This window comes from Salmo trutta, chromosome 1, assembly GCF_901001165.1.
Source record: "Salmo trutta chromosome 1, fSalTru1.1, whole genome shotgun sequence".
NCBI lineage: Eukaryota > Metazoa > Chordata > Actinopteri > Salmoniformes > Salmonidae > Salmo > Salmo trutta.
The window spans coordinates 13,876,593-13,948,512 of record NC_042957.1 but is presented as its reverse complement, the minus strand read 5'-3'; the positions used below and the strand labels follow the sequence as shown (position 1 = coordinate 13,948,512).

Here is a 71,920-nt window from a genome sequence, read left to right as displayed (position 1 = left end):
ATTCATCTATACCTTGCGAGAGCCCATTTTGACAACTTTGATCATTTGACAGGTTTAGCTAAATGCAAACAACCAAAATAGTACTGTTTCTGAACATGATCAATGCCCTTGCAGACGTGCTTTCAGAACAGCTAGTTGATATTGAACCAGCAACTGATGTAGAAGTTGTATCCAGTGTTCCCACACAGGATAATAAGGTAAGAGGTTGGTTATAATAAGTGACATTCACATTGTCATCATAAAACGGAACTATGAATACTCTTAATATTTGGTTACATTTTAGAATGATGACATGCTTGAGGAAGACCCCTCATGTCTTAGAGAAGTGACTTCATGTCTCATTGGAGACTGTTTAGGTATGTGATCACATCTGATTTGATTGGTGTCAGACAAATCCATACATGGACAAAGGCACTCTTGTTTTGTTGATTTTAAATTATGAACGTAAATATCTTTTACAGTTACATCCACAGATGATGGTGCTGAGATTAAGAAAGAAACCTATGCAGATGGTATATCAAGTGCTACCCCGCAGGAAAGGGTAAGCATATTTGGAGTGGTACAGTAGAGAGGAGTTGTTGCATTGTTTTTTTTTGTTTTTTTACCTTTATTTAACCAGGTAGGCATTGGGACGCTTATGATATTCTGTTCATTTTTAGGATGACCTTCGAGGGGAATCAAAGTCTAGTCCTGATGAAGACTGTTTAGGTTTGATGACATTTTGTGGATTCAGGCTGTAGTATTTCTGTGTAGTTATTGATGCCAATGTAAATGCCTTTTGTAGTGTCCACAGAACAGAGAACTGATGCTCAAGAGGCAACCGTTGTGGAGGTTACATCCAGTGCTCCCACACAGGACAAGGTAACAACTCTTCAAATAGAATTCTATTCGTGATGTACACAGTCTATAAAAGGTCCAGTGAAATGTTTGTGTGCTAGTGCCCTTATCATTGCAGTAGAAGTTTTTTTATATATATATATATATGGGATGTTTCTTTTTCAGGACCCTGTCTTTCAAAGATCATTTGTAAAAATCCAAATAACTAAACAGATCTTCATTTGTAAAGGGTTTAAACACTGTTTCCCATGCTTGTTCAATGAACCATAAATAATGAATGAACATCAACCTGTGGAACGGTCATTAAGACACTAACGGCTTACAGACGGTAGGCAATTAAGGTCACAGTTATGAACACTTAGGACACTAAAGAGGCCGTTCTACTGACTCTGAAAAACACCAAAAGAAAGATTCCCAGGGTACCTGCTCATCTGTGTGAACGTGCCTTAGGCATGCTGCAAGGAGGCATGAGGACTGCAGATGTGGCCAGGGCAATAAATTGCAATGTCCGTACTGTGCGACGCCTAAGACATCGCTACAGGGAGACAGGATGGACAGCTGATCGTCCTCGCAGTGGCAGACCATGTGTAACAACACCTGCACAGGATAAGATGCGTCATCAGAGCGCGCAACAGAACATTGTACTGTCCACGCTCAGTTTGTTGTTTTATTAATTTTTTTTCACTAAATCAATTTTAATCAGAACTAAAGTTTTGTCACTAAGGATTCCACGACGTGGTTAGCCTTCACGGCTGGGACTGCAAGTTTGTGTTCCATTTTTTTTGCGTGGATTCTGCGAGTGCTAGCTCGCTGTACTACAGACGCCTGTCATCGTCGTGAGAAAGACTCATTGTTATCTTTTCGGAAAACAACTGGTTGCAGTGTAGAGCCTATCTGGATTCCAAGGAGAGCCTGAGGGAAATTGATGAGTACCAACAGTTTTACGCTATGGAGGAACAACATACTCCATCATGGAAAGATTCAACTACCTCACAAAAGAACTTTAACATGAAAAATAAATGATTTATCTACTGACACGGACGATTTACTTACCGTCAATATAGAGGCTCGTGCTCTGGCTAGAATCCATGCAACACTGGAAAAGTTTTGTGAGGATGTAGCAGGGCTGAGGGGGAGTTTGGAGTTTAGCCAGAGTGAAATTCTCACGCTCCAAGGAGAGAACAAGGCACTGACAGCCAAGGTAAAAATCCACGGTTCCAACATGGATTGTCTACTCAGGGAAAATGTGGTGATGGAGTCGCTACTAGACATACAAAGTCGTAGCATGCGTGAATCTATTTTCTTTCTGGGATTCCTGAGGCATGAGGACTAATCCAGAGGGCGCGATCAGAGAATTAATGCAATCCGCCTTGAAACTTCCAATCGAGACTGCAAGCAAGGTGGCTTTCCACCGAGTCCCTGACCGATAATTGCAAAATTTGAACACAACCAACAAAAGGAGCTGATCAAAAGCAGGGGAAGAGAGCTTAAAGGGACCAAATTTGGTCTCAATGACCAATTTCCAAGGGAGATAAACAAATGTCGTAAGAGACTGTATCCGGTACAAAGGCAACAAAGGGAGAAGGGTAAGCCTGCCTTTCTCATTGTGGACAAACTCTTTTATAGATGGACAGCTATTCCGAGACGGCTCCATAACACCATGGCTGTACTAAATTCTACAGGGACTTCAGGTTGCGAAAAAAAGAAAGTATTGGAACTGTAAAAATATCTGAACACTATGAAGTGGATATGAACACACACGTACTCAATTACATGCTCGCTTACACACACACACCTGATCTCTCTCTCTCTCTTCTCACTTGCTTTTCTCTACTCTCCCTCTCTCTATTGTCGAACTGTTTTATAATTGAATGTGTTTTGTTTGTCTATTTGTCTACAAGTTTATATATGTTTACAACAAGCAAGGGGAAGATATCAGAATAGGGGCATTGAGGAATAATAACATTGTACGGAATATATTTGTACTGTAGTGAAGCCGTCTCTAGAGAGTAATGCAAGGTCTCATGATCATGTGAAACATCAATTGCTATGGAAATGCTGGGATGTGTTTTTCAATGATAAATGTAATTATGATGCAACTATGACGGTGATACGATATGGATTACAATTATCATCATGAATATTAAGGCTATACACACTAGATGTTATTTATTTGGACATCACACATTATAGTCTTACTCTTATACAGGCATCGTACACACTCACTAAATCACATCCAATATCTTACAAATCAACCTACTCGGATTTACTACACACATCTTGTCTCAATTTTCTAACATCTGTGGCATTGGCTCACAGGCAAACAGGCAAGGGAATAAAACAAATATTGCTAGAACCTTTTACTTGAATTCTAAATATCAGACATTTGAAAGCTCTAATTTTGACCGTCATAATACCTCTGATGGCAGTAACTTTTTACAAGTTCTAATTATGGTCAATTTAGACTGGGAATAGTATCTAGTTATGGTAAGGCAGAAATAAGTATAGCCAGTTATAATTGTAATGGTTTAGCAGATTATAAAAAAAGGATCAGTCTTTACCTGGCTAAAAGAAAAGGAATATAACATATACTGTTTACAGGAAACTCACTCTACATCCTTAGATGAAGTTTTGTGGAAAAAGGAATGGGGTGGTGAAATCATTTTCTGTCATGGACAAAGGAACTCAAAAGGTGTGATTTATTAATTAACAAAAATTTCAATCTGTGTAAATGGTCAGGAATGATTTTCAAGGAAGGTGGATCCTTTTTGAATATGACTGTGGTCGAAAAAGAGATTTGGCCCAAATCAGGATGATCCATACTTCGAAAACATTTATACCAATTTATTGAACTTACAGGCAACAAATGATCAAATCATTATGGTAGGAGACTATAACACAGTGTTAAGTACCTCAATGGACCATAAAGGTAATCACTCTACCAACTATCATCACCGTGCCCTTAAGGAAATCACAAATATTATGGATACATTTGAAATAGTGGATATTTGGAGACTAAAAAACCCAGACCTAGTGAGATATACATGGAGGAGACTTAATCAAGCAAGTCGTCTTGACTATTTTCTTGTCTCTTTCTCTCTTGCATCAAAGGTTAAAAAAGTTTTAATAGGAGACAGAATGTGATCAGATCATGATCTAATTGGCATTCACATAACTCTTAGATTTTCCATGTGGACGGGGATATTGGAAATGTAATCAAAGTTTACTGGAGGACAACTTAGTTAAAAATAAGACAAAATAATTTATAACAGAATTTTTCCAGTATAATATAGGTTCGGCAAATCCCCTTATTGTTTGGGAGGATACCTTTTAAATGTACCTTCAGAGGTCATTCAATATTCATCAATAATAAAAAAAGCAGTTTCTGGCTAAAGAGACAAGACTAACAAGGGAAATCCATGAACTAATAGTACAGGTAGATAGCAATAAAAACAATACTACAGAGATGCAAAATAAGTTAGAGGAAAAACAAAAAGAACTTGAGGAACTTAAGAACGATCTAATGTAATCTATTACAAAAATAAAGCAAACTGGGTGGAATAAGGAGAAAAATGCACAAAATAATCTCCAATACAGGAACGCTAACAAAAATAATTTGCAGAAACTCGTTACTGAAGACTGAGTCATCTATTGTTCTCTGAATTATATTTTAAAAGAGGAAGCTAATTATTTTAGGCAGATGTTCTCTTTTCTGTCTCATCCTCTCCCGCTGAATGAAGATTACGGTAAGGAATTCTTTCCAAATAATATAAAAAATGGAAAATTGACAAAATGTACAGAAAGATCAGTGCGAATGCCAAATTACAGAGGAATAACTTTTTGAGGCTATTAAATCCTTTTAGTCTGAAAAAACCCCAGGGCTTGATGGCATACCGGTAGAGGTATATCAAGCCTTTTTTGATATACTAAAAGCTCCATTGTTAGATTGTTTTAGCTACTCTTATAGAAATGATAGTCTGTCAGGTACTCAGCAGGAAGGTCTGATTTCTCTATTATTTAAACAAGACCCAGATGGCAAATATAAAGACCCAGTCTATCTAAAAAAAACTGGAGGCCCCTTACACTTCAATATTGTGATGCAAAAATTCTAGCGAAATGCGTAGCACTCAGAATTAAAAGGGTTTTACCAGGTATTGTTCATCCTGATCAGACGGGTTTTTTGTGTGGATGATACATTGGAGATAATATACGACAACAACTAGAAATAATAGAACATCATGAATAATCTAAAAAGCCAGGCCTGGTATTTAAAGCGGATTTTGAAAAGGCATTTGATAAAGTAAGACTGGATTTTATTTATAAATGCCTCGATTTTTCAATTTCGGTAATTATTTTATTAAATGGGTAAAATTATGTATAGCAACCCCAGGTGTAAAGTAGTAAATTACGGCTTCTTCTCAGAGTTTTGAATTGTCAAGAAGGAGTTAAACAAGGGTGTCCTCTCTCACCATATCTATTCGTTGGCTATCGAAATGCTAGCTATTAAAATCAGATCCAATAACTACATTAGAGGATTAGAAATCCAAGGCTTAAAAGCAAATGTGTCCATGTATGCCGATGACGAAGTTTTATATTAAGTCCGAAAGCTAGATCCCTGCAATGTCTCATTGACGATCTAGATAGGTTTGAGTACAGAAAAGTTAATTATGATAAGTGTACAATATCACTTATTGGATCTTTAAAAAATACAACTTTTACATTACCCTGCACTTTACTTATAAAATTTGCTGATGGTGAAGTAGATATACTTGGTATTCATATCACAAAATGTTTAAATAAGCGCTCCACAATGAATTTCAATATAATTTTTTTTTTTTTAAATAGACAAGATCCTGCAACTATGGAGAGGTAAATACCTGTCTATTTATGGAAAGATTGCCTTGATTAACTCCTTAGTCATATCTCAGTTGACCCACTTATGGCGCTGCCTACTCCTGATGATTCGTTTTTCAAATTATATGAGCAAAAAATATTTCGCTTTCTGGGATGCTAAATCAGACAAAAGAAAACGTGCCTATCTATATAATGAATATAAATTGGGTGGGTTGAGATGATTAAATATAAAAGCACTAAACCTCTCTCTAAAAGCTTCACTTATTAAAAAGTTTATTTGAACCCTAAATTGTTCTCAAGTAGATTACTAAGTAAAGCTCATCCATTGTTTCAAAAAATTGCCTTTTTGCCTTTGCAGATTGCAATGTCTCATTTTCGATTAATTGAAAATTATACTTTTTTCAAAGTATCTCTCTTTTTCTAACAAGCATTGCAGAGCTGGCTACAATTTCAATTTCATCCCCCTGAAAAGAGAACAAATGTTATGGCTCTACTCAAATGTGCTGGTTGATAAAATACCTGTATTTATGGGAAAGATGCTTGAAAATGGTATTTTGGCCTTAACTCTACCATTCCAATTTAAATTTTCATTTATGTCCTTCATGGAGTTATCACAATTGTACAGGAAGGTCTGCTCAATCCAAGAGTACAACCAATTGATTACAGCATTACCCCTTAAATGGAAGAGGCAGGTGGCAGCGGGAGGAGGTAGGGAACTGGTCTGTCTGCCTAATGTAAAGGATCAAAACTTGCGGAGGAATAAAAATAGCATAAATAGGAAAGTATACCAGTTTCATTTGAGGACCAGGATGTTGACAACTGTGCCATACAGATTGCAAAATAGTTGGGAAGAGATTTTTGTACTGATTCCATGGTACAGGGTGTATAAGTTGATATATACAACAATTCAAGACTTCGGGCTTTTCAGCTGAAATTATTATATTGAATTCTTGCCACCAACAAAATGTTGAATATTTGAGGCATAAAATCATCGAAGTTCTACAGATTTTGTGAGGATACAGAATCAATAGACAATATATTTTGGTATTGCCCTCAGGTAGCCTCTATTTCTGGCCTCAGGTTCAGGAATGGCTGAAAATGCATAGCATGGATCTAAAATTGACCCCAGAAATAGTACTGTTAGGAGATCCGGAGAGACTGGGTGAGTCAATTACTGGCTTCCCTGTGGCTCAGTTGGTAGAGCATGGTGTTTGCAACGCCAGCATGGTGTGTGCAACGCCAGGGTTGTGGGTTCGATTCCCACCGGGGGCCAGTACAAAAGAAAATGCATGAAATGAAATGTATGCATTCACTACTGTAAGTCGCTCTGGATAAGAGCGTCTGCTAAATGATAAATGTAAATGTACTAATACTCTTAGTAAAAGTATTTGTCTTCAACTTGCAATCTGTGGATTCTATTCGATAGATTGAAATTGTACATTAAACATCACAGCATAGTTGCAAGATATGTGTTGCGTAGAAACCCAAAGTGGGTGGCCAGCAGAGATGGATGGAATGGGCTGGGATGTGGAATTGGAGACAAGTGGGAGTGGAGTTAGAATGATGGTCAAAGATAAAAGTCAAAATAAAACATAATAAAAAGTACGTTTGAATGACACTGGGGGGCAGTGTTTTTACAACTAATGCCGGTTTGCCTGAGGTTGATGCCGTGCAGGTGTTTGTACATCTGTTAACATGCATATACACACATATACATCTATTAACATGCATATACACACTCATATACATGCATATACACACTCATTCAATAAACGCATACAAGAACACACATACATGTAATAGTGCCAGACATGCACACAAACATATACATTTGGCATTGCTGTTATGATTTTAGTTGTCCTTGATGCCCTTTGTTTAAAAATAATATATATTTGTCTCTTCATTTTCTTGGTTGTTGGTGCATTTGGGGGTTCTTGGTGGGGAGTGGAATTGTTTATTTTTCTTCTGGGGGGGCTGTGGGAGGGGTCTCGAATGGTTGAGGGATAGCTTTTGGGGAACTGTGGGGGGGAGGGGGGGATCTTGGAGGGTTCGGGTTCACGTTTTTTGGCCTGGTGGGAGATCTGTCAACGTGCCCTTGAGCAGGGCATTGACACTGGATGCTTCTGTGTGTCGCTCTGCGTGAGAGTCTGTTGGATGACTGGTATGATGTAGTTGTTGAGCGGCTTCACTGCAAGTCTATTGTATGTTTCCGATATTAAATGTAAAAAAAAAATGAAAAACACCTGCACAGGATCGGGACATCTGAACATGCCCGAGTTACACCAGGAACGCACAATCCCTTCATCAGTGCTCAGACTGTCCACAATAGGCTGAGAGAGGCTGGACTGTGGGATTGTAGGCCTGTTGTAAGGCAGGTCCTCACCAGACATCACTGGCAACAATGTCACCTATGGGAACAATCCCACTGTCGCTGGACCAGACAAGACTGGCAAAAAGTGCTCTTCACTGACGAGCCGCGGTTTTGTCTCACCAGGGGTGATGGTCGGATTTGCGTTTATTGTCAAAGGAATAAGCGTTACACCGAGGCCTGTACTCTGGAGCGGGATCGATTTGGAGGTGGAGGGTCCGTCATGGTCTGGGGCGGTGTGTCACAGCATCATCGGACTGAGCTTGTGGTCATTGCAGGCAATCTCAACGCTGTGCGTTATTGGGAAGACATCCTCCCTCATGTGGTACCCTTCCTGCAGGCTCATCCTGACATGACCCTCCAGCATGACAATGCCTCCAACCATACTGTTCGTTCTGTGTGTGATTTCCTGCAAGACAGGAATGTCAGTGTTCTGCCATGGCCAGCGAAGAGCCCGGATCTCAACCCCATTGAGCACATTTGGGACATGTTGGATCAGAGGGTGAGGGCTAGGGCCATTCCCTCCCAGAAATGTCTGGTAACTTGCAGGTGCCTTGGTGGAAGAGTGGGGTAACATCTCACAGCAATAACTGGTAAATCTGGTGCAGTCCATGAGGAGGAGATGCACTGCCGTACTTAATGCAGCTGGTGGCCACACCAGATACCGATTTTGTTACTTTTGATTTTGACCCCCTCCCACACATTATTCAATTTCTGTTAGTCACATGTCTGTGGAACTTGTTCAGTTTGTCTGTTGTTGAATCTTATGTTCATACAAATATTTACAGATGTTAAGTTTGCTGAAAATAAACGCAGTTAACAGTGAGTACGTTTCTTTTTTTGCTGTGTGTGTGTGTGTGTGTGTATATATGTGTGTGTTATTTGAGTTGTAGTAGAGGGGTATCTTAACATTTTCTGCAACAAACTTTCACTAATATTATTCTATGCCATTTTAGGATGATCTGCTCTGTCATGAAGAAGTCTGTTCAGGTATAAGATTTCTCTTTACACAAGACTTCCAAAACTAACTCAGACATTTTCTCAATTGTGGGATGACTGTTTATGTGTTTTAGTGACTTGTTGATGTGAATTGTCAGTGTAAATGTCTTTGTAGATTGTGCAGAACAGTTTGCTGAGATTGAAGAGGCGACCGATGTGGAGGTAGTATCCAGTGCTGCTACACAGGACAAGGTAACAGAACTGTTGAGTAACACTGGAGGGAGGGGTGCTTCTTCACAGTGAGTAGGTTAACATGCACACTACTATTTCAATATTAAACTGATTATGGCAGTAGTCAGATTATGAAATAGTCATGTAAACGCCTTACTCTACTTCTCGTAAGGTCAAAATCGAAGTTGGCATACATCGATTAAAACACCTGGTTTTCTGAGCGATCTTTCGAATTGTTAAGAAATGTTAAGACTTTGATCGGTGTTCTAGCGCGTGTAGAAGTGTGTTCGGAACAACAATGTATGCGTCTTAGTTTTCACATACAAACTTTATGTCCAAACTCTGAGTCAAATATGCTTCCCAAAAATAACATGTTCACTGTGGTACATTTGTTTTGAGGAGTGATTTATTTATTATATTTTTTTCATTTATCAGTGACATCAGGTAGACTGATTCCGTGTAAACAGCATTATTAGGGAAATCGTTGTTCTTGAAAGCATGCCAACATTTTAATTAAACTATTATAATAATCTGACTATCCATAATCACATTGTGTGCATGTAACCGCACTCATTGTCTGAACTTTGAATGACACTAATGATTTTCTATTCAATTTAAGAATGATGTGCAGCTTGAGCAAGAGATGTCTTTTCCTGGCGAAGACTCTGCAGGTATGTGTTCATATCTTCGGGATCCATAGTTACTAGTTGGTCAATAATACTGTCTGATAAAACAGGCCAATGAAGGGATATGACTTATATATTTTTTTTCCATTTCTGACACTCATTTGGTATTTCATTAGGATCCCCATTAACTGTTACAAAAGCAGCAGCTACTATTCCTGGGGTCCACACAGAACATTAACAGACAAGAACAGCTCAAGGACAGAAGTACATACGTTTTTTAAAAAGGCACACGTAGCCTACATATCAATACATACACACAAACTATCTAGGTCAAATAGGGAGAGGCCTTGTGCCGGGAGGTGTTGCTTTATCTGTTTTTTTAAACCAGGTTTGCTGTTCATTTGAGCAATATGAGATGGAACAGAGTTCCATGCAATAATGGCTCTATATAATACTGTACGCTTTCTTGAATTTGTTCTGGATTTGGGGACTGTGAAAATAACCCTGGTGGCATGTCTGGTCGGGTAAGTGTGTGTGTCAGAGCTGTGTGTAAGTTGACTATGCTAACAATTTGGAATTTTCAAAACATGCAGTCAGTCTTTCCTCAACTCTTAGCCAAGAGAGACTGGCATACATAGGTATAAATACATACGTATTTATATCAGCCTTCTGATTACAATGAAGAGCAAGACGTGCTGCTCTGTTCTGTGCCAGCTGCAGCTTTAGGTCTTTCATTGCAGCACTCGACCACACAACTCTGCGATAATCAAGATAAGACAAAACTAGAGCCTGCAGGACTTGCTTTTTGGAGTGTGGCGTCAATAAAGCAGAGCATCTCTTTATTACGGACAGACCTCTCCCCATCTTTACAACCATTGAATCTATATGTTTTGACCATGACAGTTTACAATATAAGGTGACACCAAGTAATGTAGTCTCCTCAACTTGTTCAACAGACACACCATTCATTACCAGGTTCAGCTGAGGTCTAGAACTTAGGGAATTATTTGTACCAAATACAATGCTCTTAGTTTTAGAGATGTTCAGGACTAGTTTATTACTGGCTACCCATTCCAAAACAGACTGTAACTCTTAAGGGTTTCAGTGACTTCATTAGCTGTGGTTGCTGACAGTCCTTTAGGTGCCTTTTGGCAAACTGCAAGTGGCCTGTCGTGCCTTTTACTGATTAGTGGCTTTGTTTGGCCACTCTACCCTAAAGGCCTGGTTGGTGGAGTGCTGCAGAGATGGTTGTCCTTCTGGAAGGTTCTCCCATCTCCACAGAGGAACTCTGGAGCTCTGTCAGAGTGACCATCGGCTTTTTGAACACCTCCCTGACCAAAGCCCTTCTCCCCTGATTGCTCAGTTTGGCCGGACGGCCAGCTCTAAGAAGAGTCTTGGGGGTTTCAAACGTCTTCCGGTTTAAAAATTGAGGCCACTGTGTTCTTGGGGACTTTCAATATTACAGAATTTTGGTACCCTTCCCCAGATCTTTACCTTGACACAATCCTGTCTTTGACCTCAAGGCTTGGATTTTGCTCTGTCATGCACTGTCAACTGTGGGACTTTATATAGACAGATGTGTGCCTTTCCAAATCACCTCCAATCAATTGAACTTACCACAGGTGGACTCCCAAGTTGTAGAGACATCTCAAGGATGATCAATGGAAACAGGATGCACCTGAGCTCAATTTCATAGCAAAGGGTCTGAATACTTATTTATATATGGTAACTTGTTTTCGCTTTGTCATTTATAGGGTAGTGTGTAGATTGAGAGCATTTATTTCATACATTTTAGAATAAGGCTGTAACGTAACAATGTGGGAAAAAAGGAAGGGCATCATCATCATACATGGACACACACATGCTTTGTTTGTTGCCAGTGGCAGGTCATTGGTGAAGAGGGCCTAGAGCTCATTGATATGATCAACCATTCGTAACCAGGAAAAATAGGATATTTGTATTTCTGATTTTCTCATCACATCTCTCTGCCCTCACCTTTCTCCCATACAGAAGTTGTGATGTCACAGGTGACCCATCTCAGCCTGAGAGTGGAGGAGAACTCCGATGATGACATCATCTTTGTGTCAGAGTCTCGGACCACGCAGGAACAAAGCCAGTCCAGTGACTAGTGTGTTGCTGTGCAGGCACACATTCAGTTCTATTCCATGTTGTTATCTGGGACGTTAAATCAATCTGTTCAGTGGCATTTTGTTTGCATTCTGTGTCTAGTTTATTTGGTAATTTGCTTTTGCTTTTTCCTTTATTTAGCTGTAAGCACCCATCGTCACCTCATTTGGCTCAAGTTAGCCATTTGTCTCTAGATCAGAAATACCTCAGAGGGTTTACTACAAAGCAGGTTCAATGAGTTAGCCAGCTAACTTTGATAAGCAACCAGAAATAACTATTGATTTTCTGGAATATAAAAAAAGCAAAATGTAGATGTTTTAGTTGGCTGAATCAATTAGACAATGCCAATTATTATTTTTAACATATATTAGTTAGCTGGCAAACTCCTTAATTGTGCTTTGTAGTATACTACTCTGTCAATTTTTCTAAACTTGGTATGGACAATCTTTGAAATAACATGACACTGTCTTTGGATGGTTGTTGCAATATGTTTCATCAGTATTGTAAACGGAAACTCCTTTCATCCAGTGTCGGTCAGCCTAGTGTATTTATGGAACACTGCACAATTGATCTGTTTAGTTTGTCATTTTGCCAAAGTTCTATATATTCAATTGTTGTTGACTTTAAACATTGAATATGGACAGAAAGTGTGTCCAATGTGAAAGGCTTTCACAAGATGGTTGTTCCTGTATAGAAATGTGCAGAGTGTTCTGAGAATTTTTTGTTTACACAATACATAATCTTGCACTTCCTTCCACATGTCGTTCTCTTTGTCCTACCAGCAGCTATGATTGTTTTTAATCTTGTCACACCACCACTACTACAATGTCCTCAGCAGTCTAGTGTCAATGCTGTTTGCATTATTTGATGACATTACTACAAAGAGTTCATAATCTTCACATAAGCCATTTCTCCCCACAGAATAATTGATCAAGGACTCACAGTATCCATAATTTATAGTTGTATACAAATCAGATGCATTGGATTACAGTAGTGTACAAATTGAAATATTTCAGAATTGAAACGCATGGAAATGAAGTTGAGTGATCCAGGGCTGTATTTGTGTGCCAAACAGAACTGAAATGAGTGTTCCTCATTGGACAAGTTCAGGTTGTTTTAGTGCCTAATGAATATGACCCAAAAGGATGGAAATACAGGTAGATTAAGGCACATGGCATATTCATGGAGCTGGTTCAAAGGAATCAAACATCTCATCCTTGTGACTAATATTGTCATCAATTTGCTATTTTTGTTGCGTCTTTTCAAGTAGTATTTTGCTACATTCTATCAATCTGTGCAATCATGCTAGATACATAAATTAACCATCTAGGCGTCATAAACAAAGTCTTGGAATTATATTTCTAAAGACTCCTGCCTTTTCAAAATTGACTTAATATCCCATACAGGTGTAAAATGTTATACACTACAACCATAATTAGTTCAGGTACAAAGATACTGTTGAGTGCAGTGTTCCTACAAAACCGGAAAACTTGATTAGCTTGACATTACTTGGAAATACAGTATACCTCTCCAAGCAGTCATAATTTATGTACTGGTGAAGACTGACTGTAGTAGAAATCACTGCTCTATTTGACATATCCATGATTAAAACTACATTCAAGGCTCAGTGCAATAAATATTGGCACTTTGAGTTAGTGGAATTGGCTGGAAACCATACATCCCTCTGAGGTCCATAGCGCAGATGGAACTAAGATATTTCAGTAACATTGGTGCCTGGAATGAGGTTGTGGTCCTTGCCCTCTATTAGATGGTCCCATTGATTGAAGTCTTTATCTAAACCTGCAAAACAAAGGCAAACCCGTTTGACACATTCCTCTGTTTTATCAAATTAAAATATATTCTAAGGAAAAAAGCTTCCACACACACAATGACATTTGGACATGTCCGATGCACCTGTTGAACCAACCCTTGTTTACAAATCAAATTAACTCTGTACAGATCCTTACCTAGATGTCTCTGCAGGAATGCTAGCGATGCTCTATTACAGAGATCAATGCCGACCTGAGGGTCGAGCTCTCCTTTCAGCTTCAGGATCTTCCCTATCCAGTTGCCAGTCAGAAAGGTAAAGTCTGGGAAGCTCTGGTGAACGGTTCCCCTGTGCGGGAAGAAGAGAATATAAGATTACTCCATTGTCATTTTCATATCAAATAAATAAAACAATTCTTAACCCAACCCCCTGAGAAACAAAGAAGTTGGATGCCAGGGTCAGCTACAGAATATATATTTTTTAATGTCATGATGTGCCCCTCACATAACAATTGAGGCAACTGTGTTCTTTGAATGGTGAACTGAAACCATTTAAAGAGTGAAAAGAAGATCCTCCTTGGAAGGCAATAAACGACAGGTATTTATTGTACCCATACTGGTTTCAAAATCAGGAAGTGGCATTGTAAGTGCCAGACACGAGTTATAAAGGCCAGCAGGAAAGCAGATTTAGCAAGGGTGCTTGTTTGTTCTCTTGCACAACTCAACTGGACCAAAGAGAGGGCTGAGCCGACAACATCACTAAAACGATGTGCATGCTTCCATTGGACAGGAGTCAAATCAAATTTGATTTGTCACATGCGCCGAATACAAGAGGTGTAGACCTTACAGTGAAATGCTTACTTACAAGCCATTAACCAACAATGCTTTAAGAAGTTACGTAAAAAATAATTAAAGAGCAGCAGTAAAATAACAATAGCGAGGCTATATACAGGGGGTACCGGTACAGAGTCAATGTGCGGGGCACCGGGTAATTTCGGTAATATGTACATGCAGGTAGAGTTAAAGTGACTACATAGATGATAAACAGAGTAGCAGCAGCTTAAAAGAGGGGCCTTTGATAATTGGTTCAGGAGTCTCATGGCTTGGGGGTAGAAGCTGTTAAGAAGTCTTTTGGACCTAGACTTGGCGTTCCGGTACCGCTTGCTGTGCGGTAGCAGAGAGAACAGTCTGTGACTAGGGTGGCTGGAGTCTTTGGCAATTGTTAGGACCTTCCTCTGACACCACCTGGTATAGAGGTCCTGGATGGCAGGAAGCTTGGCCCCAGTGATGTACTGGGCCGTACGTACTACCCTCTGTAGTACCTTGCGGTCGGAAGGCCGAGCGGTTTCCATACCAGGCAGTGATGCAACCAGTCAAGATAATCTCGATGGTGCAGCTATAGAACCTTTTGAAGATCTGAGGACCCATGACAAACCTTTCAGTCTCCTGAGGGGAAATAGTGCCCTCTTCAGGACTGTCTTGGCTCTCAACATGCTCCACTACAGCCCCGTCAATGAGAATGGGGGTGTGCTCGGTCCTCCTTTTCCTGTAGTCTACAATCATCTCCCGTGTCTTGATCACGTTGAGGGAGAGGTTGTTGTGATTCTGGACAGCCAGATTACTCGCAAGAATGACAAGAAAGTGGCTAATTTCATCTTGTTCTTGATACCTTCTCTTGTTTTGACTGATTTCATGTCAATGCTAATATGGCAAATCAAAAGGGAACCACAGCGCTAAATGGCAAAAAAATCGCTAGCTAGCTAACCAACAATTGTACGATGTATTTGAGACTGCATATTTATTTATGTTTTCAATAAACATTGGAGACCAAAGATAGCTTACAATAATTTAAGCTAACTGTGTCTTTCACATTGTCATCTCAGTAACAGTGAATGTATTTTCTTTCCATACTTGATGGTGATCATTTTCCTCTGCATGGATGTGGAGGAGGAGTCCAGTTTCCTCATGCGACTGATGTTCCCGGCCCACTGGAACTTCTCAGAGTTAATGAAGAAGATTGGCTGCTTTACCCTGGCATAGATCTCGTCATCCAGGGGGAACATCCATGCGTCCAGGGCAATGCCACACCTGAGGAGATCAACATAAATATACAAATAATATTGTGAGTTCGGGGGTGCCCCAACCAGGACTCGAACCTAGGTCCAGCAACTGTCAACCCAACATCTTATCTGTTATGCCAAGAGATCTGAACCTCTTGACGAGGTTTCTAGGTGTTATGTTAAGGTCGCTATAATATTATAATATAGTCATTTCAGTGGTTGAAAAAGTACCCTATTGTCATACTTGAGTAAAAGTATAGACACGTTAATAAAAAGTTACTCAAGTAAAAGTCTAAAAGTATTTGGTTCTAAATATACTTAAGTATCAAAAGTAAAAATCATTTCAAATTTCTTATATTAAGCAAAGCAGACGGCACCCTTTTCTTGGTTTAAAAATGTACGGATAGCAATGGGCACTACAACACTCAGACACAATTTACAAATGAAGCATTTGTGTTTAGTGAGTGCTAGATCAGAGGCAGTAGGGATGAACAGGGATGTTCTCTTGACAAGTGCATGAATTGGACCATTTTCCTGCCCTGCTAAGCATTCAAAATGTAACGAGTACTTTTGTGTAAAAAGTACATTATTTTCTTTAGGAAGGTAGTGAAGTAAAAGTGGTCAAAAATATAAATAGTAAAGTACAGATACCCCAAAAAACAACTTAAGTAGTACTGTAAAGTATTTCTACTTAAGTACTTTACGGCACTGGGTTAATTTAGCAAGAGAGCTAGGTACTTCTCCAGCACTAGAAAAACAGACTTAATTGATGTACGCCAACAACCATCTGAGGGATGTGATGGGAAAATGTTATTGTGTGAAGAGACAGCCTTAAATGTTCATCTTGTTTTTCGTGTCATAAATACTCTTTGGTTCCTGCCTGTGCTTGGTAAAGATATGCGAGGTGACATCACCCCCTCCTTAGGACCATCTGGCAGAATGGCCAGAATATGTTCTTTAAGATAGGAGACGGTGCCAGACACATGCAGGAACCAACCCTATGAACCATGCAAATATAACTTGTCTGTGTCAGCAGTATATAAGAGAACAAACGGGACTGCGCCGACAGAGCTCACTTCAGACCGGTACTTTATGCATCTAAGTTTGACTGTGACCTCTCCAGCTTGCTGTTAATAAACAATGATTCATTCAAGATTGATTTCAGGTGTCCCTGGTGGTAATTTCCACGACAAGGTGTTGAATTTCCAAGACAAGGTGTTGAATTTCCATGACAGGGGACTGGTCTGCAACATCACATTGAGGTTTAAGAAACACTAATTTAGAATATATTTTTATACAAAGCGACACTGTATAGTGTGTATTATTTTCAGTGTAAAATATGGGCTGTGGGGGAATCAAACTCACAACTCTGGTGTTTTATTGTGTTACTATTTACCTTTATCTATTTGTTAATTTTCTTACTTTTTAACCGCATTGTTGGGAAAAGGATCGTAAGTAATTCACGGTAAAGTCTACACTTGATGTACTCTGCGCATGTGACAAATACAATGTGATTTGGTTTGATTCAAGCACCATGTTCCAAGGAAACATTTTGAACCATCTCACCTTAATGTGCCATTTGATGAAATTGATTAGACTTTAGTAGAGAGAGGAAAATGTTATGAAAATGTGAAAACTGAAGCGATTTGGAATGTGATGAAATTGAGAGGGGTAACTCTTACTTGAAGTTGACATCTTTGCAGAGGGCTTCTATCACTGTTGCTCCCCCAAAAGAATGGCCCATCACCGCTATCCGGCACAAGTCCATAGAGTTCTGGGAAAGAAGGAAGATACAGGGTGATGTCATTCATTACCAGTAACACCGGATATGATTCAAACAGCAGAAAAAGTAATCGTACTAAAAGTTTGAACACGAGTTGACTGAATACCAATCGAACTTTCAGCCAACATGCACAACTTGTAGGGCCTGTTAATTATCCAATGTGGAGGAATATGTCAAAACAGTTATTAAAAACTGTCATTCAACAAAATAAAAAACAGGTGGCCCTGTTTCTTTAGTTTGCTCTACATCAGAGGTTCCCAAACTTTTTATAGTCCCGTACCCCTTCAAACATTCAACCTCCAGCTGCGTACCCCCTCTAGGGTCAGCGCACTCTCAAATGTTGTTTTTGCCATCATTGTAAGCCTTCCACACACACACACTATACAATACATTCATTAAACATAACAATGACTGAGTTTTTGTCACAACCCGGCTCATAGGAAGTGACAAAGAGCTCTTATAGGACCAGGGCACAAATAATAATAAACAATCATTTTGCTCTTTATTTAGCCATCTTACATATAAAACTTAATTTGTTCATCAAAAATTGTGAATAACTCACCACAGGTTAATGAGAAGGGTGTGTTTGAAAGGTTGCACATACAGTTGAAGTCAGAAGTTTACATACACCTTAGCCAAATACATTTAAACTCAGCTTTTCACAATTCCTGACATTCAATCCTGGTAAAAATTCCCTGTCTTAGGTCAGTTAGGATCACCACTTTATTTTAAGAATGTAAAATGTCAGAATAATAGTAGAGAGAATGATTTATTTCAGCTTTTATTTCTTTCATCACATTCCCAGTGGGTCAGAAGTTTACACGCACTCAATTAGTATTCGATAGCATTGCCTTTAAATTGTTTAACTTGGGTCAAACGTTTTGGGAAGCCTTCCACAAGCTTCCCACAATAAGTTGGGTGAATTCTGGGCCATTCCTCCTGACAGAGCTGGTGTAACTGAGTCAGGTTTGTATGCCTCGCTCGCACACGCCTTTTCAGTTCTGCCCACAAATCTTCTATAGGATTGAGGTCAGGGCTTTGTGATGGTCACTCCAATACCTTGACTTTGTTGTCCTTAAGCCATTTTGTCACAACTTTGGAAGTATGCTTGGGGTCATTGTCCATTTGGAAGACCCATTTGCGACCGAGCTTTACCTTCCTGACTGATGTCTTGAGACGTTGCTTCAATATATCCACATCATTTTCCATCCTCATGATGCCATCTATTTTGTGAAGTGCACCAGTCCGTCCTGCAGCAAAGCACCCCCACAACATGATGCTGGCACCCCCGTGCTTCACGGTATGGACGGTGTTCTTTGGCTTGCAAGCCTCCCCATTTTTCCTCCAAACATAACGATGGTCGTTATGGCCAAACAGTTCTATTTTTGTTTCATCAGACCAGAGGACATTTCTCCAAAAAGTACGATATTTGTCCCCATGTACAGTTGCAAACCGTAGTCTGGATTTTTTAATGGCGGTTTTGGAGCAGTGGCTTCTTCCTTGCTGAGCGACCTTTCAGGTTATGTCTATATAGGACTCGTTTCACTATGGACATAGATACTTTTGTACCTGTTTTCTCCAGCATCTTCACAAGGTCCTTTGCTGTTGTTCTGGGATTGATTTGCACTTTTCGCACCAAAGTACGTTCATCTCTAGGAGACAGAACACGTCTCCTTCCTGAGCGGTAGTACAGCTGCGTGGTCCCATGGTGTTTATACTTGCGTACTGTTGTTTGTACAGATGAACGTGGTACCGTCAGACGTTTGGAAATTTCTCCCAAGGATGAACCAGACTTGTGGAGGTCTACAATTGCTTTTCAGAGGTCTTATCTGATTTATTTTTTTTCCCATGATGTCAAGCAAAGAGGCACTGAGTTTGAAGGTAGGCCTTGAAATACATCCACAGATACACCTCCAATTGACTCAAATGATGTCCATTCGCCTATCAGAAGCTTCTAAAGCTATGGCATCATTTTCTGGAATTTTCCAAGCTGTTTAGAGGTTGAAAAACGAGTTTTAATGACTCCAACCTAGTGTATGTAAACTTCTAACTTCAACTGTAACTCTGCAATGTTGGGTTGTATTGGAGAGTCTCAGTCTTAAATCATTTTCCACACACAGTTTGTGCATGTATTTAGTTTTCATGCTAGTGAGGGCTGAGAATCAACTCTCACATAGGTACGTGGTTGCAAAGGGCATCAGTGTCTTACAGCGCGATTTGCCAAGGCAGGATACTCTTGAGCACAGCCCAATCCAAAAATCTGTTAGTAGCTTCTGATTAAATTCAATTTTCACAAAACCGCTTGTTGCAATTTCGATGAGGCTCTCTTGTTCAGATATCGGTAAGTGGACTGGAGGCAGGGCATGAAAAAGATAAAGAATCCAGTTGTTTGTGTCGTCCATTTCGGGAAAGTACCTGCGTAATTGCGCACCCAACTCACTCAGGTGCTTCGCTATATCACATTTGACATTGTCCATAAGCTTGAGTTCATTTCCACACAAATAATCATACAATGGAAAGACCTGTGTGTTGTCCTTGTTAATGCAGACAGAGAAGAGCTCCAACTTCTTAATCATAGCCTCAATTTTGTCCCGCACATTGAATATAGTTGCGGAGAGTCCCTGTAATCTTAGATTCAGATCATTCAGGCGAGAAAAAACATCAACCAGATAGGCCAGTCCTGTGAGAAACTCGTCATCATGCAAGCGGTCAGACAAGTGAAAATTATGGTCAGTAAAGAAAACTTTAAGCTAGTCTGTCAGTTCAAAAAAACGTGTCAATACTTTGTCCCTTGATAACCAGCTCACTTCTGTATGTTGTAAAAGCGTTACATGGTCGCTGCCCATATCATTACATAGTGCAGAAAATACATGAGAGTTCAGGGGCCTTGCTTTAACAAAGTTAACCATTTTCACTGTGGTGTCCAAAATGTCTTTCAAGCTGTCATGCATTCCTTTGGCAGCAAGAGCCTCTCGGTGGATGCTGCAGTGTACCGAAGTGGCGTCGGAAGCAACTGCTTGCACGCACGTTACCACTCCACTATGTCTCCCTGTCATGGCTTTTGCGCCATCAGTACAGATACCAACACATCTTGACCATCAAAGTCCACTTGATGTCACAAAGCTGTCCAGTACTTAAAAAAAAAACCCTCTCCTGTAGTCCTGGTTTCCAGTGGTTTGAAGAAGAGGATGTCTTCCTTAATTGACCCCCCATAAACGTAACGGACATATACCAGGAACTGTGCCAGGCCCGCCACGTCTGTTGACTCATCCAGCTGTAATGCATAGAATTCACTGGCTTGTATGCGAAACAATAATTGTTTCAAAACATCTCCTGCCATGTCACTGATGCGTCGTGAAAAAGTGTTGTTTGATGAAGAATTGTCTGTATAGTTTTTTTTGCCTTTTCCCCCAGCATTGTCCCAGCCATATACACGGCAGCAGGAAGAATTAAGTCCTCCACAATAGTATGGGGCTTGCCTGTCCTAGCCACTCGGACGCTTCTAGCCCCTTCTTATGAATGGTATCTGTTGCTTTTATACATGTCTTACTACTCGAAAGTCGTCTTAATTCTCGCTCAAAAAACTCCTGTGGCTTATTTTTCAAATTGCCATGTTTTGTTTTAAATGTCTGCGCAAGAGTGAAGGTTTCATCAAGTTGTGAGATAGTACTTTTGCACATATAACATACTGTGGCTGAGGAAAGGCACTACTCCCAATATAAGTGAACCGCAAATCAATATAGTTCTCATCATATTTGCACCTCTTCGATGGTCCAACGTCCCTGTCTGTTGTTAGGTGCTTTCCCGGGTAAGGGGGCAGTAGCTCTTCAGCTGCATCAGATTCACAACGGTCAGTGTCCATGCTAGCAGGGCTAACAACAAATGTAGAATTACTGATGCTAGCATTGGATGGGCTCGTGGAAGCAGAACAACTTGTGTCGTCGACAGGTGCAGATGTAGTACTGCTGGTAGTAGCAGTACTACCAGTAGAGCTGGTATGTCTCTATGGACGCGGGCCTTACTTTTTTTTAACCATTTATCCATTTTTGAGAAAACGGAATGAGCAGCAGCTACGTTTGGCTACATACGGACCATTAGTGGAATTCCCGCGAGAGAGTAACGGTTAATATGATTGGATGTTAATTATTTGACTAGGCTACCTGTATTTGACATTGTGTTGTTATTTCGTTGAACACTAGATGGTTTAATTTTATTTTTGGCAGTGAAACGAGGCTACTCGGGCGGAAAGAAAACTCACCCAAATGTATAGCCCCGTTGGAAAATATAAATGGACTGTTTGAATTTTTTTTATGTGAATCATATTTTTATTTGGCGTACACCCGACGGTATTTCGCTTACCCCAGTTTGGGAACACCTGCTCTACATAAAGGGTCAAGTGGTGTTGTGAGTAGGCAGAGTATTGTCTAAAAGAAGTTAATTTAGCCATTCCCAGCGGCAGAGAACACAAAAGGGTTCAAAAGCCGCTGGTCACTGATTGTTTCATTTGAGACATAAAATATTCACCTCCAAAGTCGTCCAGTCAAACTCTGTCTGAAGCACGTTCTCCATCTTTTTTCCTGAGTTGATTTGGATGAGTGTATCCAAAGCCTTTATGCACTCGTCAGCTCGCTGTTTCACCTAGAAATAGACAGTTCAATATTATGCTTAGTTCTCAAATACATGAAATTCTCTTCCTAACACAATGCAATGCGGAGTAATATGTCCAGTGTGGCTCAGTTGGTAGATCATGGCGCTTGCAACACCAGTGTTGTGGGTTTGATTCCCACAGGGGACCAGTACAAAAATGTATGCACTCACTACTGTAAGTCGCTCTGGATAAAAGCATCTTCTAAATGACTAAAATGTAAAAATATAATACAAATGCAATATTCCATGTTATGGCAGTAGTGATATCACATTCATAAAACAAATGTATTACTCAAATGTATGGTCCTGAGGAATGGCTCAGACAAGCAGATAAAAGGGTCTACACATGATTACACTGTATGTGACATATTTAATGTGTACCTGTTTATTCCTAAGGGGGAATTCACTCTCGCCTGGTTTCAGAGATCGGTAGTACATCCATTCCTCTACCAGGTTCTCTGGGGGCTCAGGGTTGGGTTTAGGCGACGACGCCTCATCTTTCTCAGGCTCTTGAGGCTTTTGATGGTAGAAGTATGTCGCAGATGCAGATTCATCCCTAGAGTAAAACACCAAATAGCTATCGTTCAGCGGCAGCAATACTGACATTATATCCTTTCGGTTGTTGTACAATGCTGACAGAGATCTGAAAAAAGTGTTTTCTTTTAAAAAATACACAAGTGTGCTTTAATGAATAGGATATAGGAAAACTTTTTGAGTACATGTGTAATATTACATATTAAGTGTAAATAAACAGTAATGGCATACGTACAGTACCAGTCAAAAGTTAAGACACCTACTCATTCAAGGGTTTTTCTTTATTTGTACTATATACTTTCTACATTGTAGAATAATAGTGAAGAGATAGAAACTATGAAATAACACATATGGAATCATGTAGTAACCAAAAAAGTGAAACAAATCAAAATATATTTTATATTTCAGATTCTTCAAAGTAGCCACCCTTTGCCTTGATACATTCTTTGCACGCTCTTGGCATTCTCTCAAAAAAGCTTCATGCACGATAGCTAAGGAAGTCTTGAGGTTTTGCTGCCTGAGGTAGAGTATCTCATGATAAGCTGTAGACCACACTATCTACCTAGAGTTATCATGTGTATTTTTCGTAGCTGTCTACATACCACCACAGACTGATGCTGGCACTAAGACCACACTGAATGAGCTGTATTCCATCATAAGCAAACAGGAAAACGCTCATTCAGAGGCGGCGCACCTAGTAGCCTGGGACTTTAATGCAGGGAAACTTAAATCCTTCTTACCAAATTTCTATCAACATGTTAAATATGCAACCAGAGGGGAAAAAACTATGGACCACCTTTACTCCACACACAGAGATGCATACAAAGCTCTCCCTTGCCCTCCATTTGGCAAATCTGACCATAATTCTATGCACCTGATTCCTGCTTACAAGATAAAATTAAAGCAGGAAGCACCAGTGACTCGGTCTATAAAATAGTGGTCAGATGAAGCAGATGCTAAGCTATAGGACTGTTTTTCTAGCACAGACTGGAATATGTTCCGGGATTCCTCCGATGGCATCGAGGAGTACACCACATCAGTCATTGGCTTCATCAATAAGTGCATCGATGACGTCATCCTCACAGTGACCGTACGTACATACCCCAACCAGCAGTCATGGATTACAGGCAACATCCGGACTGTGATAAAGGGTAGAGCTGCCGCTTTCAAGGAGCGGGACTCTTGACCTGGAAGCTTATAAGAAATCCTGCTATGCCCTCCGACGAACCATCAAACAGGCAAAGTGTCAATACAGGACTAAGATCAAATCGTACTACACCGGCTCTGACACTCATTGGATGTGGCAGGGCTTGCAAACCATTACAGACTACAAAAGGGAAGCACAGCCAAGAGCTGCCCATTGACACGAGCCTACCAGACGAGATAGAACTAGTTTATGCCCGCTTCGAGGCAAATAACACTAAAACATGCATGAGAGCACCAGCTGTTCCGGAAGAGTGTGTGATCACGCTCTCCGCAGCCGATGTGAGTTAGACCTTTAAACAGGTCAACATTCACAAGGTCGCAGGGCCAGGCGGATTACCAGGACGTGTACTGAGAGCATGCGCTGACCAACTGGCAAGTGTCTTCATTGACATTTTCAACCTCACCCTCTCCGAGTCTGTAATACCTACATGTTTTAAGTAGACCACCATAGTCCCTGTGCCCAAGAACACTAAGGTAACCTGCCTAAATGACTACCGACCCATAGCACTCACATCTGTAGCCATGAAGTGCTTTGAAAGGCTGGTCATGACTCACATCAACACCATCATCCCAGAAACCCTATACTAACTCCAATTTGCATACCGCCCTAACAAATCCACAGATGATGCAATCTCTATTGCACTCCACACTGCCCTTTCCCACCTGGACAAAAGGAACACCTATGTGAGAATTCTATTCATTGACTACAGCTCAGTGTTCAACACCATAGTGCCCTCAAAGCTCATCAATAAGCTAAGGACCCTGAGACTAAACACCTCCCTCTGCAATTGGATCCTGGACTTCCTGATGGGCCACCCCCAGGTGGTAAGGGTAGGTAACAACACATCCGCCACGCTGATCCTCAACACAGGGGCCCCTCAGGGGTGTGTGCTCATTCCCCTCCTGTACACTCACGACTGCACGGCCAGGCACGACTCCAACACCAATATTAATGTTTGTCGATGGCACAATAGTGGTGGTGAAGTCGTGAAGAGGGCACGACAAAACCTATTCCCCCTCAGGAGACTGAAAAGATTTGGCATGGGTCCTTAGATTCTCAAAAGGTTCTACAGCTGCACCACCGACAGCATCCTGACTGGTTGCATCACTGCCTGGTATGGCAACTGCTCGGCCTCCAACCGCAAGGCAGACAGAGGGTAGTGCGTACGGCCCAGTACACCACTGGGGCCAAGCTTCCTGCCATCTAGGACCTCTATACCAGGCGGTGTCAGAGGAAGGCCCTTAAAAATTGTCAAAGACACAAGCCACCCTAGTCATAGTGTTCTCTCTGCTACCGCAAGGCAAGCTGTACTGGAGTGCCAACTCTAGGTCCAAGAGGCTTCTAAACAGCTTCTACACCCAAGCCATAAGACTCCTGAACAGATAATCAAATGGCCACCCAGACTATTTGCAATGCCCCTCCCCCTTTACACCGCTGCTACTCTCGGTTGTTATCTATGCATAGTCACTTTAATAACTCTACCTACATGTACATATTACCTCAACTAACCGGTGCCCCCGCACATTGACTCTGTACTGGTACCCCCTGTGTATAGTCTTGCTATTGTTATTTTACTGCTGCTCTTTAATTACTTGTTACTTTAATTTCTTGTTCTTTTTTTTACTGCATTGTTGGTTAGGGGCTCGTAAGTAAGCATTTCATTTTAAGGTCTAAACCTGTTGTATTCGGCGCATGTGACTAATACAATTTGATGAGGAACACTTTTCCAACAGTCTTGAAGGAGTTCCCACATATGCTATGCACTTGGCTGCTTTTCCTTCACTTTGTGGTCCAACTCATCCCAAACCATCTCAATTGGGTTGAGGTCAGGTTATTGAGGAGGCCAGGTCATCTGCTGCAGCACTCCATCATTGTCCTTCTTGGTCAAATAGCCCTTACACAGCCTGGAGGTGTTGGGTCATTGTCCTGTCCATTGAAAGGTGGGTCATTGTCCTGTCCATAGCCTGGAGGTGTTGGGTCATTGTCCTGTCATTGTCCATTGAAAAACAAATGATAGTCGCACTAAGCGCAAATCAGATGGGATATCGCAGCAGAATGCTGTGGTAGCCATGCTGGTTAAGTGTGCCTTGAATTCTAAATAAATCACAGACAGTGTCACCAGCAACGCACCCCCAAACGTCACACCTCCTCCATGCTTCATGGTGGGAACAAAACATGTAGAGATAATCCGTTCACTTACTCTGCGTCTCACAAAGACACGGTGGTTGGAACCAAAAATCTCACATTTGGACTCATCAGACCAAAGGACAGATTTACACCGGTCTAATGTCCATTGCTTATGGTTCTTGTCCCATGCAGGTCTCTTCTTACTGGTGTCCTTTAGTAGTGGTTTCTTTGCAGCAATTCGACCATGAAGGCCTGATTCACGCAGTCTCCTCTGAACAGTTGATGTTGAGATGTGTCTGTTACTTGAAGTCTGTGAAGCATTTATTTGGGCAGCAATTTCTGAGGCTGGTAACTAAAATGAACTTATCCTCTGCAACAAAGGTAACTGAGTCTTCCTTTACTTTGCAGTCCTCATGAGATCCAGTTTCATCATAGCGTTTGATGGTTCTTGCGACTGCACTTGAAGAAACTTTAAAAGTTCTTGAAATTTTCCGTATTGACTGACCTTCATGTCTTAAAGTAATTATGGACTGTCGTTTCGCTTTGCTTATTTGAGCTGTTCTTGCCATAATATGGACTTGGTATTTTACCAAATAGGGCTATCTTCTGTATACCAACCCTACCTTGTCACAACACAACTGATTGGCTCAAACGCATTAAGAAGGAAAGAAATTCCACTATTTAATTTTTAACAAATCACACCTGTTAATTGAAATGCATTCCAGATGACTACCTCATGAAGCTGGTTGGGAGAATCCCAAGCATGTGCAAAGCTGTCATCAAGGCAAAGGTTGGCTACATTGAAGAATCTCAAATATATTTTGATTTGTTGAACACTACTACATGATTCCATGTGTTATTTCATAGTTTTGATGTCTTCACTATTATTCTACAATGTAGAAAATAGGAAAAATAAGGAAAAACCCTTGAATGAGTAGGTGTGCCCAAACTTTTGACTGGTACTGTACATACATATAATATGACATATTAAGTGTGGATAAACAGTAATGTTGTACATTAGTCAGAGATTGTCTATCTAGGCCTAACACATATAGCATTAACACCTCCGTTACCACACTCACTCGTTTGGCTGACAAACCAATCTGATTCATACAGATTGATAAAACGGCTGACAAACCAACCAGATTCCTACAGATTGATAAAACGGCTGACAAACTAACCAGATTCATACAGATTGATAAAACGTTTGGTGTTAACATGTGTATTTACAACTGCACAGGAACAAAAAAATAAATAATCTTAACTGAAATAGAGGTTTTTCACTTGAAAGTCAAAAACTTTCAAGACTAAATTATTCAAAATTCAAATGAATTTGGTTAGAGGCAAGTGATTCTCGTTTATGTGTAATATATCTGATCTGTGGTAAGTTGCAGGTGCCTACAGGGTAAAAAATAGCAATTGAACTCGTTTTGAAAAGAGAAAACAGACAATTCTGCTCCATTGCATTCCATTGTTAGGTGCAAGAGTGACAATATATTTAACTGCATCTTTAACACAACACAATAGCCAGTTCAGTGCCGCTGAAATTCACAGAAGTCCACAGCAGCAAGCTTAACCTGTATAGGCTGTGGTGGGCTTTAGGCCATAACCCCATGACAGACAGGGTTAGGCCACAGACCAGCCATTATGCTATCCATATAGTACCAGCAGTCCATACTGATAAAAATGTGATGACCTAGTTTGTACCATTGTACCACTCCTACCCTGAGATAAACAGGCAGGCCGCTCACGCCTGCTGCCTATACGAGGGCGACTGTCTGTGTATTTATGGAGAGTTCTATGTCATTGTTAGCTTAAGAACATTAACTGTTGACTGGAATCTCATCCCTTCCTCTGTCCATTAGATTAGGGAGCGCTTTTCAAAGTCTCTTTTCATGAATGAAGTGGACAGAGACTGTGTTTACAGTGTGTGTGTAGAGAGTGTGGAGTACCTGTGTTCCACTGATGCTACTATGAAGCCTTGTGAGGCCAGTTCTGTGCATATGGCTGAATATAAAGTTCTGGGAGGAAAAGAAGTGAGGCATAAGATCATGTCCATATAATAACATAATATAATGTCCATATAATGGAGGATGTACATTTAAGGTGAACAATAAACTTCTGTTTGTACCTGAAAGCTCCAAGTCCATGAGAGAAGATGACTACTGGATACTTCCCATTTTGTTTATATGAGCCATTCAGGGCAGCAGGTATCTTAAAAGATCCTTTATAAAACACCAGAAACAACATGTTATAACAACTCAAGCACAGTTTGTGATTTAATAACCTCTACTGTATACTACATAAAACATTGTAAATCTAGCCCACCTGATTTTGATGTTCCAGGATCACTATAGCTAAAATAACTAAATGGTCAAAGTATTTACCAAAGAGGTAATTGAAAATCTTTTCACTCAGGCCTCTGTTGATTTTCATGAAGTCTGCAAGCCCATAGAAATATCCTTTACATGGGATCCAGTCTGGTTTTTCAGCATTGTCGGACGCTACACATGGATAGTATAACCTAAAGAATGTTCCCTGGTGACAGACAGTTTAAATGATTGTTACCAGTTGGTTTGGTATTTGGGAAATATACTTTTTCCTAGCTAGTAGGAAAATGACAAAAATAACAACACTGTTTACCTCTACAGTGTGATCCATCATGAAATCTGAACATCCCACTGCATTAGGCCCTTTTGCTGGTGGGATTCCCAGGTTGTTGCTACAGGAGTTTCCCATAGCTGCGAAGAGACTCAATGTGCACCTGTGATCTGTAAACGCATTACAATGTCAGTGAGTCAGCGTGAATAAGCACATATCTAGATGGTAGATACGGCGCAGGAAGTTATTTCAACAGTCTTCGTATATTACATGAGACTACAGTTTCCCAATAAAGGAGCATGAAGTCAAATTATGTGATGAAAGACAGCACCTAGCAAGCTGTCTTTGGATCCTCAATGTGTATATATAGCTGATAGTTAAAACATTACATAAATCATTAACTAACTAGCCACGACGTTAAGACCGATTTAGTTACAACCAGCTAGATCATGGCATTAATAAATTAACGTTAGCAAGTATGAACGTAATTGACTAACGTTAGCTATCATGAGTAACTAGGAATGGATAGATGCCAAACATTTAAAACTTTTATTTGTTAGCTTTCTGATGCTAGTTATAACTCTTTAGTTTTATAATATGGTTTACCTTTTAAAGCTAACAACTACAAATTACAAATTAGTTCGATTCAATTCAGTAACGTATCCATACCTGATCCTGTCCTTGACCACTGATAAATCTTTTTAGCTAATAACTGTATGAGTCCACCATTAGCGAACATCGACCTCTAGGTTGCCTGATAAAGTTAGATAGAAAGACGTACCGGTTGCTAGCTAGCTAGGTCAACATTATCAGGTGAAACCTGTTTAAAAGTATGTCATTCGGGAGTGGCTTCCTTAGCGCATTCAAATGTGGACACACATTTAGTATGAGTTGGGTTAGACAAGTCGGGACTAGTGATGCACCAACTGACGTAGCTACTAGCTGGTTAGCTTAGCATTAGCACTTGCTAGCTACAGACTGCCTTCAAAAAGCATGGTCTCGTGTGTCTTCATTGCTTCTGTCTGCTGTAGTAGCAAAGATGCTTGTATAGCTAAACCACTAAACCAAGATACACCACAACCTGTCGTTTTAAACGGGAACAAATTAGTCATAGTGGGCAGAACAAACAAGGAGGTGGGCGGAGCCAAGCGCGAGCTAGCAAGATCCTATTGGCGTGTATAATTTTATATTTGCATATTTCTGTTGGGGAACGTCTACTCTGTAAAGTGCGCATGTGCAAAAACTAAATTCGCCTTTGCACTCGTTTTAAACAACGTAATTTTTTAAAACCTTTGGCAAAAGCTAAAGTCTACAAAACCAGTCCACTCTGTTCGTAACATATTCTAGTTTTGGGAACAAAAAACTGTATTGAGATCAAATGTTTAGTCGATGAGAAATTTTGCAGAATGTCGGCGAAAAACCATCTCGTTCCATCTTCTCCCACTGCAGCCCACTGGATTTCCTCTAACTATCATATTTGGTAGTGAGGGAAACGCCAAGCAGATGCTTCACATTTATACATCTGGTGAAATATCTGTCTCATTGTTCTGTCGGTGATAATAGTATGGTTGGCAATCGCTTTGTGATTATTTGCATATTTATTGCATGACACAAACATTGTACAGATCAATATGCAAATATCACAAATAACAAAATATCACAGAAAAGTAAATAAATAAAACCAGAGAGACACTGAAAAAGTATATATTACACAATTAGACAAGTTCGAGTTTGACAAATACTGTAGATACTTTTTTGATAATTTGCTATGTATACCTTTCAATGATGTTACCTAATATTCTAAATCAATTAGAAAATATTTCACAATAAATTAACAAATTCACAAATTTGTGTATATGTAAAATCAAAATTGTATATCAAATTTGGCAATGCTTACAGGTTTACCCACCTTATCACTGATACATATTTTCACATCTATCTAAAATATTTCTACACTATCACTGCATATGTATTGGCGATATATTAGTGCATGTAATGAAAAGCTTGACCAATCCTTCAGTAAAGTAAGGATTACATTGGGAATAGCTTTCATTAAAATGTCATATTCCTTACACAACATAACGTTTTTCTGGCTAATAATTCATTGTATGGCGTATACCTTTGACATGCCATGAACTCTTTCATGCAAGAACACTTGTAGGGGACTGTAAATGCAACAACTGATGTCATGAAGTTTTCAACAAAGTGCTAATCTCATAGATCCAGCTGCAACGTTTCCCAACACTGCTCCCCCAGTACCCCCAACAGTACACATTTTTATTGTAACCCTGGACAAGCACACCTGATTCAACTTGTCAACTAATCATCAAGCCCTCAATGAGCTGAATGAGGTGTGTTTGTCCAGGGCTACAACAAACTGCCTACTATTGGGGGTACTGGAGGACCGGGGTTGGGAAACGCTGAGTTATCTCATCTTTATATCTGTGCCATTATAACGTCTGTGACAGCATGGGCAGCATCATTGAGACTACAACCCATAGGAATCCCCACCCAGTTGACTACTTTGACTACTTTAAATGCATGGTAGAAGCCCTCAATTGTGCTGACCATGGTAAAATGTAGCAATAAGGCACGAGGGGGTGTGGTCTATAGCCAATATACCACAGCTATGGGCTGTTCTTACGTTCAACACAATGCGGAGTGCCTGGATACAGCCCTTAGACGTGGTATATTGGCAATATATCACAAATCCCAGAGGTGCCTTATTGCTATTATAAACTGGTTACCAAGTTATTAGAGCAGTAAAAAGCATTGTTTTTGAGTCATACCCATGGTATATGGTCTGATATACCACGGCTGTCAGCCAATCAGCATTCAGGGCTCGAACCACCCAGTTTATAACAGCTTTTTGCCACTAGAGGCCTCTATCACTATATGTGGGTAGTCCAGAAGTAAGACCAAAGACAGTACAGTAAGAAGATATGCAGAAACATTCGAGTCTAACAGTCGTCTCGAGCCAAACTGCGCATGTACTGACCTTCAAATCAAAGGCACTCCTTCGATATAAAGTTGTTTTTTACTCAAATCAAAACATGTCAGTTTGTCTTTTTCACGAGATTGGAGTAATAACATGTTGATCTACTTAATACCTTGGTTAGAATCTAGGTTGTGCCTATAGATTTCGAGAAAATTAACAACCAAGTAAGAATTATTCACTTCTCTCGTTGACTTCTAAAACCCCAAACCCCGGTCTGGTCTGCTTGGCATGTTTTGCAAGTTGTCCCAGAAGTCTCGCGATGTTGTGCCTCTGAGTTTAGAAACTCCAATGGTAAACTCGACGTTTGTGTCCACAATACTGACATGCTGAAGATTAACTTGATTTGTCATTATACTCGATAAATATGAAATTGGTGGGTTGATTTAACACGGGGAGGGGAGAATTTACCCCATAACTGATACACTATTTTTTGGTATGCTAAGTAATGTAGTTCATATGGCAAACGTTACTTGGCTAGGCTAGCTAACTAACGTTACAGTAGTTTTTTAAAAATTGTTTGTTGTTAGTCATGGCTGCCACGCTAGCTACCTATCATACATTTGCAAGTTTTTGAACACCGACAAGCCAGCAACCAATAATTGACAAGACAGTATCGCAGCGTTTTATTCTGTTGCATTTGCTATGCAAGTTGCTATTGTTGTTTTAGCTAACTTGTTATCATGCCTGTTGAGAGATGACATGTGTAGCATCTCTTCCTTTCAGCACTGTCTGTCAGGTCACCCCACACTGCCTTGCAATGTCCTAAAATTCAAATCCACCACAATCATCTTGGACTGTATACCACATCTGTGCTACAGTTTCTGCCTCTGGTACACAGGCGAGACGGAAGTGATGTTATCAAGAAGGCAGCTGTACATCCGCCACACAGCAGTATGCATCCTCTTTTATACTGTATTTCTTCCTTAGGTTGACGTTGCAAAGACATTTACTGTGAATAGACATATTTGCCCCAACAAGTGCCATGCCATGATGATGAGAGTACCCTGTATATTTTCCAACCCAAGGCTTTCCAAGCTCCCAGGATGGGTGTTTAAAGACAGCACGATTAACCTTGAGAAAGTATGAGGTCACTTTTTTTTTTGTCTAGTTTGAATTTATTCATGAATTGAGTTTACCAACATTCCTGCACACGTCTACCTTCAGAAGCTGAAGGAGTGTGCAGGGTGCGTTTTTGTGGACTCACAGCCAGAGTTCTGTCTCCCTGAGGTAATGTATACCTGGATATAATTCCAACCATCAACCTGTACATTAAATTAACCTGGGCACTAGAAGCCACTGTGGGTAACATCGCCTGATAATGTGGTGATATATTAGTCATGCTTTTCGCATCCTTGTCCATCCTCCTCCATCCTCCTCACTCAGAAAGAGCTGCTGGACTTGTCCACCATAGACATCATCCTGATCTCCAACTACCACTGTATGATGGCCATGCCTTACATCACGGAGCACACAGGCTTCACTGGGACTGTGTATGCCACAGAGCCAATGCTGTTGATCGGCAGGTAGAGAGGGTGACTTGATGTGACTAGAATCATCTGCGACATTCTAGAATCACCAGAATTGGCAACATTCCAGAAAAATGCAATTGACATTTTAAAAACACATTCTAGAATCACTTCGATTAGCATCATTGCAGGAAAATGTAATGATTCAAGAATGGGATTCTAGCAATTCACATTCTAAAACTATTAGAATGTCAACATTCCAGAAAAAATGACAAGGGGATCTTAGAAGGGATTGAATAAGCCTAAAAACTGTTCTGGATAGCATCTGGCTGATTCTACCTATCTGCCCTTAGACTTCTGATGGAGGAGCTGTTGAACTTCATGGAGAGAGTTCCCAAGGCCCAGTCTGCCACCTGCTGGAAGAATAAGGAAATCCAAAGGTGACCTGCCAGACCAATGCCCTGCACAAATTAGTTTAGGATATGTATTAGTTTAGGATTTGTCAGCTTATGTTATACTTGTAATTCACAAACTGAGAGCACACTATTTTCATGAGAAAAAGACATACAGAGACATTAATTTATTTTTAGGCTGCTTCCCAGCCCGCTGAAAGATGCTGTAGAAGTGTGGACTTGGAAGAGATGCTACAGTATTCAGGATGTCAACTCTGCTCTCAGCAAGCAAGGTGCAACTCGTGGGCTACTCGCAGAAAGTGGGAAGAAGTCTGTCTTGTGCACTATAATTCAAACACACATACGCATTAATTCACCTAATAACTGAAGCTAACGTGTGTCTTCTATCATTTCTCTCTCCAGGAGCTGTTTGGTGCCGTGCAGGTCACACCACTGAGCTCTGGCTACTCATTGGGTAGCTCTAACTGGATCATCCAATCACATTATGAGAAGGTTTCCTATGTCTCTGGCTCTTCCCTCCTCACAACACGTCCACAGCCCATGGATCAGAGCGCCCTGAAGAACAGTGATGTTCTTATTCTGACTGGCCTCATACAGATGCCAACCCAGATGGCATGCTAGGGGACTTCTGCAGTAACCTAGGTATGTGGTGTCCTGGTCCCAAGTCTGTTTGTGCTGTCTTGCCAACATCTATAGTCATTGGCTATATGTTCATAGCTCCATCAACAGTACAATTACCTAATCTTTGGAATCTTGCATAGTACCCATAAAAACACAGTGCATTCAAATTTGAATTCTAATGTAAGATAGAAGTGGAGACTAAAAACGTATAGAAACAGGTTTGAAATTGAATGTCTTTAAACAGGTACACATGAAACTAATTACAGGTTGACATATGGCGTTGTGTCTGACCAAACAGTCTATTGTGCTTGTAGCCATGACGATTCGTGCAGGGGGCAACGTGCTGGTGCCATGCTATTCCTCAGGGGTGATCTATGATCTCTTGGAGTGTCTTTACCAGTTCATAGAGAACGCCAACCTGGGCTCCACCCCCTTCTACTTTATCTCGCCTATGGCCAACAGCACTCTTGAGTTCTCACAGATTTTCGCAGAGTGGTGAGTTCCAGAGCCACAGAATTAAAATGATTCTACGATTCTATTTCTATGACCTGTGATTTTTGAGTCATCTGTGGATTTGACTACTGCTATCTCAAACAGGTCTCTTGTAAAATAGATTTTTTAATCTCACTAGCTTGGTTTCGATCCAATTGGTGAAATCCACATAAAGAAAAAATGCTAATTTCCCCACCAGTGGCGTTTCCACCAAACAGACTTGTTGCCGGATAAAAATCAGTGCGCGATGACATAGTGCACAAACAATGTACTTTTTAGCTGAAGTTTTCGTGTACTGAATAAAAGTAAACTCTACCAATAGTTTTTGTCACAAACTGTTAAATTAAATAGCAAATGTGCCTTACTCTGGTCTTGTATGTGCACTGTAGCCAACAGCTGGCAGATACAGTGCAGGTAGGCTAGTCTACATGATGACATTATTATGGATAAGAGACAGAATATTTTTATTTGTGAAACAGCAGTCAAGCATCGATCATCATGTCACAAGAATCAGACTCTCAATATTTATTGGAAAGGAGCATCAAGATCACCGTACACTTCACCACCCTGTGAAGTTCATCATAACTTATTTCATCTGAAGCTTAATAAACTGCATGGTTTCCCGAGTCCTAGTGGGAGGACCACACACCACATCATCGCCTGACTCCAAGTTTACGTCGATATGATAGTTCAATAAATCAATATATGATATAATAATTTCCACCGCCATTTCTCGTATACATTATACTGACACAAAAAGATCCCACCATTTCAAATGAACAAATTATCTGTCGGCATTTAAAAAATTGTACCGAAACTTCCTGTTTCCATCACAGCTGTGTCGTGATTTTTAAATTTTTTATATGGAATGACTTTACTCATTAAAACTGGGTGAAAACAGGGTGACTAACCTACAGTGCCCTCCATAATTATTGAGACAGTATTTTTTTCTTTTGTACTCCAAAATTTAAAATCAAATAATGACTATGAAGTTAAAGTGCAGACTGTCTACTTTAATTTGAACCGTTTAGAAATACCAGCAGTTTTTGTACATAGCCGCCCCCCCCCCCCCCCCCCCCCCCAATTTATGGGGTCAAAATGATTGGGACAAATTAATTTGTGTTTTAAAGTAGTAAAAAGTTTAGTATTTGGTCCCATATTCATGTCATTTAATGACTACATCAAGCTTGTAACGAAATTAATGGTAAATAATGTATTGTGTCATTTTGGAGTAACTTTTATTGTAAATAGAATGTTTATAAACTCTTCAACATTAATGTTGATGCTACCATGACTACTGATAATTCTGAATGAATCGTGGATAATTATGAGTGAGAAAGTTAGATGCATAAATATCATACCCCTAGATATGCTAACCACTCACCCTTACAATAACTGGGAAGGTTAGCATTTTTGAAGGGGATATAACCACGATGTGGACGACGATGTCTTGCTCCCAGACAAACGAAACTTCTTTGCTCACTTTGAGGACAATACAGTGCCACCGACACGGCCCGCTACCAAAACCTGCGGGCTCTCCTTCACTGCAGCCAACGTGAGTAAAACATTTAAACATGTTAACCATCGCAAGGCTGCCGGCCCAGACGGCATCTCTAGCCGCATCCTCAGAGCCTGCGCAGACCAGCTGGCTGGTGTGTTTACGGACATATTCAATCAATCCTTATCCCAGTCTGCTGTTCCCACATGCTTCAAGAGGGCCACCATTGTTCCTGTTCCCAAGAAAGCTAAGGTAACTGAGCTAAATGACTATCGCCCCGTAGCACTCACTTCCGTCATCATGAAGTGCTTTGAGAGACTAGTCAAGGACCATATCACCTCCACCCTACCTAACACACTAGACCCACTCCAATTTGTTTACTGCCCCAATAGGTCCACAGACAACGCAATCACACTGCACACTGCCCTAACCCATCTGGACAAGAGGAATATCTATGTAAGAATGTTGTTCATCGACTACAGCACAGCATTTAACACCATAGTACCCTCCAAACTCGTCATTAAGCTCGAGACCCTGGGTCTCGACCCTGCCCTGTGCAACTGGGTCCTGGACTTCCTGATGGGCCGCCCCCAGGTGGTGAGGGTAGGAAACAACATCTCCACCCCGGGGTCCCACAAGGGTGCGTTCTCAGCCCTTTCCTGTACTCCCTGTTCACCCATGACTATATGGCCATGCACGCCTCCAAATCAATCATCAAGTTTGCAGACGACACTACAGTGGTAGGCTTGATTACCAACAATGACGAGACGGCCTACAGGGAGGAGGTGAGGGCCCTCGGAGTGTGGTGTCAGGAAAATAACCTCACACTCAATGTCAACAAAACAAAGGAGATGATCGTGGACTTCAGGGAGCAGCTCTCTATCCACATTGACGGGACAGTAGTGAAGGTGGAAAGTTTTAAGTTCCTCAGCGTACACATCCCGGACAAACTGAAATGGTCCACCCACACAGACAGCGTGGTGAAGAAGGTGCAGCAGCGCCTCTTCAACCTCAGGAGGCTGAAGAAATTTGGCTTGTCACCAAAAACACTCACAAACTTTTACAGATGCACAATCGAGAGCCTCCTGTCAGGCTGTATCACCGCCTGGTACGGCAACTGCTCCGCCCACAACCGTAAGGCTCTCCAGAGGGTAGTGAGGTCTGCACAACGCATCACCAGGGGCAAACTACCTGCCCTCCAGGACACCTACACCATCCAATGTCACAGGAAGGCCAAAAAGATCATCAAGGACAACAACCACCCGAGCCACTGCCTGTTCACCCTGCTATCATCCAGATGGTGAGGTCAGTACAGGTGCATCAAAGCTGGGACCGAGAGACTGAAAACAGCTTCTATCTTAAGGCCATCAGACTGTTAAACAGCCATCACTAACATTGAGTGGCTGCTGCCAACATACTGACTCAAATCTCTAGCCACTTTAATAATTAAAAATTGGATGTAATAAATGTATCACTAGCCACTTCAAACAATGCCTCTTTATATAATGTATACATACCCTACATTACTCATCTCATATGTATATAGTGTACTCTATACCATCTACTGCATCTTGCCTATGCCGTTCGGCCATCGCTCATCCATATATTTTTATGTACATATTCTTATTCATTCCTTTACACTTGTGTGTATAAGGTAGTTGTTGTGAAATTGTTAGATTATTTGTTAGATATTACTGCATGGCCGGAACTAGAAGCGCAAGCATTTCGCTACACTCGCATTAACATCTGCTAACCATGTGTATGTGACAAATAAAATTTGATTTGATAGTTGTGTGTCTGACGTTTCCTTTATGGACAATTGACTTATTTATCACTGCATACTCTCACACACACAACCTATACGCACATCTGCAGCATATGCTCCATATTCTATTGTTATTTACAATAAGAGACTCCAAAATGACACAACATTTATTTACCATTAGAAACAGGGAACAAATACGTTTTACTACTTCAATAGACATGTTAATTTGTCCCAAAACTTTTGGTCCCCTGAAATGGGTGGACTATGTAGAGAAAGTGCTGTAATGTCTATATGGTTCACTTGATATGTATAAACATAGCCTCAAATGAAAGCTCACAGGCTGCATTTTAACCTCATAGTCATCGTTTCAAATTCAAACTTTTGGAGTATAGAGCCAAAAGAACACTTCGCTGTCCCAATAATTACAGTGGGCTCTGTGCATAAATGGGTTAAATTAAAACTTACTGTTGGTAGCAGACCTGCCGCTGGCCTGTGGAGATGTGACACCCAGTCTTTTCCCCTTTTCCTTATCTTCCGGAAGGCTTTGTCACAATAAGCAGTCTAAGGTCTACCTTCCAGAACCTCCTTTCCCTCACACTGAGGTAAGGCTGCTGGTCTTTAAATTGATTCGTTTTAAAGAGAGTTTCTGCCAATTGAAATTACATTGCACCATATTTTACAGTTTGATCTTTAATTTACTCAATCTATCAGAATTTTGAACACTGTTCTTTTGATAATTTAGCTATAGTTGTATGTTGGCCACCTCAGACACTTGTCTGTCTTTCTGTCTATGTATCTCTCAGTTGATCCAGACCAACAAGTTGAAGCACTACCCTAGTATCCATGGCGACTTCAGTAATGAGTTCCGGCAGCCGTGTGTGGTGTTCACCGGGCCCCCGTCTCTTCGGCGACGTGGTGCACTTTATGGAACTGTGGGGCAAATCCAGCCTCAACACTATTATCTTCACTGGTGAGCACAACTGTACCAGAACATGGCAAGTTTACCAACCATGGTAGTCTGTCCCTAATCTCAGAACCCAAAACCAAATCCTGCGCTAGCTAGTCTGTCACAAGAGACTTGACCTGTCATTAAAACTTTGTTCCATTGTTCGAATACCATTAGACTATATAAAACAGGTTAGATCCCAAGGTTCCAAATATGTGGTCTACTGAATGAACTACTGAACTATGAATGTTTTTTTTAAATGGTTCTATCTTACTCCCACAGAACCAGACTTCTACCTGGATGCGTTAGCCCCGTACCAGCCACTAGCCATGAAGTGTGTGTACTGTCCCATCGATACTCGCCTCAACTTCCACCAGGTCTCCAAGCTGCTCAAGGAGGTCCAGGTACTCAATACACATCTGGAACTTGTATAAGGAAGGCACTGCGATTATACATGTTTAGTTCCTTCAGAAAGTTCACACCCCCTGACTTTTTCCCCACATTTTGTTGTGTTACAGCCTGAATTTAAAATAGATTACATTTAGATTGTGTCACTGATCTACACATAATACCCCATAATGTCAAAGTAGAATTATGTTTTAGGCTCGCCATAACAAATTTATAAAAATTGAAAAGCTGAAATGTCTTCAGCTAATAAGTATTCAACCCATTTGTTTTGGCAAGCATAAATAACTTCAGGAGTAAACATTTGCTGAACAAGTCAGATAATAAGTTGCATGGACTAACTCTGTGTGCAATAATGGTGTTTAAAATGACTAACCCATCTCTGTACCCCACACATACAATTATCTGTAAGGTCCCTCAGTCCAGCAGTGAATTTCAAGCATATATTCAACAACAAAGACCAGGGAGGTTTTCCAATGCCTCGTAAAGAAGGGCACCTTTTAGTAAATGGGTAAAAATAAAAAAAAGCAGACATTGAATATCCCTTTGAGCATGGTGAAGTTATCACATACACTTTGGTCACTTCAAAGATACAGGCGTCCTTCCTAACTCAGTTGACAGAGAGGAAGCGAAACGCTCAGGAATTTCACCATGAGACTAATGGTGATTTAAAACAGGTTAATGGCTTTGATAGGAGAACTGAGGATGGATCAACAACCTTGTAGTTACTCCACAAAACTAACCTAAACGGAGTGAAAAGGAGGAAACCTGTACAGAATAAAAAATATTCCAAAACATGCATCCTTTTTGCAATAAGGCACTAAAGTAATACTGCAAAAAATGTGGTAAAGAAATTAACTTTTTGGCCTGAATACAAAGCATTATGTTTGGCGCAAATAAAACTCATCACTGAGTACCACTCTCCATATTTTCAAACAGGGTGGTGGCTGCATCATGTTATGGGTATGCTTGTTGTCTGCAAGAACTAGGGAGTAAAAAAAGGAATAGAGGAAAACATGGTTCAGTTTGCTTTCCAACAGACACTGGGAGATAAATCCACCATTCAGCAGGACAATATTTTATTAAATTGTATTTAACCATTATTTAATTAGGCAAGTCAGTTAAGAACAAATTCTTATTTACAATGACAGCCTACCAAAAGGCCTCCTGCGAGGACAGGGGCTGGGATTAAAAATATAGGACAAAACACACATCCCGACAAGCGAGACACCGCAACACTACATAAAGAAATAACATAAAAAGCAGGGCCAAATATAAACTGGAGTTGCTTACCAAGATGAGATTGAATGTTCCTGAGTTGCCTAGTTACAGTTTTGACATAAATCGGCTTGAAAATCTATGGCAAGACTTGGAAATGGCTGTTTAGAAATAGGGGAAAAAAGTACATCAACAACCAACTTGACAGAATTTTCAAAAGAATAATGGGCAAAGCTCTAAAACTTACCCAGAAAGACGCTACCAAAGGTGATTCTAACATGTATTGACTCAGGGGTTTGAATACTTATCTAATCAAGATATATTGGTGTTTTGTTTTCCATTAATAGAAAAAGGTTAGAATTTTTATTTCACTTTGACAGAGTATTTTGTGTAGATCATTGACAAAAGAATGACATTATCCATTTTAATCTCACTTTGTAACACAACACAATGTGGATAAAGTCAATAGGTGTGAATACTTTCTGAAGGCACTTCTCCCCTCGTTCTTCCTTTTTTCATCTTGGACTCTTTTTTTATTGGACTTTTTTGCCCATAACCTCCCCTCACAGCCTCTCCATGTGGTGTGTCCAGAGCAGTACACCCAGCCCCCCCCCCAGGCCAGTCCCACCGCTCTGACCTGATGCTGCAGCCCCCTCCCATGCCCTATCGCCGCTGCTCTGTGCTGGGCCTGCCCTTCAGACGCCGCTGGGAACGCATCCAGCTACTGCCAGAGGTAGGGCCTGTTGCAACACACTAGACTGGCATTACCATTCTCCCAAGTTTTGTTCATCACTCTCCTGTTTTGAGGAAGGCTGGAAATCGAGGCTAGCAATGCATTAACCCCTTATGGCCAAACGTAGTGTGGACTATATGGGGAATTGGGTTGTCGTTTAGGATTTGTCCAAACAGTCTCTAAACTCCTACCTGTCGTCCCTCTGCAGCTGGCCAAATCCCTAGTGCCCTCTGAGATCAAACCTGGCATCTCCATGGCAACCGTGTCTGCAGTTCTGCAGTCCAAGGATAACAAGCATACGCTACAGGTTAGTGTGTGAGAGTATGTATTGTTGAATAAGGAAATGTCAGACACACACACCACTAACTATCTTGTCTGTGTGATACCAGTTGGTTCTGAAGCCCCCTCCGCTGCCCCCCAGTAAAAAGAGGAAGCGTGTAGTGGAGGAGCCCCCAGAGGTGCTGGCACCCAAACCCCTGCTCAGTGGAGCTGTACCCCTGGAAACTTTCCTAGCCATGTTACATAAGGGGAGAGTGACACCTTCAAAGCACTGGACACTGATTGGCGTCAGCATTTCTGAAGAGATGGGGTTGATTTCAACAATATGGCGATAGCTCTCCTTTCAAGCTTCCAATTGGCTTAGGAGAGATTCGGCCTTACAATTCAGTCTCTTCATATATGCAAACATGTAGTTAGGCTTACGGTTAATTATTTGGTGTCCTGTTCCCTGCCAGCACGGCATCACAGAAGTGAAGGTGGAGGAGACTGCAGAGGGCCACATTCTGCACCTGCAGGCTGAAGACACTCTGATCCAGTTGGAGGAGGACGGGACTCACATGGTGTGTGACAACAACGAGCTGCTCCGCATCGCTCTCAGGGATCTGGTGCTGCGCTTCCTCATGAAACTCTGAACCTTAACCCCCTAACTCTGACCTCAACGCCACCGCTTCCATTCTTCCATGTGCGTGTTTGAGATTGACTACATTAGTCAGCGACTACAGAATGACTGTTCTACAAATCTGGCTCGCATCCTGAATGACTTCTTATTATGATTGACCACAGTTCAGTTAGCTGATTTACCAATCTCAAACACGCACTTTCCCAATCATTGGAAGTGGCTTTCTCTACTTGTCTCCTCTCATTTGTACAGCGAGTGATGTCATTTTTGTTTTGTCTTTTATGTAGATAGTGCTTTTTGTAATATCAATGTGTAAAATAGTATTTTGTAATAAACTACATTTAGGAAAAAAGTGAGTCACTTATCAATTTGAGAGAAGAAAATGTCCATTCCCAATATTCAAATCCTTTCTGAAAAGTCCTGTATTCAGTAGAAAATGTACACTGTTCATTCTAGTCCAGAGAATGCTGGTGGGAGGAATTGTAGGACAGGCTCATTGTCTTGACTGGAATCTAATGCAACAGAGTCAAATGTTTCCATGCATTTGGTACAAGTCCAATGATTACATTCCAGCCATTATAATGACCCTGTCCTATAGCTCCTCCCACCAGCCTGTTCTAGCCTCTCGGGGAAAAGCAACAAAAGGTGAGAAGGCGATTGTTTATTCCACCAAGGAGTAAGTGAAGATGCTTAACAGAAGTCATTTGGGGAGATTCCATTATAATTGATCATTGCAGTTCCTGAATACTGCCACTTGGAGGCCATGAAAACCAGCTTGGTCATGCTCCCATAGTGCACTGCTAGAGACTAGGCTCCATTTAGTCAAAATACATCACTTCAATGCCAAGGTGTTACAAATACTTCAGCCTAATCTTCTACATTATGCATTACTTCCACAATTTACAGGAACAATTCAATCTTCATTTCACAACAATTGTTATAGCTTAAACGCTCTATAATCACATTTTATTGGTCATGCACACCAGCTTGGATGCACCTGCACCGTCTCCATGTTCTAGATGGTAGTAGGGTGAACAGGCTGTGGCTTGGGTGACAAATCCTTGATCTTCTTGGCCTTCCTGTGACCCCGGGTCCTGAAGGGCAGGCAGTGTGCCCCCGATGATGCGTTGAGCTGACCGTACCACCCTCTGGAGTGCCCTGCGGTTGCAGACGGTGCAATTGCTGTACCAAGCGGTGATACAGCCTGACAGGAAGCTCTCTATGGTGCATCTGTAATCTGTGAGGGTCTTAAGGACCAATTTTAATTTCTTCATCCTGAGGTTGAAGGGGAGTTGTTGCTTCACCACTGTCTGTGTGAATGGACCATTTCAGATTGTCAGTGATGTGCAAGCCAAGGAACTTGAAGCTGACCAATGCCACATTCCTTCAGTAAAATTTAGAACCAGGAACAGATATAGCCCGTGGTTCATGCCAGACTTGACTGCCCTTGACCAGCACAAAAACATCCTATGGCATACTGCATTAGAATCGAATAGCCCCCGCGATATGCAACTTTTCAGGAAAGTTAGGAACCAATATACACAGGCAGTTAGGAAAGCAAAGGCTAGCTTTTTCAAACAGAAATTTGCATCCTGCAGCACAAACTCCAAAAAGTTCTGGGACACTAAAGTCCATGGAGAATAAGAGCACCTCCTCCCAGCTGCCCACTGCACTGAGGCTAGGACACACTGTCACCACCGATAAATCCACGATAATTGAGAATTTAAGCATTTTTCTACGGATGGCCATGCTTTCCACCTGGCCACCCCTACCCTGGTCAACAACCCTGCACCCCCCCACAGCAACTTGCTCAAGCCTCCCCATTTCAACTTCACCCAAATCCAGATAGCTGATGTTCTGAAAGAGCTGCAAAATCTGGATCCCTACAAATCAGCAGGACTAGACAATCTGGACCCTCTCTTTCTAAAATGATCAGCCGAAATTGTTGCAACCCCTATTACTAGCCTGTTCAACCTCTCTTTCGTATCATCTGAGATCCCCAAAGATTGGAAAGCTGCCACGTTCATCCCCCTCTTCAAAGGGGGAGACACTCTAGACCCAAACTGCTACAGACCTATATCAATCCTACCCTGCCTTTCTAAGGTCTTCGAAAGCCAAGTTAACAAACAGATCACCAACCATTTCTAATCCCACCGTACCTTCTCCGCTATGCAATCTGGTTTTCGAGCAGGTCATGGGTGCACCTCAGCCACGCTCAAGGTCCTAAACGATATCATAACCTCCATCGATAAGAGACAATACTGTGCAGCTGTATTCATAGACCTGGCCAAGGCTTTCGACTCTGTCAATCACCACATTCTTATTGGCAGACTCAACAGCCTTGGTTTCTTAAATGACTGCCTCGCCTGGTTCACCAACTACTTCTCAGACAGAGATCAGTGTGTCAAATCGGAGGGCCTGTTGTCCGGACCTCTGGCAGTCTCTATGGGGAGGCCACAGGGTTAAATTCTCGGGCTGACTCTTTTCTCTGTATACATCAATGATGTCGCTCTTGCTGCTGGTGATTCTCTGATCCACCTCTACGCAGACGATACCATTCTGTATACTTCTGGCCCTTCATTGGACACAGTGTTAACTAACCTCCAGACGAGCTTCAATGCCATACAACTCTCCTTCCGTGGCCTCTAACTGCTCTTAAATGCATGCTCTTCAACCAAAAGCCCCGCCTTATCTCAGCTCACCGGTCACCATAACACCCACCCATAGCACGCGCTCTAGCAGGTATATTTCACTGGTCACCCCCAAAGCCAACACTTCTTTTGGCTGCCTTTCCTTCCAGAACAAATTGTAAAAATCACTGAAGCTGGAGACTCATATCTCCCTCACTAACTTTAAGCACGAGCTGTCAGAGCAGCTCACAGCACCTGTACATAGCCCATCTTTAAATAGCCCATCCAACTACCTCATCCCCATACTGTTATTATTTATTTTTTCTCCTTTGCACCCCAGTATCTCTACTTGCACATTCAGCTTCTGCACATTATCACTCCAGTGTTTAATTGCTAAATTGCCTATTTATTGCCTTACCTCCCTTATCTTACCTCATTTGCACACACTGTATATAGACTTTTCCCCCCTATTGTGTTATTGACTGTATGTTTTGTTTATTCCATGTGTAACTGTGTTTGTGTCGCACTGCTTTGCTTTATCTTGGACGGTCGCAGTTGTAAACGAGAACTTCTCAACTAGCTTATCTGGTTAAGTAAAGGTGAAATAAAAAGGACTCCTCTGACAAAACAAAAGCTGATTCAAAGAGGAAGTGTCAGGTTTCAAAACTCTTCCATGGTAGGATACAAGTATTCTCAATGAAAGGTGGCTATCGAGGAAGACACTGTTTTCCTACCAACGAATTGACACACTCCTCAACCACTTATCTGTTTTCAGTTCACAGCGAAAATATGGACTTTTGCACAAATGAGAAAACCCTCCTGAGAGAGCAGGTGGTGAAAATAGGCCAAGTAAGGCTAGATCATTTTCCAGGCAGGGCACAGTGACCACTAAAGCAACAACCAGCTCCAACAAAATTTGCATCAATAGTTACAAGGGCACTAGACTGCTGCACATGCACACAAGTCAACTACAAAATACTTTCCTCACACTGAAAGGCATTCCAGAGTGCAACATACTCACAATCTAGAATTTCCAAACACTGACCATTTGTGTGGGAAAATATTTAATTGAGAGTTTACGTGCACCTAAAATACATGTAATAATATTTCAATGTACAATATCTTAAATATACAGTGTACTACATGAGCATTTGATAACACAAATGTATGCAGCAGATGGAAATGTTGATGTACTGATTGTCAGGAAGTCCTGTTTGAATATTGTTTTAATGTGTACTCTCCCTTTCTCCACATGAGACTATTGACTTGACAAAAGCAAGCTTCATTCATCACATTACTTCTCGCTATATAATTAAACTGGATCAGTGATCATATTGAGGAAGAAAGGAAAGATGTGGATTGTTGCATTTGAGCGTCTCTAAATGCTTTAGCAAGAACATGTTAGTGGAATAATGCAGTCAAACAGTAAACGTATACAGGCAGTACGTTTTGAAGGGATCCCCTGGCTGGTTTGATATCTCATATCCTAGTCACCTGAGGGCAGTTTGATCTTCTGCAGGTTCTATTGTACTACACACCTTCTTATAGGACTTGTGGAAGGGACATTTCAGACACGCAATCCCAAATCAACCCTTAGCCCCCAGGCTCTTTTGTAGATCTGAAATAAATGGTTATGTACAGAACAGTTTAGTCATTTAGCAGACGCTCTTATCCAGAGAGTGACTTTCAGGAGCAATTAGGTGTAAGTGCCTTGCTCAAGGGCACATCGACAGATTTTTGGCTCAGGAATTTAAACAAGCAGCCTTTTGGGTTACAACACTCTTAACCACTAAGCTGCCTGCACACCATGCTTGTAGCTCCACCTTGCCAGTGTCTTCTGAAAACATTCACTATGTGGCTTAAAAAGGTGCGCTTTCACGTACATATAACAAATCTTCTAAGATCTACACAAGTGCCTAGGGGGTTATGGGGCTAAGTCAACCACCAGCTTTCTCTAAACTGGAAACCGACCGACTGGTTTGTCTACTTGGATTCTTTCTCAGCGTCCAGCAGCGCAGAGCGGATCCCAACCTTCTGGAGCTCCTCTACCAAGTCTCCATTCTGGTGCATCTGTAGGAAGATGTCACAGCCGCCCACAAACTCTCCATTTAAGAATATCTGTGGGATCGTGGGCCAGTTGGAGAAGTCCTTCACTCCTGTGAGAGAGACAGAAAGAGTTAACATGTGTAAATATTAACAATATCCATACAACATTTCCATTATGGCCCAATTTCAGCAGTATGCTGGTGTTGTCAGATAACAATTCCCCAACTGACTTTCCTTTGACGCACTTGTTGTGTTGCAAGTTAGCATTTCCTTATGTTCATAGACTGTTACACAATGTCGTCTCTACTAGTCCCACTGTATAGCAACAGCCACAGTAAAAATAAACGGGACACCTAGTAACATATTGCTATAACAAGCCTAATAAATGTCAGTAAATAAGTAGTATAATGTTTGACATTAACCACACCCTCTTTGTCCTTGCTGCAAAACACTGATAAAAAAATAATACTGTGAACCTAGTTAGCTAGATTTGAAAAGGAGCACAACTACTTTTGGACAGGTTGATGTACCATACATACATACAGCCAGCCACATATAGTTAATTTCTGTCATCTTAATTAAACTATTGTTACTAACTACAAGGTTAAAAACGATCGGGATAAAATCTAGGCTCGTATTTTGAAGTAAAAAGTAGCGAGCTGTACTGACCTTGTCTGAGATCCTGGTCATCCAACACGTTATATGCAGCATATTCATTCACACCATGCATCCTCAGTATCTGAACCACGGCATTACTGAAACCACACATTGGCTGGGCAGGCGTCCCCTTTATAAACACCACCACCTTGTCCTTCTTCACCATATCACCAAGGTCTTTCTGTAAGGCCGCAGAACACATGAGCCGGGCCGAGGACACTAACGATACATGTTGTCCATCAACTTGCTTCGGTGGATAGACCGACCAACTCAACCGAAGACAGCGAACTGTAGACCGAATTAGGTTGTTCATTGTCTTCGTTTGAAGGAAGGTATAAACAGACAGAGACACTTTCACACACTTGAGAGCAGTGTTACCAACTCAATTTCAGGGGAAGTTGCTAGAGGCAGGTCGATTTGTTGCTAAAAGTTGCTAAATGACGTGATGACGTCATTACGTAATAATGTAAATCTGCGTCATTGCGTAGAATACAGAATAACGTCACTCAAATTGACTGGCCATCTCGGCGAAAAATATGATTTGACATTTGTTAGTTTAGATTTGTTTGTTTATTATCATATATGTTTATTTAAAAGTAATATAAACACAACACATTTTATATGATCACATTTTTATTTTTAAACACAACACATTGAATTATTGAACAATTACACATTATTGAACAATTACATTTTATTTATTTTCATTTTAACTAGTAAGCCTACACATTCTGAACAATTATAGTTTTAAGCAGTGTATTGGTAGTTAACATGCTACCTAACTGATCAACAATTATAGGTTCAGGCTAATAACAAGATATATATGCTATCTTATTGAACAAGCAAATTAACTCAAATAATGATGTATGAGCTAGGCATCTCTCTCCAGCTCTCTCCAGGTTGTTGTGCTGCCTGGCTGGCTAGCTGCTCAATGGTTTCCTCCAGATATTGCCACTGTTCTCGCACACACTGCCGTACACACTGCCACCATCAGCTGTGTGTTTCCACCAGTTCCAGAATGTCCGCTCCTTGCATACGTACTGTAAATATGATGAACCATAGATTGGCAAGGAAATCCTCTTCATCTTCACTGTCCAACTGCATTATCACGGAGCTGGAACCAGCAGAAGAGGATGGAGTGGCCTTAAAGCTGTATGCTGCTGTGGTGCCAAACTGCTGCAGAACTTCACTTTGTAGTTTATGCTGGTTACAGGTATCACCAGCCAGCTTCAGTCCATACCGCACCAGGAGTATGGAGTTGAGAGTGTGCAGTGACATTCTATTTCTTAACCTTGACTTGACCACACTCATTTGGCTGAACAGCCGTTCAACCTCTGCATTTGAGTGTGGCAAGGAGAGTGCAGCTTTGCACAGTTCTTCAAATGGATTTGACCCGGAAGAGTCCGTGTAGTTATTGACTTCACTCCAAAACGCGACTGTATTTTCAGTTGAGTCCCACCTAAACAGATGTATGTTTCTCCATTTGGAAACAATTGTATCAATTGTTTGGGGCTGGTATCCCAGTAGCTCAGCTACTTTAATCATTTCAGTGGTGCCTTTATTGTGCTTTAGCGTTTCCTTAACACTGAACAAGGCCATGTTCCGCAAGGCTTCAAGGTTGTCTGGGAGCTTGCTTGCAGCTCCTTGCTTAAAGCAACAATGTAGTTGATGCACCGTCTCCGAATGACCTTTTTGTCCTCTGGCGCATGACTGAGTTGGTACACCGTGCTCTCGAAAAGGTACCGAAGGTATGGTGACGGACTGAGATGTCCATCAATGGCATCCTTCAGGACATCAATTTTTGCCATAGGGTTGACTACTCTGCTGCAAATTGATGTTAAGAGGTGTACCAGATTGTCCAAAAGCTTGACAGGATCTGTTTGCTCTCCCTCAAATGATTTCAGTGCAACTTGTATGTCGGACAGGATTGATTTCAAGAATGTTAGGTAGACACAGTTGGTCTTGTCCATGTACATGGCGTGGAGCACATCCGTCATGTAGCAACGCTCACTGGCCTTGGTCAACTCAAAGTGGAGTTTCAGTTCTTCCCACTGGCTCAATATACGAGTTACCGCAGGCTCAATTGATAGCCAACGTGTGGCACACACATTGGTGATCTGCAGGGGTTTCTGGCACAATTCATGGTGGCATACACTGCTTTGTATGCCTCGTGCCGTTTTGGAGAAATCAAAAACCAGTTGTAGGTTTCCCTGATTAAGTACTCAACACTCCTAGGGATGGTTTCTTTGAATACTGCACAGAGAGCCAATTGTAAAGACTGGCACACACAGCGGATGAGTACCAAATTGGGAAATGCACATTCTTCCTTTAAAATCTTGTGCATCCCGTTGTGCAACCCAGTCATCACAGACGCATTATCAGTGCCAATACCCTGAAGATTCTCTTTTTTAAGGTTACACTTCTCAAGAAACTCAACTACCGCCTTTGCTATTGATCTGGCATCGCCCTCCTCCAATTCAACCAGCCCAAGAAATGTGGACACAACGGTTCTTTTTTTAGCACTGAAATACCGAATCACCACACCCAGGTATTTCGAGACACTGACATTAGTGGTCTCATCAAAAAGGAGACTGAACTTCTCACCCCCCACATCTGATGTTACCCTTTTGAGAAAATAAGGAGCCAGTACTCCCCTAATCATTTCTGTGCACTTGGTGCGGTGCATTTGGAAGTTTGCTGCCACAGAATCTGAAAAGGCAGCTTTGCAAGCCATACCTAAATGGTCACATGCTAGCAGCGAGCAATGCTCTGCAGTGGCCATTGCCATAGTAGCTTCTGCGCTTTTGCAGTTATCCACTTTTTTTAACCAACTGTTGTAATGTAAACTGCGTTGTGGGGTTGTACGGTTTTGATTTATTTATATACATTGCTGTAGCACAATGTTTTTTGATGTCATACATTTTTGCAAGCATATCTGATTTGCAGTACGCACAGTATGGCCATCAATCATCCCCAAATACTGGCTTCAGCCACCCTTTAAATTCAGGTACAGACTCCCACTATTTCCTGTACTTCTGTCTGTACAATTTTGATTGAGACATGTTGATTGGTGGGTGATGAAATAGCATACCAAAATATTTACTTTGATAATAATAAATAGTCCTAGATAAAAATATATATATTATAAAACAGAAACGTCGGACAATTTGTCTTTCTTAAACGTTTTAACATAACATGTGAACATTAGCTTTCGGTTTTGCGACGTCATTAGTGGCTTCCCACTTTTAGCGTAAAAAACAAACAAAAAAGTTGCTCATCCGACGATCAAAACGTGCAATCATTCATACAACACAGGTTTGTAACATATTATGAGTAGTGCTACTAATTGTATTACAACGGAAACCGTGCTTTATATATTTAACAACACAGTTGATGAGAAGGTTTGGGGTTAGAAAGAAGTTGAGATTGTTTGTGTGTGAGTATCTAGCTAACGTTAGCTAGTTAGCTGTGGCATGCTGGTCAAGTCCTGCAACATCCAAACGATACACAGTCGTCCTCTGTCATAGCTCATAATTTGTAACCTTGTGATACAGCCTCTTGCAAGGACAATTGCTTGTGGTGAAACACGGGTACATAAAGCAAAACAAGGAAGCTAAGGTGTGACTTCTGGAGGTTGATGAGTTCTACGTGCGATGTTCCTTGGACAGATTGTCTTCAGAGAGCCCTGCTTTCCAACCTGTCCTTCAGTGTATGGGAGAAGATGTAGGGAATAACTCAACACAGCCCTGTGATTCTGGACCCCAACACAGCCTCCCTGTGCACTCTCACCTGTCTGGTCAGCTTGAGGTACAACCAGGGTGAAGATGATGACAAAATTCCTGCCATCCCGGAGAGGCTGGATGACAATAGGATGGTGCTGGGCTCTGTGGGTTTTGACTCGGGACACATTGCTGGGATGTTGAGGTTGGGGACTGGGATGTGGGAGTGATCACTGAGGCGTGCAGCAAGGAAAATTATGAGTTGTTTAAGCAAATATGTGGTGTTGAGTATGACAGTGGTTTTGAAGCATGTTGTCCATCACAGAAACCCATTTCCCTCATAGTGAAGCATGATACCAGGAAATACAGGACACCCAGCGAGTCCTGCCACAGCCAGCCAGGCATCCTGTGTGACCTGGCAGGACTCAAGCCTGGGGTGGTGCAGTTCACACACCAATACAGACCGTTAATATATTAGGCTATGCTCTTTGATTTACATATGTTATAATGTCCCATAGACCCTAGACCATTGTCATAGTCCTGGAGGGCCGACATCGCTCTTTCCATAGTCAATAAATCCATTAATTCCCTTAACTAAATGTCCATGCTGAAGCACTGCGGTTAACGCTCTTTTGTTCGTTTTGACTGATAGGAAGGCCAGTGCAGTGATGTGTTGTGTGGTTCTAGGTTGGCTACCGTCTGCCCTACTTCCTAGCAGGCACACTACAGGACAAAGTGGGATGCATACTGTACAGAAATAACTTTTGTTAGTAGGTTCCACATCAGTAAAAAACAAGGTGGTGTTGTGTCAACCAGAGAATCTAGCCTGAACACACTAGAACTCCTAGTGCACAATCTAAATTTACCTGGATCGTGGAGTAACGAGTTGGGTAGGTTACTTTTCAAATGTAATCAGTTACTAGTTAACTGTCCAAAATTGTAATCCGTAACATAGCTTTTAGATTACCCAAACTCAATAATGTAATCTGATTAATTTCCTCTTAAAATGGATTAGAATAATACAAAAAGGAAATTTACCAGTTTATAGAGTCGTCAGTCACCCTGAGGAATGGTGCTGTTGAGCTGGAAGAAGAGGAGGGAGCCCAGTCTAAAGATAAAAACACTGGGCTGTATTCAGGAGAGCATGAACAGCACAGTGGCAAAGAACAGGAATATTTTAAGGGAGAAGTTAACTTCGAACAGGAGGAAGTAAAGTAGGAGGAGAAGAAAGAACAGGAGGTTGTGAAGGAGGGGGTCAGGAAACACTCACAGTCCCTGGACAGGGGAGGCTGGATTTCAAGATGGAGGAGAGTGTGACAGAGGAGATAATAACAGAGGTTAGAAAGACGTTGGTTGTGAAGGAAGAGGTGAGTACAGAGGACTTTGGAGAGGGGGAGAATAAGGAGGGGAAAGAAGATGAAGTTGAGAGGGAGGACAAGGGTATAGAGGGAGATTATCTCAGGGAGATCACTGGAAGAGATTGTACAGGACAGTGACAAGGAGCGGGAAGAGATAAAGACGTGATAGCAGGAGAGAATTTTGAAGTGGAAGACTTGGAGGAGGAAGGGGAAAAATAAAAGTATGGGGTAGTGAAGGAAGATATTGGACACAGACAAGGGGAAGCAACAGGAAATGGTCTCAGTCCCTGATCAGGAGAGGGCAGAGTTCACGACAGAGGAGGAAGATGGAGTAGAGTTAGATGGTGCCAGAGAAATGGTAGAGATTTTAGGGAGGATGGTTGTGGAGGAACAAACAGCTATGGTAAAGATTACAGAGAGCATGGTTTTGGAAGAACAAACAGATATGGTAGAGATTACAGAGAGGATGGTTGTGGAGGAACAAACAGCTATGGAGGAAGAAGTCCATGCAGATGAAGACTTAGAAGAGAAGAAAGAGGAGGATGAGGTTGTGAAAGAGGGAGAAAGCAGGATGAAGTTGTGAATGAGGAGGAGAAAGAGGCGGAGAAAGAAGGTAAAGTTGTGAAGGAGGAGAAGGATGAGAAAAAGGAGGATGAGGTTATGCTGGAGGAAATGAAAGAGACTGAGACAGAAGAGGGGGAAGTTGTAAAGGAGAAGGAGGCTACAGAGGGAGTCCATCTCAGGGAGGGCACACATGGAGACAGTATGGAGGATTTGGACACACATCCTTCTCATCAACAAAGTGACTTCACTCTTCCAGAAAAATAGATTTCTGCAAACAGTGGAAATTCACTGGCATCATGTTATGTTAATCTACAGTGAATATTCTTTACTCTGAACATTACATAAACACTGCAATTGTCTCAGGGAGTTGCCTTCAGTCAATTCTAGATTAATTCAATCAAACTTTATTTATAGAGCACATTTCTTACAGAAGATGCATTACAAAGTGCTCAACAAATAAAAAAATACCAGGTGAGAAAGATAAAAATGAAATGTTTTCTAAAAAGAGACAAATTAAAATAGTAAAACAATAAACAGTGGACCTGAGAGACTAATGCTTAAAATAAATAGTATGAATAAAAATAACTAAAAGCTTGGCCAATAAGGTGTCTTAAAATCTTTCTTAAAAATGTCTACAGTTTCTGAGGCCCTCAGATCCTCCAGCAGGCTGTTCCAAAGGCCGAGAGGCTGAAGAAATTCGACTTGGCCCCTAAGACCCTCACAAACGTCTGCAGATGCACAATTGAGAGCATCCAGTCAAGCTATATCACCGCCTGGTACAGCAATTGCACCGCCTGCAACCGCAGGGCTCTCCAGAGGTTGGTGCGGTCAGCCCAATGCATCACCGGGGGCACACTGCCTTTCCTCCAGGACACCTACAGCACTCAATGTCACAGGAAGGCCAAAAATATCATCAAGGACATCATCCACAGCCTGTTCACCCTGCTATCATCCAGAAGGCAAGGTCAGTACAGGTACATCAAAGCTGGGTACATCATTAGCCGGCTACCACCCAGTTACTCAACCCTGCACCTTAGAGGCTGCTGCCCTATGTACATAGACATGGAATCACTGGTCACTTTAATAATGGAACGCTAGTCACTTTAATAATGTTTACATACTGCTTTACACTGTATTCTACTGTATTATTTATTTATTTATTTTTATTTATTTCACCTTTATTTAACCAGGTAGGCAAGTTGAGAACAAGTTCTCATTTACAATTGCGACCTGGCCAAGATAAAGCAAAGCAGTTCGACAACATACAAAAACACAGAGTTACACATGGAGTAAAACAACATACAATCAATGATGTAGTAGAAAAAAATAAGACTATATACAATGAGAGCAAATGATGTGAGATAAGGGAGGTAAAGGCAAAAAAAAGGCCATGGTGGCAAAGTAAATAAAGTATTGCAAGTAAAACACTGGAATGGTAGATTTGTAGTTTGAAGAAAGTTCAAAGTTAAAATATAAATAATATGGTGCAAAGGAGCAAAATAAATAAAATAAATAAATACAGTAGGGGAAGAGGTAGTAGTTTGGGCTAAATTATAGATGGGCTATGTACAGGTGCAGTGATCTGGGAGCTGCTCTGAGAGCTGGTGCTTAAAGCTAGTGAGGGAGATAAGTGTTTCCAGTTTCAGAGATTTTTGTAGTTCGTTCCAATCATTCGCAGCAGAGAACTGGAAGGAGAGACGACCAAAGGAGGAGTTGGCTTTAGGGGTGACCAGAGAGATATACCTGCTGGAGCGCGTGCTACAGTTGGGTGCTGCTATGGTGACCAGTATTATTATAGTCAATGCCACTACGACATTGCTTGTCCTAATATTTTTATATTCCTTAATTCCATTATTGTACTTTTAGATGTGTGTATTGTTGTGAATTGTTAGATACTACTGCACTGTTAGAGCTAGGAACATTTCGCTCCACCTGCCTGGTCTTTCAGTGATGGTGTTATTTCTGGGACTGTGGCGCCACCTTGTGGTGTAACGACATCAGCAATGGAACTGCTGCTGATGCTGTCCCATTATCCTTCCCATCTGAACTTCTGCAGTTTTTTCTACAGACACCTCAGACTCAAGTAACTTACTGTTACACCTGTACTATGAACTCAGAAACTGAAACTGTTTCAGGTACCTGTATATGAACTCAAAAACCAACAGAGCTGTCAGTTTAAAGTACATGTGTAAATCAACTTAAAAACTGAGAGAGCTGTCATTTTAAGTCCTCATTTAGGGCTGCAGGATGTCTGGCTTGTCTTTCTTAGTCTAGACCTCTTAATAAAACGAGTTTCAACAAAGCAACCACAGTCCAACGGAATCAAGTCTATTACACGAGTATATTATTTGCCACAAGATGGCAACACAAGGCCAGGCAGGTAGTTCGCTAGTGTATCTCAGATTAGTTCCAATGCTGTAAACCTGATTACAAACAGACTGCCGGACAGGTAATTAGCATGGGTATCATTGTGAGTTCATGCAAGCAGTGATTAATGAGCACATTGACATTTCAACAGACATACTAGCATTAGCAAGCTCTGTCACAAGCTGCACACATATTCACATAATGAGCTGAACTTTAGAGATTAATTATCTGTGAAATCAGGTGTGATTTTGATTATTACATTAACTTTATATATTCTGTGAACATTAAAACTTTAAGCACCCCTTTGATTGTGAAAATTAAATAACTGGGTAAATATTCTATTGTCCTCACTTAAAATACAGTAAATGGTATGTGACAGATGTCGTTTTTACTTTGGATAAACACAGATTTCTTTGGCTGAGAGTTTGTGTAACATCAGTTACACACATAAACCACTGATGTGACTGTTACTTTAAAACAATGTACACAATTAAATGTTGTGTGTGAACTCTGTGTGTGAGCAGCACAGCAGGCAGGGATCATGAGAAGAGGTCACGTCTGGAGTGAAGGGGCCACCTCTCTCTGCTACTCACCCACCACCATGTGTTCCTGGGTCTTTTGCTCCTAGAACCAAGCTACGTGCAGTTTGTTTAACGTCGGCCTGTGGGTCAATGACTGGTCAGAGAGATCAATACATTTCAACACCCACCCAGTCAGCCAACGCTTGAAAACAACAGCCAGAGACTGGAGTTTGAACAGAGTTACGTATATGAATGAGAGCTCATGCAGACCTCTGTGGATCGGCCAGGCGATACATTGATGAATAGATTAGTATGCACTACATGACCAAAAGTATGTGGACACCTGCTCATCGAATATCTCATTCCAAAATCATGGGCATTAATATGGAGTTGGTTCCCCCTTTGATGCTATAACAGCCTCCACTATTCTGGGAAGGCTTTCCACTAGATGTTGGAACATTGCTGCGGGGACTTGCATTCATTCAGCCAAAAGAGCATTAGCGAGGTTGTGCACTGATGTTGGGCGATTAGGCCTGGCTCGCAGTCGTCCTTTCAATTCATCCCAAAGCTGTTCGATGGGGTTGAGGTCAGGGCTCTGTGCAGGCCAGTCAAGTTCTTCTACAAGAACTCCGACAAACCATTTCTTTATGGACCTAATTTGTGCACGGGGGCATTTTCATGTTGAAACAGGAAAAGACCTTCCTCAAACTGTTGCCACAAGTTAGAAGCACAGAATCGTTAGAATGTCATTGTAAACTGTAGCATTAAGATTTCCCTTCGCTGGAACTAAGGGGCCTAGCCCGAACCCTGAACAACAGCCCCAGACCATGTATCCTCCTCCAGGATAAACTTTACAGTTGGCACTATGCATTGGGGCAGGTGGCATTCTCCTGGCATCCGCCAAACCCAGATTTGTTTGTCGGACTGCCAGGTGGTGGGATGTGATTCATCACTCCAGAAAACGCATTTCCACTGCTCCAGAGTCTATTGGCGGCAAGCTTTACACCACTCCAGCCGACGCTTAGTCTTGTGTCTTGTGTGAGGCTTTTTGGACATGGAAACCCATTTCATGAACCTCCTGACGAACAGTTATTGTGCTGACGTTGCTTCCAGAGGCAGTTTGGAACCGGTAGTGAGCGATTTGCATGGCTGTGTGCTCAATTTTATATATCTGTCAGCAACATGTGTGGCAGAAGTTAAAGGGGTGTCCTCATAATTTTGTATATATAGTGTAGGAGGTGTTAGTAATGAACAGCATAACATGGCTAACAGCGCTAGCTGGGCTCTCAGGCCTACTATCCGGTGCCGTGGCAGCACTGCCAGAGAACCCTCCCAGAGGTGGAGAAGAGAGAGGAGGACCAGGGCCCCAGGCAGCGACAACGGCAGCTGCTGGACACCTTGGCCCTCAACCCTGCCCTTCAGCCCTTACCATGACCTGGCCAGCAGCCGGCCCGGCCACAGCCTCCTCTTGTCCCCCCTGGGCCTGGTCTCGGCCTTTGGTCTCCTCTTGACGGTCTCTGGCACTCTCACCCCGACTGAGCTGCTCACTGTCATGGGACTGGGGAACGCAACCGAGGAGCGGGTGGAGGCTACCCTGTCTACAGTGCATTTGCATCCGCCTACAGGTAAGTCAGAGCATCCATTCTACAGGCGTCACACCATCAACAGGTGTTTCCACGTGCACATGTCGTCGACCGTGGAGGTCACCATGATGTTCCGTGACGACTCTGTAGAGCTGAGGATGAAGTACGACACTACCTGTCTGGGGGAGGCCTGGTGGAGGCACGGCCCCCTCCACCATGCCTCCCCAGGCTGGCTTTCCTCCCACTTCACCGGGCTTCCCCCAGACTGGCTTCCCTCCTTCTGCTGCCCAAGGGAGAGGTTCAGCCCCTGGAGGAGCCTCTCTCCACAGCCAGGATGGTCTTCTGGCTCTCAAACGTCAAACGTGGGTACACTGGCCTCGACTCACCTCAAGGGAGGGAGGGAGGGGGTGGGTGTTTGGAGGGAGGGGGTGGGTGTTTGTTTGAGTGTGTGTGTGGGTGGATGGGTGTGTGTGTGGGCAGGTGGATGGATTTGCATTTGTGTGTGTGTGTGTGTGTGTGCGTGCGTACGTACATGCATATGTGCATATCTAGGTTTGCATTATGTGTGTGCGTGGATGTGTGTGTATATTGATGGTGCAATGTGCTGAGGGACATTTGTACGTGTTGTGGCGACAGCTAGTCTTACTGGGGTCCAACATAACAAAAAATACATTACAGTCCAAAGACTACAATTTACACCAATTTTAAAACATTAACATATAGTGTTTGTGTGCATCTATCAGTTCCACATACATGTCAGTACATACATACAAGTAGGTCACATGGGGGAGAGGCGTTGCTTTATTTGGTTTTTTTAAAACCAGATTTGCTGTTCACTTGTGCTATATAAAATGGAAGGGAGTTCCATGCACTCATGGCTCTGTATAATACTTTGTTTCCTTGAATTTCTTCTGGACCTGGGGATTGTGAAAAGACCCCTGGTGGCATGTCTGGTGGGGTAGGTGTGTGTATCAGTGCTGTGTTTAAGTTGACAATGCAAAGAATTTGGAATTTCCAACACAATGTTTCTCATAAAAACAAGAAGTGACACAGTCAGTCTTTCCTCAACTCTTAGCCATGAGAGACTGGTATGCATAGTATTGATATTAGCTCTCTGGTTACTATGAAGAGCATGATGTGCCGCTCTGTTCTGGGCCAGCTGCAGCTTAACTAGGTCTTTCTTAGCAGTACTTGACCATATGACTGGACAATAATCAAGATAAGATTGAACTAGAGCCTCTCTTTATTACGGACAGACCTCTCCCCATTTTTACAACCATTGAATCTATATGTTTTGACCATTACAGTTTACAATCTGAGGTAACGCCAAGTAATTTAGTCTCCTCAACTTGTTCCACAGCCACACCATTCATTACCAGATTCAGCTGAGGTCTAGAACTTAGGGAATGATTTATACCAAATAGAATGTTCTCAGTTTTAGAGATGTTCAGGACCAGTTTATTACTGGCCACCCATTCAAAAACAGATTGCAACTCTTTGTTAAGGGTTTCAATGACTTCATTAGCTGTGGTTGCTGATGAGTATATGGTTGAATGATCAACATACTGTACAAGAACACATGCTCTGTTTAATGCCAGTGGCAGGCCATTGGTAAAAATAGAAAAGAGTAGAAGGCCTAGAGAGCTCTCCCACACTAACTTTATAAAATTCAAACTTGCAATGCTTTTATTTCATTATTTGTTTTTGTATACATGAGTATGGTGGCTCACTGTTCGTTGCTGGCATTTCATGTCTAAGTTTGCCCACTTTGCCAATCATATCAATTATTTATTTACATCAACATTTACGTCATTTAGCAGACGCTCTTATCCAGAGCGACTTACAAATTGGATATTTGTCACATGCGCCGAATACAACGAGTGTAAACCTTACTGTGAAATGCTTACTTGCAAGCCCTTAACCAACAATGCAGTTCAAGAAGAGTTAAGAACATATTAACCAAATCAACTAAAGTAAAAAATTATAAAAAGTAACACAATAAAATAACAATAACAAGGCTATATACAGGGGGTACAGGTACCGAGTCAGTGTGTGGGGGTACAGGTTAGTTGAGGTAATTTGTACATGTAGGTAGGGGTGAAGTGACTATGCATAAATAATAAACAGCGAGTAGCAGCAGTGTACAAAACAAATGGAGGGGGGGGGTTGTCAATGTAAATAGTCTGGTGGCCATTTACTTAATTGTTCAGCAGTCTTATGGCTTGGGGGTAGAAGCTGTTAAGGAGCCTTTTGGTCCTGAACTTGGTGCTCCGGTACCGCTTGCCGTGCGGTGGCAGAGAAAACAGTTTATGACTTGGGTGACTGGAGTCTCTGGCGATTTTATGGGCTTTCCTCTGACACCACCTATTATATAGGTCCTGGATGGCAGGAAGCTTGGACCCAGTGATGTTCTGGGCCGTAGGCACTACCCTCTGTAGCGCCTTACGGTCAGATGCAGAGCAGTTGCCATACTGTTGCTAGTTGCCAATGAAGTAATCAATAAAATAATTGACAACATCAAATGGTTTTGTGATGAATAAGCCATCTGATTCAATGAAAGATGGATTTGAATGTCTTTCTGCCCATAATTTCATTTTTTTAATCATTCTTTATATCATTAATCTTGGCTTCATAATACAGGTTCTTCTTCTTTTTGTTGAGTTAAGTTACATCATTTCTCAATTTGCAGTAAGTCAGCCAGTCAGATGTGCAGCCAGACTTATTAGCCACTCCTTTTGCCTCATCTCTTTCAACCATACAGTTTTTCAATTCCTCATCAATCTATGGAGCCTTAACAGTTCTAACAGGTGCATGTTTATGAATAATTGGTAGAAGCAATTTCATAAATTAATCAAGTGCAGCGTCTGGATGCTCCTTATTAACCACATCAGACAAACAAATATTTTAACATCACCCACATAAGAGTCACAGCAAAAAAATGTGTATGATCTCTTTTATACTATTTTCTGCCCAGCTTTTGGAACTTCTGCTTTCCTGGTTATAGCCACTATTTTGTGATCACTTCATCTAATGGGTACGGATACAGCTTTAGAACAAAGTTCTACAGTATTAGTAAAAATGTGATCAATACATGTGGATGATCTTGTTCCTGTAGTGTTTGTAAACACCCTGGTAGGTTGATTAATAACCAGAACAAGATTACAGGCACTGGTTACAATGAGAAGCTTTCTCTTGAGCGGACAGCTTGATGAAAACCAGTCAATATTCAGGTCCCCAAGAAAGTAGACCTATCTGTTAACATCACATACACTATCAAGCATTTCACACATATTATTTAAATACTGACTGTTAGCACTTGGTGGCATAGCAACACCCCAAAAGAAAAGGCTTTAGATGTGACAGGTGAACCTGCAACCACACGTCAAAACACTTGACATAAGATCTTCTCTAAGCATTACAAAGATATGGCTCAGAATATATACAGCAACACCTCCCCCATAAGCATTCCTGTCTCTTCTATATATGTTATATCCTTGTATTGCTACTGCTGTATCACCAAATGAATTATCTGTGAATCTCAGAAATGGCTAATATATTCATATTATCTGATGTTAGCAAGTTATTGATTTGATGGAAAGGAGCAAACAAAGCAAGAGAAAAAAATACATTCAGCAGTGTATTAGTCAGTTGGCGTGATTGTGTGCTGCGGGGTTGAAGCTAGGGACCCATAGGCTTGGCTCTCTCATCCCTTTCAGGCTTTTGGGAGGTAGGGAGGGTGGACAATGAGCCTGTCATAGCAGATGTAAGCAATGCCCCCACATGCTCTGGCAGCTTTCATGTCTGGGACAAGATCTTTCCTCTTTTGGCGCATAGCTTCAGGATAGTCCTCGTTGAGGAAGATATAGTTCTTGGCTCCACCTCAATCTTCCTGTGGTTCATATTCAGTTTCTCTGAGATTATTTCCCTCACTTTGTCCTCAGACTCCGTCCAGGTCTCATGCGGAGATTCTGCAATTCCGTCCACAACCATGTTGTTCTGCCTTGATTGTCCCCCGAGATAATCTGATTTCTCCGTCATTGTAATTATGGATTCACATACAGAACTGTTCTCTCTCAATGACCTACAGATTGCTCTTATCTTGCTGTTCTCCTATTTAAACTCATTGAGCTGACCTTGGGAGAACTGCAAACTCTTCTTCAGGTTCTGGACCTCTCTGGTCAGGTCATCCATTATTTTATTTGTTGACTCCACCAGTATTTGGACAATACACTTAAAGCTATTTTCTTGTTGTTCTAACTGGGCTAGACAATCTGGACCCTCTCAGACGATACGAAAGAGAGGTTGAACAGGCTGGTAATAGGGGTTGTAACAATTTCGGCTGATCATTTTAGAAAGAGAGGGTCCAGATTCTCTAGCCAAGCTGATTTGTAAGGATCCAGATTTTGCAGCTTTTTCAGAACACCAGCTATCTGGATTTGGGTGGAGAAACCGGGGGACTTGGGCTAGCCGGGGGAGCAAAGCTGTTGGCAAGGGTAAGGGTAGCCAGGTGGAAAGCATGGCCAGCCGTAGAAAAATGCTTATTGAAATTCTCGATTATCTTAGATTTATCGGTGGTGACAGTATTTCTTAGCCTCAGTGCAGTGGGCAGCTAGGAGGAGGTGCTCTTATTATCAATGGACTTTACGGTGCCCCAAAACCTTTTGGAATCGGTGCTATAGGATGCACATTTCTGTTTGAAAAGCTAGCCTTAGCTTTCCTAACTGACTGTGTATATTGGTTCCGGACTTCCCTGAAAAGTTGTATATCGCAGGGGCTATTCGATGTTAATGCAGTACGCCACAGGATATTTTTGTGCTGGTCAAGGGCAGTCAAGTCTGGAGTGAATGAAGGGATATATTTGTTCTTAGTTCACATTTTTTTGAATGGGGCATGCTTATTTAAGATGGTGAGGAAAGCACTTTTAAAGAACAACCAGGCATCCTCTACTGATGGGATGAGGTCAATATCCTTCCAGGATACCCTGGCCAGGTCGATTAGAAAGGCCTGCTCACTGAAGTGTGTTAGGGAGCGTTTGACAGTGATGAGGGGTGGTCGTTTGACCACGGGCCCCTTACGGATGCAGGCAATGAGGCAGTGATCGCCGAGATCCTGGTTCAAGACAGCAGAGGTGTATTTAGAGGGCAAGTTGGTCAGGATGATATCTATCAGGGTGCCCATGTTTATGGATTTAGGGTTGCACCTGGTAGGTTCCTTGATAATTTGTGTGAGATTGAGGGCATCTAGCTTAGATTGTAGGACGGCCGGGGTGCTAAACATATCCCAGTTTAGGTCACCTAACAGTACGAACTCTGAAGATAGATGGGGGGCAATCAATTCACATATGGTGTCCAGGGCACAGCTGGGGGCTGAGGGGAGTCTATAACAAGCGACAACAGTGAGAGACTAATTTCTGGAAAGGTGGATTTTTAAAAGTAGAAGCTCAAACTGTTTGGTCACAGACCTGGATAGTATGACAGAACACTGCAGGCTATCTCTGTAGTAGATTGCAACTCCGCCCCCTTTGGCAGTTCTATCTTGACGGAAAATGTTGTAGTTGGGGAAAGAAATTTCAGAATTTTTGGTGGCCTTCCTAAGCCAGGATTCAGACACGGCTAGGACATCAGGTTTGACAGAGTGTGCTAAAGCAGAGAATAAAACAAAGAGGCTTCTGATGTTAACATGCATGAAACCAAGGCTTTTATGGCTACAGAAGTCAACAAATGAGAGCGCCTGGGGAATAGGTGTGATGCTGGGGGCTACAGGGCCTGGGGTTAACCTCTACATCACCAGAGGAACAGAGGAGGGGTAGGATAAAGGTACGGCTGAAGGCTATAAGAACTGGTCATCTAGTGAATTGGGAACAGAGAATAAAAGGGGCAGATTTCTGGGCGTGGTAGAATAGATTCAGGGCATAATGTACAGACAAGGGTATAGTAAGATGTGAGTACAGTGGGGGTAAACCTAGGCATTGAGTGACAATGAGAGAGCTTGCATCTCTGGAGACACCAGCTAAGCCAGGTGAGGTCTCCCCATGTCTGTGATAAAAGAGCTATCTAAGGCAATAACTAACCGAAACAGCAGAAGACAAGGCATATTGACATTAGAGGCATGTGTAGCCGAGTGATCATAGGGTCCAATGAGCAGCAATAGGTGAGTCCAGCAGCTGTTCGGTAGTCACTACTATGCTAGGCGAGCGGGAGGCACGGCGTTCAGAAAGCTAGCGGGCCAGGGCTAGCAGATGGGTCTTCGGTGACAAGGCAACGGAAAAGCCTGTTGAAACCACATTGGACGATTATGTCGGCAGAGCAGGTGTGATGGATCGGCGGGGCTCCTTGCCGGCAATAAAGGGTCCAGGCCAATTGGTAAAATAGGTATTGTAGCCCATGAATTAGCAGTTATACCTCTCCGGCTAGCCGGGAGATGGGCCTAGCTTGAGGCTAGCTCAAGGCTAACTGGTGCTTGCTTCGGGACAGAGGCGTTAGCCAGCGGTAGCCACTCAATTCAGCTAGCTAGCTGTGATGATCCGGTGTAATGGCCCAGAGCTTGCGGCAGGAATCCGGTGATGTGGTGGAGAAAAGCAGTCCGATATCGCGCTGTGCAGACTAGCAGGTATTGACCGAGCTAAAGGTGAAGACCGCTAGCCGTGGCTAACAATGACTACCAGCTAGTAGCTAGTTAGCTGGGTAGCTTCTGATGGTTCCAGTTATAATGTGTAAAAATAGCAGATCCGTACCACATTGGGTGGGGCGGGTTGCAGGAAAGTATATTTAGATCGTAGGTGGAAAGTGAGATTCAAAAATATATGAAAAAAATTAGACCAATGAGACTGACTATTTACATGGGACAAGACAAACACACGTCCGACTGCTACGCCATCTTGGATTTCCGGGAGTACCTCAAGGCTCGATCCTAGGCCCCACTCTCTTCCCAATTTACATCAACAACATAGCTCAGGCAGTAAGAAGCTCTCTCCTCCATTTATATGCAGATGATACAGTGTTATACTCAGCTGGCCCCTCCTCAGATTTTGTGTTAAACAATCTACAACAATGCTTTCTTGGTGTCCAACAAGCTTTCTCTGCCCTTAACCTTGTTCTGAACACCTCCAAAACAAAGGTCATGTGGTTTGGTAAGAAGAATGCCCCTCTGCCCACAGGTGTGATACTACCTCTGAGGGTTTAGAGCTTGAGGTAGTGATCTCATACAAGTACTTGGGAGAATGGCTAGATGGTACACTGCCCTTCTGTCAGCACATATCCAAGCTGCAGGCTAAGGTTAAAACTAGACTTGAAAGAGGAGCGTAATCGCTCCTCTTTCACCTCAGCTGCCAAACTAACCCGGATTCAGATGACCATCCTACCCATGCTAGATTACAGAGATGTTATTTATAGATCGGCAGGTAAGGGTGCTTTTGAGCGGCTAGATGTTCTTTACCATTCGGCCATCAGATTTGCCACCAATGCTCCTTATAGGACACATCACAGCAATCTATACTCCTCTGTAAACTCGCCATCTCTGTATACCCGACGCAAGACCCACTGGTTGATGCTTAATTATTAAACCCTCCTAGGTCTCACTCCCCCCTATCTGAGATACCTACTGAAACCCTCATCATCCACATACAACACTGTTTCTGCCAGTCACATTCTGTTAAAGGTCCCCAAAGCACACACATCTCTGAGTCGCTCCTCTTTTTCCAGTTTGCTAGCAACTGGAACGAACTGAAAAAACCCCCACTAAAACTCGACAGTTTTATCTGCATTTCTACATTCAAAGACTCAATCATGGGCACTCTGACACTTGTTGCTGCTTAGCTTGATGTATTGTTGTCTCTGCATTTGTAACGCCCTGGCCATAGAGAGGGGTTTTTGTTCTTTATTTTGGTTAGGCCAGGGTATTACATTGGGTGGGCGTTCTATGTTCTTTTTTCTATGTTTTTGTATTTCTTTGTTTTGGGCCGTGTGTGGCTCCCAATCAGGCACAGCTGTAGTTCGTTGTTGCTGATTGGGAGTCACACATAAGTAGCCTGGTTTTCCTTTGGGGTTTTGTGGGTGATTGTTTCTGTTTAGAGTATTTCCTAACAGGACTGTTTTGCTGTCGTCTTTTGTTCATTTTTGTAGTGTTCTCTTTTGTATTAAAATTCATTCAAGATGAACACATCCTCCGCTGCACCTTGGTCTTTCTCTAACGACGGCCGTTACAGCATTTTTGACCTTCATGCTGTTTTCTGTACCTAACAATGTTTGTACCATGTTTGTGCTGCTACTATGTTGTGCTGCTACTGCGTTGTTCTCATGTTGTGTTGGTACCATGCTGTGTTGTCATGTGTTGCTGCCATGTTGCATTGTTTTCTTATGTCTCTCTTTATGTAGTATTGTGGTGTCTCTCTTGTCATGATGTGTGTTTTGTCCGACTTTTTTTCCCCCAGTCCCCGCAGGAGGCCTTTTGCCTCTTGGTAGGCTGTCATTGTAAATACGAATTTGTTCTTAATTGACTTGCCTAGTTAAATACAATAAATACATTTAAAAAACATTTACTCATGCAATAACAAAACAGCTTCCTGAACACAATCCAATAACACCTTGATTGGTATTTTCACACAGGCGGGCAGAAATACCTCAAGAAGTTCCTCATGAAGAAAACTTAGTTTAGAAAGTCTACTAAAAAGCGTCTGGGGTCTCATCCATTTTTACAAACAACAGCCGACTCCTCTGCGGTTTCACTGAAGAATACCCTGAAACTCATTCAGGAAGGAGTACCACTTGGAAGCTGTTTAAAGTAACAACAGATGAAGATGATGTTGTAGAAGGAAAAATCTTTGTATATCGTTATTCTGCTCAGGATACACAACACATTTTTGGGTCTTGGTAGTGTTGTGGTAGTGTATCATAAGTAGTGTATTAGGCATTCCTTTAGTTGAATTCTTGCACCAAATGTTGTCAACCCCCCCCCTCTCTGAATGCTCTCCATGAGGTTACTCTAGAGGTGGTCGAGACCAAGTCAGAGGAGCCTTAGTCTCTTATTTCACTGTTGTGACGCTCTATCACTCATATCGCTGTTGTATTTTCCTCCCTTTGGTGATGATCAGATGAATAATAATAAGAATTGTCATTGTCAGATCACAGAAAATCATATTCGAGCTTATTCATATATGTACCCTGTGATATAAAACGTTGCATCCAGAAAGTGGATTTGTAGACTGTCTGTGCCTTTGAAATGGATACTGTGAAGTATATGTTTTGACCATTAAAATCGGATTCAGAAACCACCTGCTTGTTTGCATTTTGTGGATTTCCATAATGACGGCATGAAAGGGCTTGCCTCGTATGAACCATTCCAATCTCCCGAGCTTACATTCTGTTTCACTGTTTCGCTACACTGATAAACAGAATGTAACAGAAGAATGTAACAGAATGTAATAGGAGAATGTAACAGAATGTAATAGGAGAATGTAACAGAATGTAACAGAAGAATGTAACAGAATGTAACAGAATGTAACAGAATGTAATAGGAGAATGTAACAGAATGTAACAGAAGAATGTAACAGAATGTAACAGAATGTAATAGGAGAATGTAACAGAATGTAACAGAATTTAAGCTCACAAGATCAGGATGGTTTGTACAAGGCTATGAAAGGCCATTTGTTGAAGAAAAATGATAAGAATGTAGTTGTTCTACTCTAGTTTCTGTTTTATTTTAATATTTTAGATAAAATACTTTCTTCTAGTAATGTAAGTATTTTTATTATATACAGGTTAGGGCTGACTTTTACATTACATAACAATTTCACAATTAAATTGTTTTACAATTAGGATGAAAGAAAACGCTATACGAACTCAATCATCAGTCAATATCAGAATCAATCATTTAGTTAATTGACAATCCTTTTAAAAACTGAGACAGCAAAGGTTTTAAACTCATTTTATCCTTAGGCTACACTACAAGCTGGAGTTTTTGAATCAAACATTTCACAATGACACACACAGAGAGCAAAGCTTTGAGTGTGAATATCATTCTATTCTTTGATGCTGGCGTCCTGCAGATGACACTGTGATATTTCAAACTTGGAGAGATAAAATCATGACTAGAATAGAACACGATGAATCAGACAGCAGATCAGTCATGAGAGGCCAGCTCAATAATCTGTTCCCAGCTTTCAACAGTGACAGATCAGAATCATAAGCCAATTGGTGGTTCCAATATGGAGTTTAGTTGTACAGCTACTGGTCTACATGGGGTTCTGGAATGTCATACAACTGTCAGGAGAAACATGTGACGTTTGTAAAGTATTTATAGTGGTTCTGCTTTCTGAAATGTCAGGCTTATTACCAACAAAGAGCGGCCAGGAGAGATTTGAGAGACGACACAAGATTTGGTGTCACAAAGTAATTCTAATATACTGTAAAAATAATAATACATGTCATTCTGCTGTCAGATAAAAAAAGGCAATGTGCTTCTCATGTTAAATCCAATTAAACTGATTGATGTCTTTATTACATCTGTTTGTGATGGTGTTAAAATATAAGTGTTCTGAGGAATCATGTGTCACTGATCAAAAGTGTTGCAAGGCATGAGTAAGATCACCTACATTTACCAACAACTTACTGCGAGGAAGGAAAATCCTTTAGTGGTTTCGTGTGGAGTACTGGGTGTTGAGACATGTTGCATCATTACATGCAGTCTAGTCAGCTTGGCCAGATTAATCTCTGGTTCAGCCAGGTCAGTATAAGGAGGTGGGGTCTGGTTAATAATTTATTAAATGTGATCAGCTGATCCTCTCAGGCCTATAAATTGACGGAGTTCCTGCAACACTGTCTCCGGCAAAGAGGACATTGGAGGTAAGAACTGATCTTTATGTCACTGCATTTTTCAAATCTGTGCGGAGTAGTAATGCCATTGTCCATTCTCTCTCTCCAGGTATATAAAATGCGGGGTATATCTTATTGTACGATAGTGGCTGTGCTGCTCTGTGTGGCCTTGGCGGCGCCCCATGACGGGGATCACGCCGGTCACACAGAAGACCACCACCACCACCTCCACCACGTCGCTGGCGAGGCCCACCCTCAGCACAGCCATGGGGACAACGAGTCCTGCCACAAGCTGTCGCCCCACAACGCAGACTTCGCCTTCACCCTGTACAGGAGCCTGAGCAAAGCCAACACCGAGAACATGAACATTTTCTTCTCTCCTCTGGGCATTGCCACTAGCCTGGCTATGCTGTCCCTTGGGGCTAAGGGAGACACCCACAGCCAGCTGTACTCCGCTCTGGGCTATGGCGCCTTCACACCGGAGCAGGTGAACGATGCTTACGAGCACCTGAACCACATGTTCGGCCACTCTGGGGAGGCCATGCAGCTGGACATGGGCAATGCCTTGGCTCTGAGGGACGGCTTCAAGCCCCTAGCCAAGTTCCTCGAGGACGCCAAGCACTTCTACGCCAGCGAAGGCTTCACTGTCGACTACAAGAACCCAGCTGAGGCTGCCGCCGAGATCAACAAGTTCATCGCCAAGAAGACCCAGGACAAGATCACGGACATAGTGAAGGATCTGGACCCTGATACGGCCATGGTGCTCATCAACTACATCTTCTTCAGAGGTAGGAGGAGGACACTGTAGTAGGAGAAAATGGTCATGCACTTATTGTTTAATTTAAGAACAACAAAATAATACAGATCATTGATCAATTGATTGACTGACTGAATGACTAACTAATTTCCACACTGTAAACTAAAGATGTGTAAATAAAGAATTAAAATAAAATGAACGTGCAGAACAAACTAAAACCAATATAGGCTTATAACATTGTCTGTTTCTGCTTGCATGTTTACTACCCCTTAGTAACAATGTCCTCTACCTCCCTCCCCAGGGAAGTGGGATAAGCCCTTCGATGCCACACTGACGCACAAGGCTGACTTCAAGGTGGACGAGAACACCAAGGTGCAGGTGGACATGATGAAGAGGACGGGTCGTTATGAGTTGTATCAGGACCAGGATAACTTCACCACTGTGGTCATGCTGCCTTACAAAGGCAACTCCTCAATGATGGTGGTCCTGCCCAACGATGGAAAGATGGAGCATGTGGAGGCCTTCATCAACAAGGACTACCTGAAGCACGTGCACGAGCACCTGTTCAGGACGTGAGAACACATTATTTCATATACTTTTCTAATGTAACGTTCTCTATTCATTCATGGTATGGTCAGTGTAGTACTACATCCTCTTCAGGAGTTAAGGAGAGTAGATTTTTTGTAACCTCTTTTATTGGGCACCTTTTCAGTATAATGTTGTCTATTCTTTTTATATTATTTATTTGTATCTATTCTTAACATAAGGTCAGGGTAGTTTGTTTATCAGCTGACAAGACAAAGTTTGCAATAAGCATCAGATTGTATCATATATAGAGATTCTTATTGCAGATTAACATTTGAATGTGGCTGGCATTTATTTGCGAGCTGCAGGATCATGCACGTTTCTTTGTGATGATACTGTAAACTCAGTATATGATAATCTCTCTTTCAGCAATGTGGATATCTTCATGCCCAAGTTCTCCACCTCTACCTCGTACTCCCTGGGAGAACATCTGAAGGGCATGGGTGTGGTCAGTGCCTTCGGTGACACAGCTGACTTCTCTGCCATCTCTGAGGATACCAAACTGAAGGTGTCCAAGGTATGATGATGTGTCCCATCCATCTCATGTGTGCCTCTTCTCTTATCTGTCTGAGGGAACAAAATAGAAGAAGAATGTCTGTCTCTGATGGACTACTAAGGGTCTATTCCATTCTATTATGTTCATAGGCCACGTAGGGGACAGTGTTGTCAAGGTCAACAAATGAACCCATTCCTGTTGCCTCCCCAGGTTACCCACAAGGCTGTGCTGAGCGTAGATGAGAAGGGGACTGAGGCGGCCGCTGTAACTACGATAGAGATCATGCCTATGTCTCTCCCAGACACCATCATGCTCAACAGGCCCTTCCTGCTCTTCATCCTGGAGGACTCTACCAAGAGCATTGTCTTCATGGGCAAAGTCACCAATCCCAGCCCCAAATGAACTACAGAAAGGGAGGGAAAGGGAGGGAGAGTGTGAATAACATCTGAGGAGATTTAAGAAAGATTTTTGTCTCTCATGCTTTAACAAGTGGCAAAACATATCTGTATCTGACTTTGCAGTTCGCAGTTGTGGCATTCAAGTGTCGACCATTTTGTCTACATGTGTTTTTATATCAACTGTATACCTAAAAGCAGAGGTGTGTGTGTGTCTGTGTGTGTTTGTAGTTAGATTCAAATTGTACTGATGTCCATGCTGGTTTGTTGATAGTGATGTGTCATGGTTATGTCTCTGGAAGTTGTGTTTCTAACGCATTTTCAAATAATAAACACGTCTCCCAACAGCATTAAAAAGAAAATGTTCTATCATCATTTTGAACAGTTAATACTAGGCTGATGTCTCAAGCATTGATTTATCTGCATGCATTTCGACTGATATCTCATCTTGATTGCGATCATCTCAAATCATTGATTGGGTTAGATAGCCCCATGTCAGCATTGCAGTTCTTCTTTGATATATAATTTTCACATTTTTCCAACACACTAGCATAGCACTAGCACACTAGTATTGCCAGGTAGACTAGACAACTGCTGTCTATCAAGAACAGAGATCTGGATGAATCCTGAGTTAGAATATTTTCCCAGTAGAGGATAGGGACCTAGGTAACCTGAGGTTCATTGGCCCTAGCTGAGTTGGTGACTTTTGACCTGTAAATAGACAGTTGCTGCTGGGGAGTTTATGTAATCAATCAATACCCCCTGTCCTCATTCTATCCCCCTGGTGCTCTCACATGCTGACTCGTCAGAAAGACATGACGGAAACAGACACACCTGACCCCATATGGTATGGTGTGTGGACTGTGTCTTCAGATAAAACATATTTTCAGATATAGCTTTTGTTTATTTCATTTTTCCTGTTTCAGGACAAAACAATAATCCAATTGTAAAGATACAGATACAAATATCTAATACCAATTGTTAAGACACATAATGCATATTGCTTCGACCACAAAAGGAACACTAAACAACTTCAACACAGATTGCTGACAAACCGAAACAGAACAATGCAGGACTTCAGAGAATTCACTTTCATTGATCCGTGGGTGCTCCTAGAAATCAATGTGTGAAGAAAAACATTATACACAGTGAATCCCTGGGATATATTTTAAGACCAACATACAGTAATTGTAGATTCATTGCATTGAAGGGAAAAAGTGACAGAAGAAGTTATGGAGAAGATCTCTTAGAGGGGGGTACCCCACATGTCAAT

The 71,920-nt window shown here is 41.7% G+C and overlaps 4 protein-coding genes and 1 pseudogene across 7 annotated transcripts in view; 3 read left to right on the top strand and 2 right to left on the bottom strand.

Annotated features, from left to right (window-relative positions):
- The window catches only part of tdrd6a (tudor domain containing 6a), a 30,549-nt gene extending 17,810 nt beyond the window's left edge, over positions 1-12,739 (top strand). The window contains exons 9-17 of one of the 2 annotated variants that reach the window (XM_029719309.1): positions 115-197; positions 284-356; positions 462-541; positions 660-708; positions 785-861; positions 9,016-9,049; positions 9,174-9,250; positions 9,849-9,900; positions 11,866-12,739. In XM_029719309.1, the coding sequence (XP_029575169.1) occupies positions 115-197; positions 284-356; positions 462-541; positions 660-708; positions 785-861; positions 9,016-9,049; positions 9,174-9,250; positions 9,849-9,900; positions 11,866-11,984 (644 nt within the window). In that variant the 3' untranslated portion in view covers positions 11,985-12,739. The remainder of the gene's footprint in view (positions 1-114; positions 198-283; positions 357-461; positions 542-659; positions 709-784; positions 862-9,015; positions 9,050-9,173; positions 9,251-9,848; positions 9,901-11,865) is intronic. The other variant, XM_029719393.1, reaches the window with a different exon arrangement.
- A 181-nt stretch (positions 12,740-12,920) lies between these two features.
- LOC115165945 (platelet-activating factor acetylhydrolase) lies at positions 12,921-29,735 on the bottom strand. Of its 2 annotated transcripts, none has more exons than XM_029719525.1 (11): positions 29,378-29,735; positions 28,751-28,878; positions 28,495-28,645; positions 28,239-28,332; positions 28,060-28,128; positions 22,621-22,795; positions 22,117-22,230; positions 17,492-17,583; positions 15,661-15,837; positions 13,950-14,098; positions 12,921-13,782 (listed from the first exon to the last, which is right to left on the bottom strand). In XM_029719525.1, the coding sequence occupies exons 1-11, from the start codon at positions 29,445-29,447 to the stop codon at positions 13,691-13,693; spliced, it is 1,311 nt and encodes a 436-aa protein (XP_029575385.1). In that variant the 5' UTR covers positions 29,448-29,735; the 3' UTR covers positions 12,921-13,690. The 2 variants fall into 2 exon arrangements, with proteins under 2 accessions (XP_029575385.1, XP_029575467.1); XM_029719607.1 differs by having other exon boundaries at positions 29,490-29,734.
- A 2,094-nt stretch (positions 29,736-31,829) lies between these two features.
- Positions 31,830-42,513, top strand: LOC115165782 (integrator complex subunit 9-like; annotated as a pseudogene).
- A 3,325-nt stretch (positions 42,514-45,838) lies between these two features.
- On the bottom strand, positions 45,839-47,936 carry LOC115165716 (glutaredoxin-related protein 5, mitochondrial). Its single transcript, XM_029719060.1, has 2 exons — positions 47,507-47,936; positions 45,839-46,947 (listed from the first exon to the last, which is right to left on the bottom strand). The coding sequence occupies exons 1-2, from the start codon at positions 47,805-47,807 to the stop codon at positions 46,775-46,777; spliced, it is 474 nt and encodes a 157-aa protein (XP_029574920.1). The 5' UTR covers positions 47,808-47,936; the 3' UTR covers positions 45,839-46,774.
- A 20,432-nt stretch (positions 47,937-68,368) lies between these two features.
- Positions 68,369-71,009, top strand: LOC115165606 (alpha-1-antitrypsin homolog). 2 transcript variants are annotated; one of them, XM_029718862.1, is made up of 5 exons: positions 68,369-68,444; positions 68,524-69,202; positions 69,473-69,743; positions 70,126-70,273; positions 70,463-70,654. In XM_029718862.1, exons 2-5 carry the CDS (start codon positions 68,533-68,535, stop codon positions 70,652-70,654), a joined length of 1,281 nt encoding a protein of 426 aa, XP_029574722.1. In that variant the 5' UTR covers positions 68,369-68,444; positions 68,524-68,532. The 2 variants fall into 2 exon arrangements, with proteins under 2 accessions (XP_029574722.1, XP_029574802.1); XM_029718942.1 differs by lacking the exon at positions 68,369-68,444 and having other exon boundaries at positions 68,533-69,202; positions 70,463-71,009.
- Positions 71,010-71,920: the final 911 nt, after the last annotated feature.

What these genes read in the sequence shown, in the direction of transcription:
- LOC115165945 (XM_029719525.1), bottom strand. Translation starts at nt 29,447, where the DNA reads ATGTTCGCTAATGGTGGACTCATACAGTTATTAGCTAAAAAGATTTAT. An exon ending in GTAGCATCAGTGGAACACAG is followed by an intron (nt 22,796 to 28,059) that starts GTACTCCACACT and finishes GTTTTACTCTAG; the next exon opens with GGATGAATCTGCATCTGCGA. An exon ending in ATTCCTGCAGAGACATCTAG is followed by an intron (nt 13,783 to 13,949) that starts GTAAGGATCTGT and finishes TTTGTTTTGCAG; the next exon opens with GTTTAGATAAAGACTTCAAT.
- LOC115165716 (XM_029719060.1), bottom strand. Translation starts at nt 47,807, where the DNA reads ATGAACAACCTAATTCGGTCTACAGTTCGCTGTCTTCGGTTGAGTTGG. An exon ending in TGACCAGGATCTCAGACAAG is followed by an intron (nt 46,948 to 47,506) that starts GTCAGTACAGCT and finishes TCTCTCTCACAG; the next exon opens with GAGTGAAGGACTTCTCCAAC.
- LOC115165606 (XM_029718942.1), top strand. Translation starts at nt 68,533, where the DNA reads ATGCGGGGTATATCTTATTGTACGATAGTGGCTGTGCTGCTCTGTGTG. An exon ending in CAACTACATCTTCTTCAGAG is followed by an intron (nt 69,203 to 69,472) that starts GTAGGAGGAGGA and finishes CTCCCTCCCCAG; the next exon opens with GGAAGTGGGATAAGCCCTTC. An exon ending in CCAAACTGAAGGTGTCCAAG is followed by an intron (nt 70,274 to 70,462) that starts GTATGATGATGT and finishes TTGCCTCCCCAG; the next exon opens with GTTACCCACAAGGCTGTGCT.